At 36.3% G+C, this 72,089-nt stretch overlaps 3 protein-coding genes across 9 annotated transcripts in view; all 3 read left to right on the top strand.

Annotated features, from left to right (window-relative positions):
• Positions 1 to 7,500, top strand: part of LOC132172280 (uncharacterized) — a 9,323-nt gene extending 1,823 nt beyond the window's left edge. The window contains exons 3-7 of one of the 3 annotated variants that reach the window (XR_009439131.1): positions 2,099 to 2,209; positions 2,292 to 2,442; positions 5,007 to 5,278; positions 5,955 to 6,109; positions 6,792 to 6,880. Coding sequence is in view for 1 of the 3 variants with exons in the window: in XM_059583752.1 (XP_059439735.1) it covers positions 2,099 to 2,209; positions 2,292 to 2,442; positions 5,007 to 5,278; positions 6,792 to 7,038 (781 nt within the window). In the remaining 2 variants the exon portion in view is untranslated. Of the gene's footprint in view, positions 1 to 2,098; positions 2,210 to 2,291; positions 2,443 to 5,006; positions 5,279 to 5,686; positions 6,110 to 6,791 lie in introns of all 3 variants that reach the window. The other 2 variants (XR_009439132.1, XM_059583752.1) reach the window with 2 other exon arrangements.
• A 36,057-nt stretch (positions 7,501 to 43,557) lies between these two features.
• Positions 43,558 to 52,942, top strand: LOC132172558 (uncharacterized). Of its 5 annotated transcripts, XM_059584077.1 has the most exons (6): positions 43,560 to 43,686; positions 43,840 to 43,989; positions 45,399 to 45,512; positions 46,361 to 46,463; positions 51,192 to 51,369; positions 52,457 to 52,942. In XM_059584077.1, exons 3-6 carry the CDS (start codon positions 45,432 to 45,434, stop codon positions 52,590 to 52,592), a joined length of 498 nt encoding a protein of 165 aa, XP_059440060.1. In that variant the 5' UTR covers positions 43,560 to 43,686; positions 43,840 to 43,989; positions 45,399 to 45,431; the 3' UTR covers positions 52,593 to 52,942. The 5 variants fall into 5 exon arrangements, with proteins under 5 accessions (XP_059440062.1, XP_059440061.1, XP_059440060.1 ...); XM_059584079.1 differs by having other exon boundaries at positions 43,558 to 43,989; positions 45,399 to 45,476; XM_059584078.1 differs by having other exon boundaries at positions 43,559 to 44,001.
• Positions 52,943 to 66,244: 13,302 nt separating this feature from the next.
• Positions 66,245 to 67,940, top strand: LOC132171467 (LOB domain-containing protein 4). Its single transcript, XM_059582787.1, has 2 exons — positions 66,245 to 66,653; positions 67,312 to 67,940. The coding sequence occupies exons 1-2, from the start codon at positions 66,477 to 66,479 to the stop codon at positions 67,651 to 67,653; spliced, it is 519 nt and encodes a 172-aa protein (XP_059438770.1). The 5' UTR covers positions 66,245 to 66,476; the 3' UTR covers positions 67,654 to 67,940.
• Positions 67,941 to 72,089: the final 4,149 nt, after the last annotated feature.

Genomic DNA, 72,089 nt, shown 5'->3' with positions numbered 1-72,089 from the left:
TCTTTTTCCCCTCCCTGCGGGTGTTACCATTCGCATAAGGAAGTTATAACGAGACTTCTGTAGGGTGGTATATGTGAAGAGTCTTGGTTAGCTGGACCAAGGTTTGGTCTTTGATCTCGGAGGAGGGGGGGGGGGGGTGTAGGTGTCTGAAATCTTCTTTAGTTCAAGCTCTCTTGGGGAAATGGTTATAGCGCTATGTGCATGAGAGAGGCTTTGTAGAGGGTGGTACTGGATTCTAAATATAGCAACTGATGGGGTGGGTGGTGCACTAATGAGGTTTTTGGGTCATATGGGGTGGGCCTCTGGGATTTTTTTTTTTTTTTTTGATAAATAAGGCGAAGCAAAAACCCAAATAAATGCAAGGAAAAACGAGATGTGTGGAAGATGATTGTTGAGGGCCTTTGGAAAAATACTAGGAGGGGTTGGGGGGAGTTTTCTAGTCATACTAGATTTGAGGTAGGTGATGGTTTCAAAATAGATTTTGGCATGATGTATGGAGCATTGCCTGTTGTAAGGATGCTTCCATGGTATATTATCTGGAGTTTTCTAGTGACTTTCATAAGCGGAATGTTAATTTTATCAGAGCAGCGCATGATTGGGAGGTGGACCTCTTTACTTTGTTCTTCAATTTGTTATACCCCTTTTAAGTTGAGATGGGGAGGTGAAGATAAGCTCTCTTTGACGTTAGATCATTCTATAAAGTTCGTTTCTCCCCATGATAGCACTCATTTCCCTTAGAAGAATATATGGCAGAATAAGGTTCCATTAAGAGTGGCCTTCTTTGCTTAGTCAGCCACGTTAGGGAAGGCCACTATGGAAAATCTGAGGAAGGGATGTATCATATTGGTAGATTGGTGTTATATGTGAAGGAAGAGTTGGGAATTCATTGATCACTTGTTCCTCCATTGTGAGGTTGCTAGTGCCTTATAGGATTCCATTTTTAATCTTTTAGGGTTAGCCTAAGTCATGCCTAGTTGAGTGGTAGATCTATTTTCCTTTTCTAGAGCTCAATTTGGTAGTTCTCATAGTGTAGTATTGTGGAAAATGATCCTGTCATGCATAATGTGGTGTATCTAGGGAGAAAGAAATGACCGTACCTTTGAAGATTGCGAGAGGACGGTGGTGCGCTTAAAGTCTTTTTTCCTTAATACTTTGTACATTGGGTGGCTGTGAATGATTACTTTCATATTTTTGGTTTTCACAACTTCCTTGCTCTTTTTTCTTTTTTTTTTGGGTTAGGCATTTCTCTTATATACATCGTCTTAACTTGGGTTGCGCCCTTGTGCTTTTTAATGAAATTTGGTTACTTATATAAAATAATAATAAAAAAAAATCTGAAATTGATCTTAATAGTTCTACCATAGGTAAATCAACTAAACTAAACAACATTTTAATACTCAGCTTGATATGTCAATTTTTACTGTTTTTTTATAACAAAAAAATCTTGCTTTTGTTGCTTCCATAAACTTTTTCTCAGAGTCTCAAATTGTCTTATTTCTTAGAGGTCTTCTGATGCAGCACACTCTTGATGACAATGATCACAGAAAATAAACCTTAGGCAGAAGAGAGTCTCATCCTCCTTCACCAACGGGACAGTTATGCAGTCTCACCACTTAGAGGAGTCACACCTAACAAGGAAACTGAGTTGAAAATATTCTGATTCTAAATTGATCCTTCAGCTTGTGTTTACAACCCATATAGCTAATAGAGGCTTATTTGATAACCAATGCAAGACTCCTAAAATAACAAAACACAAATAAACGTAACAAACAATAGTGCCTTATTTAATAACAATAACAATAAGCTACACAAACAAAAACAGCAAGATAGACTTGGCAATATTAGAAGCATCTCAATCCACATTCATCTTCCCAATTTGCTTTAAAGTTAGTCATTAATTACAGCATTAAAGGGGCCCCACCGAATCCAGAATTTGTTAATATTGCTCTTATTGCGATCTAGGAGGACCATGCCTTCTGGACCTGCTAATTTATACAAAATTGTCTAGCACAAATGTTGTTAGAATAGCTTATGGTTTCCCAATTTCAGTTTTGTAGTTCACCTACTGATTGATTCCCCTTGCTCTTTCATTTCCCAGATCTCTGCATCAGGTTTTCTTTCATTTCTTTATCCCTAAAGGGAATGAAGACAAAGTTTCCTTTTTCAAATTAAAAGTACTATTTCCAGATTCAAACCTTGAAATTCATGGGTAAGTTATTGCTTCTTAAATAAGTATGTTGCTAAATCAATTTCTTAGTTATTGTGCACTGATATTTTTACTAACAATATAGGCAAGAGGAAGTGAAAGAAATAGTTAGAACTGCCATTTTTGGAACACAGTTGGTTGGATCCAGCTTTGCAGAAATAGCACCTTTTATCATACCAAGTGTGCACCAGTCACTAAGCAAGTTCATTTATCTCTCACCTAACATACTTATGAAGGTTGGTTTTCTCTCTAGCAACTCAATTTATTGCTAGTATCTATAGTAGTTTTCTTTTTTCCTTTAATATTTCTAGTATCTATTGGATCTTATAGTTTGAGCTTTTGAAGCTTTGACAAATGAAGTCAAAGTTTTGGAAGAAGAAATATATGAAAGAAAATAATTACATATATGTGTGGCTGTGTATTTATGTATCTTGTCATTGAGCTTGTAGAGCTTTTAAACTAACTTGTGTCAATAAGGGATGAAGGAGCTGTATAGCTTGCTAGGGATGATGTACCAAAGTGAGGGAATTATGATGAAGGGCCAATTGGAATGCTTTTATCGAAATATTAATTATAGAGTATCATAACTTAGGGAATCACTAGTTGCATCTGTGCTATATCTCGAAAAGACTAGTTAAAAATACAAGTGGAGATCCTTGGAGTCTCTTATAAAATCTAGTTCTACCTAATACACAACCGATGTGAGTCTTGGCTCTCTTGCAATGCCTTCACAATGCACCCACCCAAGTAAGACTTAATACATATCCAAGACAATCCAGGCTATCACAATCTCTCTCACTTAACTCCTTGATGTCATCTCATGGCCAGTGTTGTGTTTCAATGTTCCAGCACTACATGATGTTGCTGGGTTAGTTTTGATACCATTATCATGATTTCGCAAGCACTACCTATTTCTAATCTGTGTCTGAAGGACTAGTTAAAGTTACAATTGGGGCTCCCTGGGATTAGTTTTAAGCCTTGTTTCACTGGGTACATAACCAATGTGGGACTTAGAACATTCATGCCTTCACAATCTTTGGGACTACAATACACAACATTTTTTTTTTTTTTTGATAGGTAATTAAAGTGCTTTACATAAAAAGTATAAGGCGCTCACCGTAAATATATACAAGGACACCAAACAAAAGAAAACAAAGTAAGAAAAACAAAAGAAGACCCAAAACCCACAAAGCAACCCAAAACAAATAAAACCCAGCAACCCAGCAACCCAAACACCCAAAGAAATCACCAAGACCCACAAAACAAACCCAACAGAGCACCAAGAAAGAGCTACACCCTCTTGCCTTTACTGCAACTGGAACCCTCATAATTGATAGAACTCTCCAAGTTCAATTCCCTCCTTCCTTTTGACTTAGAAGCACAAACCAGCTTCAATGATTCTCCGACCTCAGAGAGAGGTGGACCACCCTTGGCCTAAACGGGGGAGGGGGATCACTAGACAAACCCTCCAAAACCTGAGAAAAGGACCAAAAACCCGACGAAAATAGAGAAAGAGAAACGGCTCCAAAACATCTTCACAATTTGAGATATCATAATTTCTCACTTCAAATCTTGGATGTCCTTCGTCAAATTATTGCCTCCTGGGCATGAGAATAAACTGCTTAGCTCGTCAGGGGTGAAAGCTCCTGAATTACCTGGTAACTGGTTCTGGCGGGTGGGGTCAGTCACTCGTAGGAGTTTGATTAACAGTGAGGATTGTTGTACAGTATGCGTTTGCGACGTGCAATTAATCTGAGTAAAGTTCTCCTACGTTATCAAAAAAAAAAAAAGATGATGGTTTGGTTGTAGCGTTGGAGTACAAAACAAGAACAAAAACTTAAAATTGAACAGCTGACAAATTAGATCAATGGTCCATTATAGACATACTAAATATCATTGCAATTGAGATCAAAGACTATTGTTGGTGTTCATGTACAAAATGGAAGGGGCTATAGTACTTCCACACACCCTAGTATAACAATTGGGCCTCCTTTTTTGGGTTGTCATTAATGAGTTTCTCTGGGCATGCCTTAATCACCTTTGTTTAATTGTTTGTTTTGGGGGTGACGAGAGTAAATTATTCTAGGACAAGACATCTCAATTCCTCTTGATGGAAGGAGCCTTCCTCCAAAAATGCACACTTCTATATTTAAAAAAGAGAATTGAATTTGTAAAAATATTTGGAGTAGGGAGGGGGTGTATTTCAAACAAAAAGGGGGTTGGCATACCATGTAATGTAAAGATGCTTCCATAAAAAGCTTAACAATGGTAGTTGCTCTGTTGGGGTGTTCTGGTGCAAAATGCGCATAAAATGCAGAGGAACAAGAAACTGAACAACAACTGATCCATTGTGATTTGCACTTTCATAGAAGTCTCACATTGGTTATGCTATGGAACTTGATATGAGGTTTAAATATTAGTTGGACCTCTCCACATGATAGTTTAAGTTTTTGAATTGAATGCTCTAATACAGTGTCAGAGCTAGGTTCTAGGAATATTTTTGATTACCTATATATCACATCGTATAAAGTCCAAGTCCATGATATTCTTTGGTCCCTTGACGTGTGTCATAAACATGAACTCTTGTTTGAAAATTTGAGACTTGAAAAGTTAAGTCATTGGCTCTAAATTTTATGCTTTTCAGTGGTATGGTGACTGCATTATTCAAAACATTGCACAATTGGCATTTGTGGGCTTTATCTTTTCCTTGGTTTAGGCACCATACGTGATATGATTGGGAACCACATAGGCAGCTTGATTTCAAGCGTCAAAGAATCAACATATTTTACTTGTATTGCAGGGAAGAGTTGAAGAACTACTTGGAACCGACTTGAGAAATTATGCTATTGGAGCTGCTGAGGACTGCTCTAAAAAATTGGATATGTTTTTTAATTTTGATGTGTTGGATGCTATTCAGAGATCAGCTTCAAAGCCTTGGGTTTCTGAGACACCTTACATGAAAAATGCTTGTACGCCTGATTTAAGTGTGCTTTTGATTGATTCCAGGAAATTGGAAGGAGATTTTGTGGAGGCTTTTCTATGGTGGAGTAAAGTTCTCAATTTGAGTGAAAGGTTTGAGATCTCCCCTTATCATTTCAAACAGTTAATTCTGTTTTCTTATATTAGGCTAAACTATTGCAAGAACTTTCATACTTTGGGTCTAAATTTGAAATACTTTTTCGTGGTTTTGTTCAAATTAAGAAATTAAGCCCTTAAACTTTGCAGTAGGTTAGCAAACCATTGGGACCACTGCAAGGTAAGAGATTGGATGGGTTTTGGCCAGAAGTCTATTTCATGGTCATTTGACATTTTTGTCGTGTATGTATCCTGAATTTACATCCAAATCCATTACAGAAAATTCCAGAAATAAAAAAGGAAAGAAAGAAACCTGGTTTGGTGTTTAGTCACCACTCCCTTGCTGGAGTCATCACTGCTGCCATTATTTAACTACTGAAAAGAACTATGCTTGGTGGTGTTTAGGTGGTTTGTGATGGTGGCAATGGTTTGATGTGGGTTTGTAGATTGTGGGTTGTACTTGGCGAAAATTGACTTCATAGTTTGGTGAAGTTGTGGTGGTGAGAATGGAGATTGAGTGAGGCTGAGCTTGGGGATTTGGTGGTGTTGACAAATTCTGTCCATTCTTTTGACCGTTTGTCAGTCCCTAGAGTCTGATATGCCAGGTATTTGAGGTCATAAACCCTCGTTTTTATGGTATAAAGATGCCCTATATACAAATCTTCATTCGCAGCAAAAGGAGAATCCGCAGATTCAAACACAACCGAAGAATCAGCTGAAACAAGAGACGCATTGGCATCCAAAGAAGCAAGGGAAGAAGCGGAGTTTCATGCTGAAATCAATTCACTAAGCTAGCTTCACTCTTGAACTACTTGAACTAGAGAAGCGGTACGAGCTACTAATAGGCTTACAACAAAAGAAAAGGCTATTTGAGATCCTTTTTCCTGGCCCAAGTAATCTGACCCATTAATTGCTTCAATTGAAACAATGAGTAACTATCCATTTTTGACCCAAAGTAAAGGGGTCTTGCTGTAATTTAACCTTATTCTATGTTGTGTTTAGATTTCCCATAGTTGCAAGGCACCAGAGAAACCTTGTGCACTTCATGGTCCTGTTGGCAGTTTGGCAATCCCTAACTAGTCAAAAACTAGGGACGTTGGTCCAGATTTAGTGGACTAGTGGGTTTGTTCCACTAGGGAGATTTCTAACGTGGAAATTGGGTCGGGAACAATCTTGTGATATATAAAATCATGATGGTCATCTTGCAGATGATAGCAAGTAAAGTACCCATGTCATCTATGAAGACATTTACTTAAAAAAACTATACTCCCTCTATCCCACAAGGAGTGTCTCTTGGGCCAATTTGTTTGTCCCATAATGTATGTACCATGTCAAAAAGTTAGCAAAGAGGAGGAATGAGTGTCAAGAAGACTTTCCCACAACAGCTGTGTTTTCAGAGTCGTCTATTAGTCCAAGTTGCATTATTATGTTTCTTAATATTTCTCTGCTTTCTCAACAAAAAGTAGAGTTTCTTCTTCCTTTTATTGTTGTACACCTTGTGTGTTTGTAGGAGCAGCAGAAAAAATCCGGCCATCGTCTTGGCACTCTACAATAGATATCTCAAACTTTCAAGTTCTTGGTTGCCCACACATGCAGCATCTTTGGAAATGATCAACAAGAGTATGGTTATTCATTATGATGCACCCAACAATAGTGTGTGCTCTGAATTTGGAAGTGAGGCTACCCCAGAGTCGGATCATGGAAATATCTGGATGCATTACCTTGGCTCAATGTCGGATCGAATCTTGGGCAGGTAGAATTTCAGCTGTCTCCACACAGCATGACTCTAAGGAGGGATGAATTTTGACTTCAAAGTAAATCATCATGCAGTCCCTAATGTTGTAAGTTCATGGCCATTTGCGAAATTCTTATATATGGAAAACTGTATATATTACCTTTTAGCATTGGTAAAATCCTTCTTAACGTCAGTTATCAGCTGTTTTTAGGTACACACTCTAGATAATAGCCAAAAAGATGTATAACATGCATGATAATGAATGACTACTCTCGGAGAACCACCATAATCTTTTTTGGATGAATGATTTTAGCCTGCAAGAAGATTATGACTTTTCCTTGAAGTGGAAAGAGCGCATTTGCGTTGAACAGGGTATTGCAATTAGCGTGCAATCAATTGATTTCGATTAACAATATTGGATATGAATTTTTATGTTAACGAGTATTAAGACAGAAACTTAACAAAGTTGGTTTGATAAATCTCATTGGCTGCTCAAACCAAATCTTGTATGATCAAAGTTTACAGTGAGTTGCTTCTTGAATCACTTGTCCTGGTGCATTAGCTTTATTGTGTGTCGTCTACCTGTCTCTTCCTATTCGATAGGATGTCGGTTTAGTCGATGTGGATTGGAAAATGATTTTTATCATTGACGTGTTCTTTTAACGGGTAAGCTGATGCGCTCAATGTAAAATTAGTCATGTCACATGCTATTGATTTTATGGTAATTACAATTATTATTATTATAACTACTTCCTAGGCTGCATTATTTCCATCAACATTATATTATTTCATGGTGATTTTGAAAGTCACATCAACTTTAAGAGGATAAAAAAAATGGTTCCTAGCATTATTCTAATGCTTCATCATGGGCAGCTCAATGCTCCTCTACATTATTTTATGCGAATGGGCAACTTTTATAAATGGTTTATAAATGGCCTTTGCTTTCCAAGCTCTCTTTGTTTTATGCTAACTAGCATATAACCTACGCTATGCGTGGGATTCTTCATTATAATTTAATTTCAAAAACTTAAATGCATCTCATCTTTCTTTTCATTATAAGTTAAAATAGATGTGTGCAAAAATTTATCACGTCTCTTTTAATAAAAATACATACAAAATGTTATATACCAGTACCTTACTAAACATCTACTTTTTCTTTTTTGAAGTGTACCAAACATGTACTTAATGAAAAGTATAAAAGAAAAGAAAAAATAGCAAGAAGAAAATTTAAATTCTGATTATCAAAATATTAATAGAAAATTAGTAGGAAACTCTGATATTGTTGATGTGATATCTCTTTAGTCTTTCGAAAGAGTTTTTATTCTTTTTTTTTTGCACAAAAATCAAATAAATACTCTATAATCGTTCATTAGTCCACTAATCCAAACAATTTATTATCTTGATTAAGAAGTTGTAATTTTCATCAAATAACAAACTGAAGAAAAAAAAAAAACCCTACAAATAGAGTTAATACTCAATTATAATTGTTTAGAGAGAGTTGTATTATTCTTATTAAGGATTCGTTTGAGATTGTAGTTTTAATAAGTTCGACTTTAAAAATTGATTTTTTTAAAAATTACGTTTTTGAAAGGTTAAAAATAAGAATTACTTCGGGATTGAGTTTTTTGGTTATTATTGTTGTAGAGTGGAGAGAGAAAAATGAAAAATGAAAAAAGTTAAATCTTAAAGTTGTAGTTTTCTCAAATGAAAAACATACACATGGAAGATTAAGAAGAAGAATTATTTTAGGTTGATTTTTTAGGTTGTTATATTTGAAGAGTTGAGAGAGAGACGTGGAAAGAGAGAGAGAGAGAGAGAGAGAAAGAGAGAGAAAAAGAAAAAAAAAAAAAAAAGTTAAATCCGTGAGAGAGAAAAAAATCCGAAATAATTAGGAGATCTTTATTTTGTAGGCCTTATTATTTTGTAGACAATCTATTATTAATCAAATAAATCTCTTCAACACTTTCAAAAAAAATGCTACAAAATCCGAGTAAATCACAAAAACGCAAAAAAAAAAAATCCAATAAAATATTCAAATGAGTTAAATCATAAAATCTTATTGGTATGATACCTATTATATTTCAATACAAAGAAACTTTTTAGAGAAACAAACATAAGAATAAGGGTTAACTACCCAAAACCCTCATAGGGTTTTACTACTTTATATTTTCTCTCATGGGTTTTGATTTGTATCACAGGAGGTATCTGTGGTTTTGATAAAGACCAAATTGGTCATTCCATCAATTAACCGTTAGTTGACTTAACGGAAATGACACATGGACCAATTAAATCTTGCCACGTGTCATGTAATATATATATATATAAGAAAAAAAAAGAAAAGAAAAATTGGGGGTGGCCCCTTGGCTCCAAGGGGGTGGCTCCTAGTGGGAGCAGGGGGGTGGCCGAAACCACCCCCAAGATCCACTGGGGGTGGTTTTGGCCACACCCAATTTTTCTTTTCTTTTGTTTTTGAAAAAATATATTTTTATTTTTATTTTTTTTAAATGTATAAAAAATAAATTACATGACACGTGGAAATATTTAATTGGTCTACGTGTCATTTCCGTTAAGTCAACTAACGGTCAATTGACGAAATGACTAATTTAGTTTTGATCAAAACCATAGGTATCGTGTGATATAAATCAAAACCCATAGGGAAAAAAATAAAGTAATGAAACCTTAGGGGGGTTTTAGGTAGTTAACCCTAAAAATAATCAATTTACTATCGTGAAAAATTTATACATAGGTACACTCCAAGCAACAAAATTTTCAATTAAATAGAAACCCTAGATAGAATCAAATACAGTGCAAAAATAAACAAAATCTTGTTATTTTATAAGTACCTAATAAAACTAAATATTGTACTCAGCATTTAACGCGATTAGATAAATCCTCTCAGGTTCAATGTTTAATTATCTCTTTAGTGTTTCGAAAGAGTTTCTATTCTATTTTTTTTTCTTTTTTTTTTTGGCACTAAAATCAAATAAACACACTATAATCTTCCATTAGCCCACTAAAAATCCAAACAATTTATTATCTTAATTCAGAAGTTGCAATTTTCATCAAAGAACAAACTGAAAAAATATAAACAACCTACAAATACAGTTAATACTCAATTATAATTGTTTGGGGATGGTTGTGTTATTCTTATTTTATAAATTATCTATTATTACATGCACAATGTATATGTAGAAAAAAAAAAATCGTCTTCTAGCCTTTTCCAAATTTGAATTAAAAATATTAAAGTGACTACAAGTATTAATACATAATAATTTGATTTGTATTATTTGTTTCCTTATTTGATTTGGACATTAATAATACTTAATATTATGCATTAAATGTTTGAATTTAATGAAATCACATATAAGGAAAATTATTGAAATATAATTAAATGCATTTAATTAAGCTAATTTAATGACCGGTTCACTATTGAAAAACCGGTTCACTCTTAAAAAACCAGTTCAAAAATTATGCATTAAAAAACTGGTTTATAGGCATAATTTGTGAACTGGTTTTTTAAGAGTGAACCGGTTTTTACTTTAAAAACCGGTTCATTAAATTAGAATAATTAATGGTGTTTAATTATATTTAAAGAGTTTTTCATATGTAAATTATTCAATAAATTAAATATTATTAACGTCAAAATCAAATAAGGAAACAAATAATACAAATCAAATTATGTATTATTATGTTTAATCACTTTAATATGTATATAACATAATATTATATCTTATAGTTGAATTAGATGAACTAAAGAGTATAACTTGTATAAGGAGGTGGTGTAAACTACCTTCTTTGTGCCCACCAATAAGAAGCTGCCACCTAGGATTATTGCACAAACCCAAATAAGAACAAAAACACCAGATTATTTTGGTTTATTCATTTTTTTTTCCTTTTTAAGAATATTTGCAGGGCTGAGGGTGGCTTGCCGCCACCCCCAGCTGATGCAGATTGCGTAGCCGTCAGTTTGTTTTATTTTCTAAACAATCTTTATTTCGTTATTTTATTAGGTTTAGGTTTTTGGGGATATTTATGTCATATTTTATTAGGTTTTGGGTTTTGGGCTATAAATATATGCTTATAACCTCCATAGAAAATTAGTTTATCTTGATTATTGATTTTGTTGAATAAGAAACTTCAGAGTTGAGCGTTCTTCTATCTTTTCCTTCAAAACCTAAAGAGTATCTAGCTTTTGTCAAGAAGATTTCTTAGATCATTGATAGAATCAAGATCTAAAAGTATTTATCCGCTGCTTATTGATCTTCTTCGCTGCAACCTACTAAGTCACGCTGCATTAGTTGGTATCAAAGCTCAGTTACTTTCCATGAATGGGGATGTGTGACCATTATGCAGACATGAACGAGGTGCACGTACACACAGAGACAACACGTAAGGAGAAATCGGCGACTCGCTTGCGGCACATGAGTGGTGGGCCGAACATTTGTTATCACCAACCAAGACCGCAATTCTCGGAGGCGGAAGGCAAATCTATTGCTGAATATTGGCAACACACGGAGGATCAATTTAAGGCTATGAAGGATCAAATTGAAGACCTCACTACCAAATTATCCAACTTTTGTGGTCAACATGGGAACGGATCTAGAAACCCGTTTGCGGAGCGCCGAATGCACGGACGTCAGTACCTTGCACAAGCTCATGCCAATTGGCGGGTGAGTAGATTCGAACTCAATATCCCGGAATTCGACGGAGTCTAGAACCCAATGAATTTATTGATTGGGTGTTGCCTGTTGATGAGGTTTTTGAATTCAACGGGTGTCAGATGAACAACGAGTCTCTTTGGTGGTACACACATTCCGGGGAAGAGTTGCTGCGTGGTGGCAACAACTTTAGAAAACTAGGAAGCAGCAAGGCAAATTGAAGATCAATAGTTGGGAGAAACTATTAAAATATATGCGAATCGCTTTCTTGCCCCATAGTTATACCATGGGCCAGAAGTCACAAAATTGGAGACAAGGGTCTACGGCTGTGACAAAGAAAATAGAAAATTCCTACAAAAAAAAGGTATTTAGGGATACATGGAGTGAGGCGAAGAGTCCACGACAGACCAATTGGACCCCTACTTTTCAACCACAAATCCATAAACCGAATCCATATTCTATGGAGGAGGAAGAAGAATCTGTGGATGGAGAGTTTCAGGAGTCCGAATTCATTGATGACGATTATTGACATGAAGATGTTGAAGATCCTTTGCAAGGATTCATGGCTTGGGATTCCCCACCAACCTATGATGAGGAGCCCGAAGAAGATGATTCATGGGAAGAGGAAAAACCCCCGGAGGAGCACGAAGAAGATGGGTTTTATCATATGTTTGACGGCCTCTACCCCGAAGAAAATGACCGATTGGATGGGGAAGAATACAAAGAAGATGGGTTTTATCATATGTTTGACGGCCTCTACCCCGAAGAAGATGACCGATTGGATGGGGAAGAATACAAAGAAGATGGGTTTTTTCTCATGTTTGACGGCCTCTACCTCAAAGATGATCAATTGGAAGAGGAAGAGTCCACGGATGACATCGCCAATTATGAAGAGGGTGGTGAAGACCTTTTAGGTGAAGTGCCTAATTTTAATGGTGAAGAGGTTGATTATGTTGATTTCCTTAGTGTTAAAGATATTTTAAATTCTCCTAACAAAGATTATGGTGAGTTTTATGCGGATGAGGAAAATTATATGTTCACAAGGGAAACAATGGCTGACCCATTCTTAAGTATTTTCATGGCATATGGAAGGGAAAAGGAGAGAGATAAGTACGGTAAATCCGAAGTATTGCCAAGTGGTGTGTGGGGCAGTCACGACAACCGTCAAGGTATTCTGATGATGTGGAGCATCACGCTTATTATGAAGTGTTGTCTTGTTTTGATCTTGAGGAAGGGCGAGTGGAACGACTTGATAGGGCATCCGAAGGACCGTGGAAAGAACCGGCCGAATTCAAGGATGAATTCTCTCCAACAGGGGAGAATGATGCAGATTGCGTAGCCGTCAGTTTGTTTTGTTTTCTAAACAGTGTTTATTTCGTTATTTTATTAGGTTTAGGTTTTTGGGGGTATTTATGTCATATTTTATTATGTTTAGGGTTTTGAGCTATAACTATATGCTTATAGCATCCACAGAAAATTAGTTTATGTTGATTATTGATTTTGTTGAATAAGAAACCTCAGAGTTGAGCATTCTTCTTCTTTTTTTTCTTCAAAACCTAGAGAGTATCTAACTTTTGTCAAGAAGATTTCTTAGATCATTGATAGAATCAAGATCTAGAAGTATTTATCTGTTGCTTACTGCAGCCCACTAAGTCACACTGCATCACTAGCCTATCTAGGGTGGCCGACATGCCACCCTAGAAGGGCGGAGGTGGCCAAACGGGCTACCCCCATCCCAACTAGGGTGGCTGGCGAGCCACCACCATGGGCTGGGGTGGCCGCACGGGCCACCCCTAGCCCATCTTAATTGTTCGATATAACATGCTTTTTATTTGATATTTGCCAGAGGTCGTTTCGTATATGAGATTTTTTGTTTATTTGTATGATTTACTCGGATTTTTAGATATTTTTTTAAAGTACTTTTTATGCTTTTTATTTTTATTTTTTATGCTTTTGAAAGCAGAAGAAGGCAATAATTTATTTGATTATTATACAAAAAAGGGACTTCGAATCACCTAAGAGATAATTAAGATTGAATATAATGTGTGATGATTATTTGATTGCATTGTTGACTGAAATATTTTTTATTATTTTGCTATGTACTTTTTTTAAGGCTCATAATTATATGGGTTTTATAATTTGTATGAAAAATAATAAGTATAACACTAATAATATTAATGATTCTTACTAACTTTCTATTAATGCTTTGATAATCACAATCTAGGTTTTCTTTTAATTATTTTTTTCTTTATATTTTTCGTTTTAAACTATACATATGAGAACAAAGATTTTAACATGTTTTAATTTATATGGATTAAACTAATTAAAGTTAAAAGCCTAATGATATATAATAAAATTTTATACGACTTATACATTTATACAATGCTCTGTGCATGACTGTGTCATTATATTGAGTAATATATTGGTGTATAACCTTTAGTATGTCTTTTATTTAAAAGGGCGTGATAGTTTTTTATTTATTTATTTTATTTATTATTTTTTTTACAACCTATAATGAAAAGTTTGATAGAGATGTGTTTAAATTTTGAAATTAAACTATAACAAAGAATCTTGCGCATATTTTTTTCTACAACTAAAGTACTTTTTTAAATGTTCATAATTTTGAGTTTTAGTTGTGTTGAAATCTAATAAGTATTACACCAACAATATTAGAGATTCTTTCTAATTTTATATTAATGTTTTGATTAAGCAAAATTCAAGTTTTCCTCTTGCAATTATGAAAAGTAAATTTTATAATACTTATGAAAAGTACGATTATAATATTTTTTAAATTTTATAATTAAATTGTAACGAAGAATCCCACGCATTGCGCAAGTTATAAGCTAGTTACAAATAAAACTTAAGCCCAAGTTAAAAACATCACAAATGGGGTCGTACAATTTGCACCATGCCCTGTGGTACCTATTCCAAAAACATGTTGATGCCATAACCTAGCTAACACGACTCCATCATAGGCTTGAGAGTCTAGATTGCCTAATCCATAGCTCCCAAATTTGAGAGGCGAAAAATGAAAGTGAGTGATAGCTAAGGGATTAAGATCCGATGTAATATCCTTATTTTAGTACATTGTAATAGGGCAAGTGTAGGGAGGGTTCCACCTGCTCGAGCATGTGCTTAGGCAGCTCGAGATACCTAGGAACTCACCCGAGCAGGTAAGGCCCTCTCCTACACTCACATACCCCTACCACATTGCAATGCAATGGGGCAAAGAGCCAAAGATATTGAACCGAATTTCTATCTACAACTCAATAAGTAATACACCCAATTATTTTAATGCAGTTGAATTAAAAAAAAAAAAAAATGTGTCGTAAAGAAATAAAAATAAGTTCAAAAAATGTTTCGTATAATAAACTTCATTCATTGACATAAATCTTACATTTCTAAACCTATTAAAAGTGTTTCAAGTAATGAAATTTTCTTCTTAAGGCTTCACATAAACTTGAAATTTCTGAGCTCATAAAAACTTCGTTTCACTTGTTACTTATGGCCTTACATACAATTATGTCCCGTATACATGGACCTGTGCGTAATTCTGAAGGACTCATTCTCAACCCATGGTCATGGGTTGAGTCATTTTGGACCACATGATTAACTATGAGTGCACTTAGTGTGGCAAAACATTGGTGATGGGTCACACTGGATAATGCTGTTATTTGTTTTATGAATAATGTTAAAAATTACATTTTTATCCCACAATGCAGACTTAGGGTCCGTTTGGGAGTGAGATTTCAATAAGTATAATTTTAAAAATTGCGTTTTTAAAGTTTGCGTTTTTGAAATCGTTACTTTTTAAAATCGCACAGGCGTTTGGTAAAACATGTTAAGAAATACTTTTTTTATCAATTGAGTGTTTGGATAACATTAACATATAATTGCGGTTTCATGACCATATAGATAAATATTGCCCCAAATATTTTTTTAAGCGAAATCATGATTTTGGTTTAAATTCGCATTTTTTCAAATAAATACCTTCTAGACAGCTTATAAAAATCGCAGATTTTTTCACGATTTAAAAATTTGCGTTTTTAAAATCGCAATTCCAAACACTCTAAAATTGAGATTTGGTTTAAAAACGCAGAATATTTTTTGCGGACCCTTAGTCGTGTCACATGCTATTGATTTTATGGTAATTACAATTATTATTATTATTATTATTATTATTATTATAACTACTTGCTAGGCTGCAAAATCCCGAATCTAGTAATTTATGGAGCCTCACGATGTTCTGCCCGATAGAAATAATGGAATGTTGATGGAAATAATCCTTCGAGTAATGCTAGGGACCATCTTTTTATCCTCTTTTTATCATTCTAAAGCTGATGTGGCTTTTAAAATCACAATTAAATTTTAGATGAATAATACTTGAATTTTGATCCAATGATGATTTTGAAAGCCACATTAGCTTTAGGAGGATAAAAAGATGGTCCATAGCATTATTCTAATGCTTCATCATGGACAGCTCAATGCTTCTCTACATTATTTTATGGGAATGGGCAGCTTTTATAAATGGTTTATAGATGGCCTTCGCTTTCCAAGCTCTCTTTGTTTTATGCTAACTAGCACATAAATCGTGCTATGTGCGAGATTCTTTATTATAATTTAATTTCAAAAACTAAACGCATCCGATCTTACTTTTTATTATAAGTTAAAATAGATGTGTGCAAAAATCTATGACGCCTTTTTTAATAAAAATACATACTAAATATTATACACCAGTACATTACTGAACATGTACTTTTTCTTTTTTGAAGTGTACCAAACTTGTACTTAATGAAAAGTATAAAAGAAAAAAAAAATAGCAAAAAGAAAACTTGAATTCTGATTATCAAAATATTAATAGAAAATTAGTAGGAAACTCTGATATTGTTGATGTGATATCTCTTTAGTATTTCGAAAGAGTTTTTATTCTTTTTTTGGCACAAAAATCAAATAAACACTCTATAATCTTCCATTAGCCCACTAATCTAAACAATTTATTATCTTAATTCAAAAGTTGCAATTTTCGTCAAATAACAAACTGAAAAAAATAAACAACCTACAAATACAGTTAATAGTCAATTATAATTGTTTGGAAAGGGTTGTGTTATTCTTATTAAGGATTCGTTTGAAATTGCAGTTTTAATAAGTTCGATTTTAAAATTGATTTTTTAAAAAATTGCGTTTTTGAAAGGTTAAAAATAAGAATTACTTCGGGATTGAGTTTTTAGGTTATTATTGTTGAAGAGTGGAGAGAGAAAAAAGAAAAAAGAAAAAAGTTAATTCTTGAAGTTGTAGTTTTTCTCAAATAAAAAACATACACATGGAAGATTAAGAAGAAGAATTACTTCAGGTTGATTTTTTAGGTTGTTATATTTGAAGAGTTGAGAGAGAGACGTGGGAAGAGAGAGAGAGAGAAACAAAAAAGAAGAAGTTAAATCCGTGAGAGAGAGAAAAAAATCCGAAATAATTAGGGGATCTTTATTTTGTAGGCCTTATTATTTTGTAGATAATCTATTATTAATCAAATAAATCTATTCAACACTTTCAAAAAAATGCTAGAAAATTCGTGTAAATCACATAAATGAAAAAAAAAATATATCCAATAAAATATTCAAATGAATTAAATCATAAAATCTTATTGGTGTGATACCTATTATATTTCAATACAATGAAAACCTTCTAGAGAAACAAACATAAAAATAATCAATTTACTGTCGTGAAAAATTTATACATAGATACACAAAGATAAATCCAAGCAACAAAATTTTCAATTAAATAGAAGCCCTAAATGGAATCTGTTACACATAAACCCATTACTTGGGCCCATGGGTTAGAAGCCCAACATTCCAAAAAAGCCTGATACATCCGAATGGGCCCTCTGAATGTGACCCAGCATGAAATAGTAAATGCGAGGTCGTTTGTTACACTCTCGGTCGACCGAGGATCAATCCCTCTGCCACAACGAATCTCCCACACCTAACATTCAGGTGCATCTATTACAGTTAGGATACAATTCGGTTGTATGGACAACTCACACATGGCAGGATCATCGGAACGGTTACAATCTACTTATAAAGGACCTTAACAATTATGCGCCATCCTCGGAATCCAATCAATGTAGTAACGGACTCTTACCGATCATAATGACAGGAGACACAACTAATAACTCCACAGGCTGTTACGCCCAAATCTTGGTTCCTCCGCCCAGTCATCATAGCCACCTCTGCATAATCAACTATAAAGACCTCACTTTAGAGGTACGCAAGGAGGACTCCAATCTCTTTACTGAATCCGCACAAAAACTGACTTAAGCATCGGAGGAGGAACCGCCTACCATCCCCGGCACGTCCTCTTAACGTGTGTTCTAGTTTTGTAGGTTTGATAGGTAGCACCAAAGAAGAAAGGATTGGCTTGGATTCCCCTTGGGTCCACCGTACCGGAAACTGTCCCAACAATTTGGCGCCATCTATGGGAACGACTAAGCCATTCTTACAAAAATAATATCTGCAGTAATGGTGAACACAAGGTCAAGAAGACGAGCCTGCACCGAAGAACCACCAATCCAGGCCAATCAAAGGCCACCATTGGCGCATCAGAACGCCAGTGACATGGAGTGCATAGCTTCTCTCGAAGCGCAAATGGCACTTCTAATCCAGCAAAACGAAGAACTGCGCCTCTAATTTCCCTCTCCATCTCAAATCAATCAGGCTGAGCATTCAGATGGGCAAGGAAATCACGGTCATCGCTCCGATAATCGAGACCTCCATTATGACGATCACAGCCAACAAGGTGAGAGTCACCATCCCCTGCACAACCACACCCGTCAAGGCAAAAACTCTCGTAACACGGTGAAACCTCAGCAATCACGGCTCTGTAAAGGGAAGTAGGCAAAGCCTTGGTGGAACTTAAGACAAAGCTTGAGGCTATGGAGAAGAAGGAAAGTACAAGACTGCAGTGGTGAGCAAGCTCTTCACCGGGATGGAGACGCCCTTCACCAAACAGGTAATTGATCACCCGCTCCCCAATAAATTTAAGACACCTTAGATCCCGAGCTACAGTGGAGTCGGAGATCCGACCGAACAACTGGAGAATTACCAGATGCACCTTACGTTGCACGCCATACCCGACGAAATTGCATGCAGACATTTTCCAACTACGCTCTCCGAAAACACTAGGGAATGGTTCCGAAGCCTGGCACCCAATTCTGTGGGTACCTTCGAAGATTTGGCTTGAATCTTCCTTACTTCCTGGGTTCCAGAGAAAGAAAGAAGCCTTCCGGGTATCTACTGACGCTCCACCAACGAGAGGGGGAGAGTTTGAAGGAGTTCATGATTCGGTTCAACATCGAAAAACTGAAGGTAGAGGATCCCATTGATGGCGTAATCTTCTTCGCCATCTACAATGGCATCTCACCTGAGGAGTCAGTAGCAAGGAAAATCTTGAGAAGACAACCAAACAACCTCTAGGAGCTGTTAGATAAGGTGGAGGAATTTATTAACGAGGAAGAAACCTTGAAAGCAATGAGGTCAGCTTGGAAGACTCCCAAGAAATTGGAAGAGAAGAAGAGGAGGGATCATCCGGGGCCCAACGCACCAAAACCCTTCAGGAAGAAGTTCAACAATTGCAATTTCACTCCGCTCAATGCCAACATTTCCGAGGTCTTGATGGAAATCAAAAAAGATCCGGAATATCAAAGACCTCCTGGGGCTCCACAAAATCAGAACTTAGATCACTATTGTGAGTTCCACGAGGTCAATGGGCATTACACAGAAGGCTGCATTGCTTTGTGGCATCTCATCTAAAAGTTTATCAAAAATGGTAAACTTGTAACACCCTTGCTCCAAGTGGTATGATATTGTCCGCTTTGGGCCAAGCCCGCACGGTTTTATTATTGGGTTTACCCCCCGAAAGGCCTCATACCATTTAGAGAGAGTATATTCCATATAAACACATCATCTTTTCCATGCCCAGGCAATGTGGGAAGTCACAATTACCCCCTCTTAGGACTCAGCGTCCTCGCTGGCGACTCTCATGGGCTTGTGCACGCTCCCCCCATCTCAGGCTAGGCTATGGTTCTGATACCATGTGTAACAGGGGAATGATATTGTCCACTTTGGGCCAAGCCTGCACGGTTTTATTATTGGGTTTACCCCGCAAAAGGCCTCATACCATTTAGAGAGAGTATATTCCATATAAATACATCATCTTTTCCATGCCCAGGCAATGTGGGACGTCACAAGTAGCGATTTTAAAAACACAATTTTTAAAATCGCACTTATTGAAACCGCAATCCCAAACAAACGCTTAATGTTGTTGAGAAGGAAAAATTAAAATAAAAATTAATCAAACTAAATTTACTGAAAATAGGAGTCATTTTGTATTAGAGTTTAATTTAATTTAGTGTCGCCTTGGTTTGGAAACCAATCAAGCAATTCATGAACAGCTCAATCTTGAATCGAAGTTTGGTTTTACTCAAAAGTAAATTCAATCAGTAAATTAAAAATTTTGGGTTAAATGCATATTTAATCCATTTAGTTTATTACTTTATCAAGAAACCCTTATGGATGTTTAACATGCTTTTCACTTTTTATCAAAGTGGTCCTTCCATTTATGTACAATAGCAAGTAGCAACGCCTTTATTATTGTTTTTTTTTACACGTGGTAGAAAAATCCGTTAGTTTTTTTATCCCAAAAAAAAAAAAAAAAAAACTCGTTAGTTTTTTAGATATGAAATTATCATTTTTATACTATGTGGAGAAGCATTGAGCTGCCCATTATATATATATATATATATATATATATATATATATATATATATATATATATATATAAGCCGAATCACTCTCAGAAGTGCCTTAATATTGCGACCTGTGGCGTGAAGCCACTTTTTTAAGGAAAATGCTAGGTGTTCTTCTGGTGTCCTCTCAATTGTGAAGTGGCTTTTAAAATCACCAATAGATTAAAAGTCAATAATGATAATCTCAAATTTAATGGTAATTTTAAAAGTCACATTATAGTTGGGAGGACACCAGGAGAACACTAGAAGAACACCTAGCATTTCTCTTTTTTTAATGCATAATTTTTGACCGGTTTTTTATGAGTGAACCGATTTTTCAATAGTGAACCAGTAATTAAATTAGCTTAATTAAAGGCAGTTAATTATATTTCGATAATTTTCCTTATATGTGATTTCATTAAATTCAAGCATTTAATGCACAATATTAAGTATTATTAATATCCAAATCAAATAAGGAAACAAATAATACAAATCAAATTATTATGTATTAATACTTTTAGTCACTTAAATATTTTTAATTCAAATTTAGAAAAGGCTAGAAGACGATTTTTTTTTTCTACATATACTTTGTGCATGTAATAATAGATAATTTATAAAATAAGAAAAACACAACCATCTCCAAGCAATTATAATTGAGTATTAACTGTATTTGTAGGTTTATTTTTTTTCAGTTTATTCTTCGATGAAAATTGCAACTTTTGAATAAAGATAATTAATTGTTTGGATTTTTAGTGGGCTAATGGAAGATTATAGTGGGCTAAAGAATAAAAACTCTTTTGAAACACTTAAGAGATAATTAAACATTGAACCTGAGATGATTTATCTAATCGCGTTAAATGCTGAGTGCAATATTTTGTTTTATTAGGTACTTATAAAATAAAAAGATTTTGTTTATTTTTGCACTGTATTTGATTATGTTGGGACCATTTCCGGTACGGTGGACCCAAGAGGAATCCAAGCCAATCCTTTCTTCTCTGGTGCTACTTGTCAAACCTACAAAACTAGAACACACGTTAAGAGGACGCGCTAGGGGTGGTAGGCAGTTCCTCCTCCGATGCTTAAGTCAGTGTTTGTGCAGATTCAGTATAGAGCTTAGAGTCCCCCTTGTTTACCTCTGAAGTGAGGTCTTTATAGTTGATTATGTGGAGGTGGCTATGATGACCGGGCGGAGGATTCGGGATTTGGGTGTAATGGCCGGTGGAGCTAATATTCATGTCTCCTGTCATTATGATCGGTAAGAGTCCGTTACCTACGTTGATCGGATTTCGAGGATGCTGCATAACTGTTAAAGGTCCTTTATAAGCAGATCGTAACCGTTCCAATGATCCTGCCATGTGTGAATTGTCCATATAGCCAAATTGTATCCTGATTGTAATAGATGCCCCTGGATGTTAGTGGGGGAGATTCGCTGTGGCAGACGGATTGATCCTCGGTCGACCGAGAGTGTAACAAACGACGTCGCATTTGCTGTTTCATGCTGGGTTGCATTCATAGGGCCCATTCAGATGTATTGGGCTTTTTTGGAATGTTGGGCTTCTAACCCATGGGCCCAAGTGATGGGTTTATGTGTAACAGTTACCCCCCAAATTCCTTTTGCCGAGATGGGAGGAGAGAATTCAAACTTTCGATCTTCTTATAGCGTTCCTTCCTCGAGGATTGTCCGTTCAAGTGTCGTACTCTACTCAATTCCTTTTAGCTATTGTTCTTGGCATTTTAACCATTTATGGAACCTGACATTTATGAGCCCTGGATGTTTAGCAATCTGTTGCACTTTTTCGTATCTTCAAATTTTTTGTCTTTATCCATGTAAATGCACCGTTGTCTTGCCCACGCATCCCTTTAGGAGTGGTCCGCGGATGGAAGCAAGAATCAATAAAATAGGTGTCGTTTCGTGAGTGATACTGGTGTGGCGTTTCCCGAAAGGAAAGATAGCTTAAGTCTCTTTGGTTCAGGCGTGACTGCAAGCTCATGATGTTTCCGCATTAAATGCCTTGTGCTTTGCCCTAGGTTTCCCCTTTTATAAAGATTTTTTGTCGACTCCCATTGCTTAAATCTTACAAATCCATATTCATCTTACAAGAGATCAGTGCGTTTTGATTCTCTTGTGACCATGTCTTCCCAAAAGTTTCCAACAAATGCTAGCAAAATTGCCGAGGAGCAGTCGCCGGAGATTCCTCTGCTTCGTCGCTTAGACGGTTCTTCTTCCAAAGTGCGTCTGATTGGCGAAGCGTCTTCTTCATCCTTACAACTGGATTTCCTTCGTCGGCAAAGATCCTATTTTTCGTTGGAGGATGAGAGGGTGCTCTGCCATAATTACGACATTCCTTCGTCGATTTCTCTACATTTTCCATATGGCTCTACCAGAATGGTCAGCGGTCCTAGAGACATATGCATTCACGAATGTATGTTTATGGCAAGGGTTCGTCTGCCCTTTTCTCCCCTAGTGAGGGTGATGTTATCTTTCTTAGGAGTAGCTCCTATACAACTAATGCCAAATGGTTGGTGTTATTTTCTGGCTATGCTTCTGTTGTGGCCTTCCGTATTCCCAGGGAAGAGTTTGTCGATCCCGGAGATTCTGAACATATATGGTCCCCATTTTTATTCTACTTCCAAAACGGTAACTTTCATGGTTCGCGGGAAGAACCAATTTATCGAGCTCGGGAGAACATACTCCAATAATAAGCATTGGGCAGAGCAGTTCTTCTACATATCTGGAGCTTGGGAGGCGTCGACGTCCGAGGTTCTGCCTCTGCAGCATTCCATGCCCCGAGAATGGGGTACCTCACGAGAGAGCTATAAGTGTTCTGATTTTTTTTTTTGCATGCTTAAAATGTTCTTATTTCCTTTTTCTTGGCAGGGAAAGAATGCCCTATATTGGATTCAGAGCAGCAAGGTTGGGTCGATTACATCCTGGAGTACTCTCAGCTTCCTGAGAATGCGGACCGGATGCTTTTTGATAGCATTGTTACTGACTCCGCTTTACGTGAACATATGGGGTACCAGATTTTGGATGACAAGGTCGTCTGGGATCGTCAAGGGAATCCCAAAAGGTCAAATCCGTCTGGCGACAAAGCTGTTCCGATGTCGCCTACTCGGCCTCCATAAAAAAAGAGTCGAGCACATAAGAATGTTTCCTCCTCGGGCAAGCCGATTGCTACTGCAGTTTCTGCTCCGAGAGATTCGGACTTGGCTCCTAAGTCTTCACGCCCCCGAGTTCAGGGTTTGGTTTCGCCAAATCCGGTTGCTGAGACTGGCATGTCGGGGTCCAAGAGAAAAGCTGACAAGGGCAAGCGCCCCTGGAGCCGCTTTCGAAGAAAGGGCGTGTGGACAAGTCTAGAGAACTTCTGGACATGCTATCTTCCGTTCGATCAGATTCTGTTCCGATAACTTTTAGTCCTCCTCGTAGCTCGGATGAGGCTTCAAAGCCTATTTCTTCTTTAGCGGAGGCTGCTCCTCTCCATGTAGTTCCTTTGGATGTGCAGCCTCGGGAGCTAGGAGAGCTAGTGGCCACGCGGCGTGAAACCCGCGCTTCGTCTTCTCCTGAGGATAGACCTATAGACCCCCTGACTGAACCGTCCAACCTGGCTCCCATGTATTGAGGGCACCCTTAGGGGGCATTCTAGAAAGAGTTTGCCAATAATCTGGTCATTCGCCTCGGGTTTGGGTGGGAACCCTTTGTCGGCCATCACCAGGTTGCTTCTAGCGGATTATACCCAAGGAGAGGGTCGGTTTACTCCGAAGGTGTTGGTGGACAAGTTGATCCATTGTCATTACTCGGTGAGTTATTTGCACTTCATTTTCTGAATATCTTTGTTGTTTCTGACGTAAAATTTTTTCTTGTGTAGTGCTCCACCCTCATTGCGGGTTAGTACAAAGAGCTCCAGGAAGGCTAGTGGGAGTATGCTAATGAGAGGGCCACTCTTCGGGACCTGGTCCGTAAAATGAGCAACCGACCAGAGGCCTCTAGTTCTCAGGATCCTAACTCTAAAGTGGAGAATCTTCATCGTCTGTTAGCTAAAAGGGAGAACGAGCTTTTCGAGAACAAATTGAGGCTCAATGAATAAAAATCGGCCAATGTTCAACTCTAGATGCACCTAGATATTGCCGACCAAAAAAATAAGGAGTTAGCAGAATGTGTCGAGGGGGCGGAGCTCATGGTTGCTCAATCAGCCGTGAAGAATGAAAAAATAGTGGAGGAGCTTCATCAGATTCGGGTTTCCAAAAAATTTTTGAGACTCTTGAGGGTCAGTTATCCTAGTCGGAAGACATTCACGAGAAGCTTGTAGGTGATTTGGAAACTTCCCAGGCCTGGTGTAATCAATTTCGCCGAGGGTACCATTATTGGAAAGCTAAAGTGGTCTATTATCTTGCGAAGCTGTTGTTTTTTCCCTGGCTTCGGGATTTGCTGTGGGCTCGTGGATTTCATTGGGGCTTCGAGAATCATTGATATCTAACCATCCATAGGGATCAATTTGACATTGACCCCATCACAGTGGAATCAAATTTCTTGGAGGTACCTGCTACTACTATTGACGCGATGGTTGATGCAGGTAGAGAATTGATTCCTGATGCTCCGAAAATCAATATGCATGGGTTACGGCCGGCAGTGAACTTACCCCTCGAGCCTTTCGGTCCCGAGATCGTTATAGATGATGATGCTGATGATGTGGGAGCGGCTCCTCATACTTAAATTTCTTCTTATTTTTGCTTCCATTGTATATATTTGAACTGCTTTTGAACTTTGAACTTTGGTGTTTCTGGATACCTTATGAATGTCTTTTGATACTCTGAATGCCTTTCTTTTATTTATTTTTTTTAAAATTTTTTATTTCTGGATTTTTTATATTTCCGGATAATTTTTGAATGATTTTGAGTATCTTTATTGCTATATTCTGTGGTCGAATGTTCTACCCCTCATGGCCAAGGATTAAAATGTAATTTTAATCCTCAGTCATTAAATTCTTCAGGGACCTTTTGGTATCTGTCGTTTCAGATTTCGGAGGTCATCATTATCTTGCACGGCCTTCCATGGCAGAAACGTGTAGCATTGTCTTTTGGATTTTAGGCTGTGTTGTTTGGATTTCCTAGGTGGTTCTGCGCGGGATGTCTTCTCGCATTTAAGATCACTTGTTATTATCCAGAGGCTTTGTGCTATAAATATCCCTTTTGGGTGTAAGGTATTTCCACTTAACTGACTTTGACTTTTCTCTTGCTTTGACTTATTTCTTCATGGCTTCGGTTTCTTAATCTTGGAGTTTTGGCGGAGACGGAGTCGTCGGCTGCTTCCACCGCCTATGCTCCTATTGGGGATGTCGCTTTCTAATCCTGTCCACCAGTTGAGCGGCTTCATTCTCGTGTTCCTCGCAGTTCTAACGCAGAAATTACCAAACTATGCTTGTTCTTGGAGACATGGGAACAATGATTGGTGGACCACTCCAACTAGCTATCGAAGTTGACGGCCGATGTTGAAGTGAAGGACTATCAGATAGCCTGGAAAGATCGGCAGCTAGAGTCATGAGACTGGCGGATCATAGATCTCGACGCTTATCTCATTAGTATTCATGAGAACAAATGGAAGAAAGCCTCTGATTTTTATTCTGCCACTCGATTGTTTTTGCAGGAGGAGGAGAAGTGCCAGAGACTTCGTAGAAAATACCGGTTCAGGAAGGCCAAGGCTCTTGAGAAAAATGGTCCATCAAGTGAAGGTCACCAAGAGTAGCCTTCGATATAAACGACAATGGCTTGTCAAAGGCCTTAAGTTTCTTGTTCATCATATTCCCGGGTGTTGACCCAAATGCGATTCTTTGTACAACATCCTTCCGGATGTAGAGTACCTGGTCGAGTCCGGATGTGATACTTTTGATGTAGTTGGGTTTGTATGCGGTGATAGCAGACGAATGTCTTTGGCTAAGTCTGTTGTAGCTTGATTTTTCGTGTAATGTCTTTGACTTGATCTTTTATGACTGTTGTAATTGAATCTTTTGTAATGAAATATTTAATGAAATTTTTACCTTGGATTCTGTTGATGTGCTACATGCTGCTTTTCCATCTTGATCTTTGCTGGAGTTGTTTGATGAATCCTTTTCTTGGTGTTGTTTGTTCGTTTGGCTTGGATTACCTAGTTGTGTCCAGGTTTGAGGAGTTTCGCTTACTCCTTCTCTTTCGAGGAAAGGGAATTTTTTTTTTGTTAAGGGTTTCCTCCCTTGTTTCCAAGACGAGGAATTTTTTTTGCTAAGGGTTTACTCATTTCCAAGACGAGAAAATTTTTTTGCTAAGGGTTTACTCCCTTGTTTTCGAGATGAGGGATTTTTTTTCGCTAAGGGTTTACTCCCTTGTTTCTGAACCGAGGGATTTTTTTTGCTAAGGGTTTACTCCCTTGTTTCCGAGACGAGAGATTTTTTTTTGCTAAGGGCTTACTCCCTTGTTTCCGAGATGAGGGATTTTTTTTCGCTAAGGGTTTACTCCCTTGTTTCCGAACCGAGGAATTTTTTTTGCTAAGGGTTTACTCCCTTGTTTTTGAGACAAGGGATTTTTTTGGCTAAGGGTTTACTCCCTTGTTTTTGAGACAAGGGATTTTTTTTGCTAAGGGTTTACTCCCTTGTTTCCGAAATGAGGGATTATTTTTGCTAAGGGTTTACTCCCTTGTTTCAGGGACGAGGGATTTTTTTTTGCTAAGGGCTTACTCCCTTGTTTCCGAGATGAGGGATTTTTTTTTCGCTAAGGGTTTACTCCCTTGTTTCCGAACCGAGGGATTTTTTTTGCTAAGGGTTTACTCCCTTGTTTCAGAGAGATGAGGGATTTTTTTTTGCTAAGGGTTTACTCCATTGTTTTCGAGACGAGGGATTTTTTTTGCTAAGGGTTTACTCCCTTGTTTTCGAGACGAAGGATTTTTTTTTACTAAGAGTTTACTCCCTTGTTTTAGAGATTAGGGATTTTTTTTGCTAAGGGTTTACTCCCTTGTTTCCAAGAGGAGGAGTTTTTTTTGCTAAGGGTTTACTCCCTTGTTTCCGAGACAAGAGATTTTTTTTTGCTAAGAGTTTACTCCCTTGTTTCCAAGACTAATGCAAGACAGGAAATTTGTCACCAGGCCCGATGGTCGTTTGGACCAAGGGTTCTCCAACGCTCAAGTAAGTCATCGTGAATAGACTTTATATTGAAATATTCAAGAATTACAAGAAATAAAATAAAATGGAAAAATTACTAGTTGTATTTTTTCAGATGATCGGCATTCCAGGGTCTCGGCAGTGGCTTTCCTTTCGCATCCTGTAAGTAATAGTCTCCTTGCCGGTGACTTCGAATGACTTTGTACGGCCCTTCCCATGTTGGTCCTAGTTTTCCTGCCGTTGGGTCCCTAGTGGCTATGCTAACCTTCCGTAGGACCCAATCTCTAGTCTTGAATTGTCTCGTCTTGACTTTTTTATTGAAATATCTGGCCGTTCTTTGTTGATAAGCAGCCATCATTGTTTGAGCATTGTCCCTCTTTTCTTGGAGCAAATCCAAGCTTAACTTCATTCCCTCTTCATTCATCTCGGGGTTGTAGTGCTTCACTCGAAAGTTGATCGAGCCGATTTCTACCTGGATGACTGCCTCGGATCCGAATGTCAGAGAGAAAGGGGTTTCTCCCGTCGGCATTTGGGTGGTTATTCTGTATGACCATAGCACTTCTGGAAGGATTTCTACCCATGCTCATTTCTTGTCCTGAAGCTTCTTCTTTGGAGTTTTCATCAGATTTTTGTTTGTTTGCTCTACCTGACCATTTGCCTGAGGGTGTCTGGGAGATGAGAAGTGATTTATTATATGAAGCTCGGCACACCAGTTTTGGAAAAGTTTGCAATTGAATTGTTTGCCATTGTCGATCACAAAATCATACAGGATACCGTATTGACAAACGACTGCTTTCCAAAGGAAATTCCTTATGTTTCCAATGGTTATGGTGGTTAATGCCTTGGCTTCTGCCCATTTAGTAAAGTAGTCAATGGCGACAACAATGAACTAACATCGTCCTTTTCCTATTGGAAACTGGCCTACTAAGTCGAACTCCCATTGCGCGAAAGGCCACGGAGCTGAAACCGGGCTTAATTCTTCAGGCGGATTGGCCAATATTCTGTCAAACCGCTGACATTTGTCGCAGTGTTTGATCATTTCCTGGGAATCTTGGTTAATTCCTGGCCAATAATACCCCGCTTTGACAGCTTTGTGAGCTAGCATTGTTCCTCCCCAGTGGCTACCGCATACTCCTTAATGAATTTCTATGAGTACGTATGCAGCCTCATCCTTTGATAGGCACTTGAGCAGAGGGAGGATGTAACCCCTCCGGTATAGGACCCCGTCAACCAACGTGTAGCGTGCCGCTTGGATGCAAATTTTCCAGGCCAACTTGTTATCGGATGGCAGCTTGCCCTCCTTGAGAAATTGCAGTATATCATGGCCCCATTCTGGGCATTGCCCCTCTCTTCAATGCACGCCACTTGATCTGCTTGGATAATCGAGGGCTCGATTAACTCCTGAGTTGGGTGATCAACTGCCATGATTTCGTCCTCGGTAGCTGAGCCCATACGAGCTAAGGTATCTGCCTATGAGTTTTCTTCTCTCAGCACCTTCGTAAAAGTTATTTTGTCGAAGAACATCATGATCTCCTTGACCTTCGCCAAATACTTCTTCATTTTGTTTCCTCGGGCCTCATATTCTCCCTGAACATATCCGACCACCACTTGGGAGTCACTTCTGACTTCTTGGTTTTTCACTCCCATTTCCCTTGCCATGTTCATTCCGGCAATCATGGCCTCATAATCAGCTTCGTTGTTGGTGGTGGTGAATTTCAACTGTACAGCTGCTTCACATTCTTCACCGTTGGGTCCTTTGAGTACAACTCTGGCCCCACTATACTTCCGAGTTGAGGATCCATCTACAAACACCACCTCTACTTCCTCTGGATGCATTTCTTCCTCTTCCAGAGCATCGTAGAATTCGGCCAAAAAATCCACTATTGCTTGCCCTTTTAGAGATGTTCTCAGGTGGAATTCTATGTCGAGTTCCTCGAGTTCTATGGCCTAGTTGACCAGCCTTCCTGATAAGTCTGGCTTTTGCAAGATTTTTCTTAAGGGATATACAGTTAACACCTTGATGGTACGCGCTTGGAAATATGGTCTTAATCTCCGAGCGGACGTGACCAAGGCGAAAGCTAGCTTTTCGATCTGAGGGTATCATTCCTCAGTGTCGTGCAGGGCTTTGCTGGCAAAGTAGACGGGCTTTTGTACTCCTTGTTCTTTTAGGATTAAGGCTGAGCTTATGGATGATGAGGACACTGCTAGGTACAGGTATAAGGCTTCCCCTTCTACCGGTTGGCTCAATAACGACGGGCTGACTAAATATTCCTTCAGCTCCTGTTAAGCTTTATCACATTCTGGACTCCAAGAGAAGGCCTTCTTTAGAATTTTGAAAAAGGGAAGGCATTTATTGGTTGAGCGAGAGACAAACCGATTTAGCGCTGCTATCCTCCCTGTCAATTGTTGAAGCTGCAGCTACTTTGTGCTCTGAGGTGCTTGCATGTCCAGGATCGCCTTGATCTTTTCGGGGTTAGCTTCAATTCCTCTCTGGGAGACAATGAACCAAAGGAATTTACCCAAGGCTACCCCGAATGCGCATTTGGAAGGATTGAGTTTAATCCCGTAGCGCCTTAGCATATCGAACGTCTCAACTAGGTCTGCGATGTGGCTAGCTGTAACATCCCGATATTTCTCCTCTTTTCTTTGTAAACAAAATTGAGTGTTATGCTGAAATAATCTCACACAGCGGAAAAACTAAAATTATCAAAACAAAATAATACCGTTAAAAATACTTTTCTTTATACAAAAATACCCAAAGCGATGTTGTACAAATCATTTATACAAATCTATCCGACAGTCTAAACTCTAGACAAAACTTAACCAACTTGGAATCTCTGTATATCTCAATATGAATCTCTAATCACAACTGCATAATTACCTTGACTTTCCATTCCTGCAAGCACTACAAAAAAATAAATAAATAAAAAAACTGTAAAGTAATGAGTCAATTGATTCACGATAATATAAATCATGGTTGAAACAATTATATCAAAAGGCTAGATATTTAATAAAACTTTAAAGATCTATATAATTGAATATCAATATCATACTCAGTAAGTAAGAATACTTACAGTGGGTTACAGGAATGAATCATCAAAGGTAATTACTTGTTGAAACTAATTCTGCTGCAGTTAATTCTTAATCAAAATTTCTCAATCACTGACTCTCTCTCTTGCCCAACTCTCTTTCTTTCTTCCTCTCAATCTCCTTTCTCTGACTTATCTCAATCTCTCACTCTCCCTCTTCTCCGATTCGGTTGAGGCAAGAAAGAGTGACTTAAATAGGCAAGAGGGAGAAAAGAAAACAAAAGAACAGAAAAATAATGGGGTTGTACGTGGGAGTAGGCAGCAAGTAAGAAAAGAAAAGAAAGAAAATAATAAGATGAAGTAGGCTGTCGGCAATAGTGGGGCAGGGGCAAAGTAGGCATGTGGGTAAAATTCCACTCACTCCAATTTATTAAAAACAAATCTAATAAAATCTTCAATACTATTTTCACCTAATTTCCCTTAAAAATTTGAATCCCACAAATTCTCACTCATAAAATCAATCACCAATTATTACTATCATACTCCAAATTATATCAATCAATCATCAATTATCATAACTCTTAAATCTCCCAATAAAATAATCAACATCATGATATAATAAACTTAAATCAATATTCATTCCAATAATATTCATAAGATCTAATAAATTCCTCAAGAATAAATATCATTACCTAATATCATCAATAAATATCTCAACCTCAAAAGAAATATCATTACCTAATATGAATAATATATCATCAAATAAATATCTCTAAAATAAGACTTTAAAAATTTGGGAAGCTACACTAGCCACTCGTATGCTCTTGACCAGCATGTCATCTACATATACTTACATATTTCACCCAATACAGATCTGTGTCTGTCATGAAGGTTGTTTTTCCTTGGTCGGACTCGTGCATGGATATCTGGTTGTACTCTGAGAATGCATCCATGAAACTCAATAACTCATGCCCCGAAGTTAAATCAACAAGTTGGTCTATCCGTGGCAAAGGGTAGTTGTCTTTGGGACATGACTTGTTGAGATAGGAGAAATCGACACACATTCTCCACTTCCCGTTCGATTTTTTTACTAGCACCACGTTTGCCAACCAGGTGGTGTATTGGATCTCTTTAATGAATCTGGCCTCACGAAAATTTTTAACTTCTTCGGCAGCGGCCTTGCTTTTCTCCGCTGAGTACCCTCGCCGCCTTTGCTGTATTGGCTTGAAACTAGGATTGGCATTCAACTTGTGCACCATGACTAACGGTGCTATGCCAAGCGTGTCCTCATGACTCTAGGCGAATACATCACAATTCTCGCAGAGGAAAGATGCGAGCTTTTCTTTTATAATTGGGTCTAGCTGGGACCCAATTTTGACGACCCTGTCAAGCTTGCCGACCAATAATTCCTCAAGATCTTCGACCGGTTCGCCGCCCTTTAATTGCTATCTATCCTCCTTATAGTTGCTCCCATTGGCCGAGGTCTTAGGACATTCTTTCACAGAGATGTCGTAACATTGTCGGGCAGCTCGCTGATCGCCCCTTACTTCTCCAACTCCATGATCTATTGGGAACTTCATCATGAGATGTGGAGTTGATGTGATGGCTCTTAGTTCAATGAGAGCCGTCCTCCCAATGATAGCATTATAGGCTGTTGGTCGGTTGACCAATAGAAAATGTATCATCACCGTCACCTGCCTTGGGTATGATCCAGCAGTGATCAGTAGTTCAATTGATCCGACCGGTTGTACTTGTTCCCCTGTGAATCCCATCAAGGGACAGCTGGTTGGGACAATTTTCTCCTGCCCCAAATTCAACTTCTTAAATGCAGACAAATATAAAATGTATGTCGAGCTCTCGCTATCCACCAAGATGCGATGGACATTATGGTTTGCCACTGTTAGAGTGACAACCAAGGCAACTGTGTGTGGGTACGATATCCCCACGTAGTCTACATCCAAGAATCCAATCACTATCTCACTCCTCCGGGACTGCTTCATTGGTAGTCCTATAGTGTAGACATCATGAGAGCTTTCTAGTTGTCGAGCATAGGCTTTCCTCGCTCTTCTTGACTCGCCCCCCCCAGCGAATCCGCCAACTATGGTGTGGATTTCTGGAATGGTTGCTCGATTCTGTGGCTCACGAGTTAGGTGGGCAGGCCTTCTTCTAGGCTCTTCCTATCTTGCTCTCTCCTCCCGAGGATACATGTTTTGATTTTCGCAGTTGGAACTTTTGCTTCAACAACGTTCCTGACGCAATTTATCCTGGAAGGGGTGGTAATTTACTTCCTGGACATAGTTTTCTCGAGGATGGGCTGCTCTTCTTTGCTCTCCCAAGAATCGAATGAGTTTTGTAACACCCTTGCTCCAAGTGGTATGATATTATCCGCTTTGGGCCAAACCCACACGGTTTTATTATTGGGTTTACCCCTCAAAAGGCCTGATACCATTTAGAGAGAGTATATTCCATATAAACACATCATCTTTCCCATGCCCAAGCAATGGTATCAGAGCCATTGCCCAGCCTGAGATGGGGGGAGCGTGCACAAGCCCATGAAGGTCACTAGTGGGCACTTGTTGGGACGGACGCCAAGAATGGGCTAAGCCCATGAGGGTCGCCAACGGGGACACTGGGTCTTAAGAGGGGGTGATTGTGACGTCCCACAACGCTTGGGTATGGAGATGAGGATGTGCTTAAATGTATACTACACCCCTAATGATAACAACGCGTTTTAAAGCCATGATGGTCATGATCCTATTAGAACTCCGCAGTTAAGCGTGCTTCTCCTGGAGTAGTACCAGGATGGGTAACCTCCTGGGAAGTCTGGTTTGGAGGAGCCAAATGCGGACAATATTGTGTGTCATTGAGGGAGGGTGTTACACTACTTTTTAAAGTCACAAAGGTGATTGGTAAAACATATTACAAAGTGTTGAAGCAGTTTCCGGTGTGGTGAACTTAAGGGAATCCAAGTCTCTGAGCTATGCCTTAACTGTTGTTCACCTTTCTGTAAACCTGCAAGACTAAAGCATGCGTTAAGAGGATGCGCCGGGTGTTGGCTGGCGATTCCAACTCCGATGCTTAAGTCAGTATGTATATAAGCTTAGTACATGTCTTAGTCGTCCCTTCATACCTTTGGAGTGAGGCCTTTTATAGCTGAGCATGCGGAGGTGGTTTATGATGGCCGGGCGGAGGATTCGGGATTTGGGCATAATGGCTGGAAGAATTAATATTTGTGTCTCCTTTCTTTATGATTGGTAAGAGGCCGTTACATATGTTGATAGGATTTCGAGGATTGCATGTATCTGTGAGGTGTCTTTAAGAGCAGGATCGTAACCATCCCGGTGATCTTGCTATGTGCAAGCCGACTAGGTAGCCGAGACTTTTTCCTGATATGATAGATGCGTCTGGATGTTAAGTGTGGAAGGTTCATTGTGGCTCAATATCTGGACTTTTGGCTGTCCGAGAGTGTAGGGGACAACGTCGTATCCATTGCTTTGTGCTGGGCGCGTTTGGTGCCCATTTGGATGCACCAGGCTTTCTTGGGCCCACAAGCCTTTGACCCATGGGCTCAGGTGATGGGTTTATGTGTAACAGTTACCCCCCGAATTCCTTTTGCCGAGACTTTCGGAGGAGAGAATTCAAACTCTCGATCTTCTGGTGGTGTTTCTTTCTCGAGGGTAGACCGTTGAAGTGCCTTTCCTTGCTCGGTTCCCTGTAGCCGTTTTTCTTGCCGTCTTAGTCATTTATGGAACCTGACATCTGCACATCCCGGATATTCCAAGATATGTTGCAATCTTACGATTTTCAAATCTTTTGTCTTTATCCACGTAAATGCACCGTTGTTTGTCCACGTGCTCTTTTGGACGTGGTTTGAAAACTAATGAAACAGATATCGATGTGTGAACGGTGCCTTTGGTTGCATTTTTTGAAGGGAAAGTTGGCTTGAGTCTCTTCGGGTTCAGGTGCATCTGGGGGCTCATGATGTCCTTGCATTAAATGCCTTACGCCTTGTCCGAGATTTCCCATTCTATAAAAATTTCGCCGCCGACCTTCATTGCTTAAGCCTTCTAGATTTCCATCCATTTATCAAATCTTACCGCATTTGATTTTTCCAGTGATCATGTCTTCTCAGAAACTTCCAGTATAGGTTGACGAGATCGTTGATGAGCAATCATTGGAGACTCCTTTGACTTGCCGCTCAGGCGGCTCCTCAGCTAGAGTGCGTCCGGTTGGTGAAGCGTCTCCTTCATCCTGGCGCCTCGACTTCCCACGTCGGCAAAGATTCCATTTCTTAGTGGAGGATGAGAGGGCACTTCGCCACAACTACGACATACCCTTGTTGGTTTTGCTATATTTTCTAGATGGCTCTACCGGAATGGTTGGCGGTCCTAGAGAAATTTGTGTTTATGAACATATGTTCATGGCAGGGGTTCATCTACCCTTCTCTCCTATAGTGAGGGAAATGTTATCTTTTGGGCCTTGTACAACTTATGCCAAACGGTTGGCGTTATTTCATGGCTACACTTATGTTGTGGCCCTCTGTATTTCCAAGGAAAATCCTGTTGATCCCCGAATTTTTAAACATATTTGGGCCTCGTTTTTACCCTACTTCCGAGATGGTTACTTTTATGGTTCGTGGGAAGAGCCAATTTATCGGGCTCAGGAAGACATTCTCCAACAATAAGCATTGGGCGGAGCAGTTCTTTTACATATCCGGAGCTTGGGAGGCGTCGGCGTCCGAGGTTCTCCCCTTGCAACATTTTGTTCCCCTAGAATGGGGAGTCTCCCGAGAAAGCTGTAAGTGTTTTCAGTTCTTCCTCTCTTTTTCTTTATCCTGCTTTACTCGTCCTTATTTCCCTTTCCTTTGCAGGGAAGGAATGCCCTGCACTGAATCTGGAGTAGCAAGGCCAGGTTGACTACATCTTGGAGTATTCTCAGCTTCCCGAGAATGCGGATTAGATGCTTTTTGGTAACATCGTTATTGATTCCCCTCTTCGTGAGTGTCTGGGGTACCAAATTCTAGAGGACAAGGTTGTCTGGGATCATCAAGGGAACCCTAAGAGACCAAATCCAACCAGTGACAAGATGGTTTCGAAGTCGCTTGCTTGGCTCCCAAGCAAGAAGAGTCGAGCGCACAAGAATGTCTCTTCTTCAGGCAAGTCGGCTATAATAGCGGTGTCTGCTGCAAGGGATTCAGATTCGACTTCTAAGCCATCGGATCCCCATATCCAGGGCTAGGTTTCATCAGCTCCAGTATTCGTGATGGACCCACCGGTGTCCAAGAGGAAGGCTGATAGAGGCAAAGCGCCCCTGGAATAGCTTTCGAATAAAGGGCGTGCGGACAAATCGAGGGATCTCCTGGATGTGTTGTCTTCTGTTCGGTTTGATTCCATACCAATAACTTTCGGTCCTCCTCGCGGCTTAGACAAGGCTTTAGAGCCTATTTCTGTAATGGAAGTTGCTCCTCTCCACATAGTACCCTTGGATGCGCGACTTTCGGAGTCAGGAGAGCCAGTGGCCACTCGGCATGAGACCCGTACTACATCTCCTTTGAGGATAGGCCTGTAGACCCCCCAGTTAAACCATCCGACCAGGCTCCCATATACCGAGGACAACCACTTAAGGGGCATTCTGGGAGGAGTTCACCGATCATTAGATCTTTCACCGATCATTAGAATTACTCTAACCAAAAATCAGGGTTGCTACACGACCACCCCCAACCTTTTCTGTGGGTGGCCGACCACCCCAAGCCACCCACTTTATTTTTCATATTTTTTATTTTGTTTTTGTTTTTGTTTTTGTTTTTTGTTTTTTTTTTTTAATGTTTTATATCCTTCTTGTTTTTATATTTTATACCCATAGTAAAAAAAATATTATATGGGTATTTTTGAAAAATGAATTCCATTGCTTAAGGATTAGCTAATCTCATACATAGGATTAGCTAAGCCACTCAAAATGAATGGCTTAGTTAATCCTATGTATGAGATTAGTAGTCCCATGGGAATAAACTATTTCCAAGAATAACGTTACCAAACAAAGGAATAGCTATACATAGGATTAAATAGTCCATTATTGCTCTTTTTTTTAGCTCCAACAGAGTAGCTTGCCATTAGCTAGAATAGCTACTTGCTACAGTGACTAGCAATTTGGAGCTATTCATTGTAGCACACTAGGTGAATAAAATATTGTTTATTTTTCTTTTGTTTATTGTTTATTTATTTCTCCTCTTTTCACTCAACATCTTTTATTTCTTCTAAACACTTCTTCACATCTGCTACGTCTCTCTCTCAAACACAAAATTTCTTCACACAGTTGGATGAAAAAATTGAATGCAAAAAAAATTTATTTCATGGAAACAAACGGATGGAAACAAATCAATTGCAGTTGGATGAAAAAATTTAATGCCAAAAAAAAAAAAAAAGTTTATTGCATAGAAACACAAGGATGGAAACAAATCAATTGCAGTTGGATGAAAAAAATTTATTTATGTTATTAATTTTAAGAATTAGTACTTGCATGTGAGATGAATGTTACTCATATGTGTTTATTTTTGTTTTTATGAATGATTTCTATATGTGTTTGTTTTTCCCTTTAATTAAGTGTTGATAGTAATATAATAAAAAAAGAATGAGAAATAATATTTTAAAGCAAGTAGATAATGAAATAGAGAATTTGTTGGAGTGTGTAGTGAAAAAATAATAACTAAAGTAAAGAATTGTAATTTTTCACTAGATAAAATACCTAATGCTATTGGAGATGCTCAAAGGTCTATTCCACAAACCAAATGGGGCCTAAGTGAGGGGTTCGAAGTTCCTCAAGTTTGATCTTCTAAATACTCAAGTCAACCCTCCCTTTTCTTTAGTAAATCACAAGATTACTACCAAAAAAAAAAATTTAAAATGCCAAGTGTTTTTAAAGAGTATATTTTATAAAAGAATTTACTTTTTCGGGGTATTACAATTTGTAGCAAACATTGGTGATGAACCTAGAATAATTGGGTTGTCCACATAGAATAAAAGATATGTTATGGTGTCAAAGGCAAAGTTAATGAACAGTATAACATTCATCTTAAAGCCAACAAATATATTTGGGATCGAAAATGTTTTTTTATTTATGTTAGTATTTGTGTTGGCTTAATTCGGTTTCAAAATACAGAGGCTATTGTCCACAGGCTCAAACACTGATATAGAATGCTCGGAATCCAATCTCCACCTTTCATAATGTGGATTCATGTGTCATGAACGTTCCTGCAAAGTTTCAGTTGAATCAGACCACAAACACTCATCGATCGAAGCTGTTGATCAATGATCGACAGAATGTCCTTTGCAAGGGATGTCCGAACATGCTGCTAGGATGTCCGAACACCAATTCCAGCTAGCATATTTTTTGCTTACAAGGCCCTGTCCGAACATGCACTAACCGTGTTCGGACACTCCATACCTATTATGACCAAAAACGTGTTTTTAGTGGGCCCAGGTCTAGGGTTTGATGTACTGATATATATATATATATATATATATATATATATATATATATATATATATACATCATTATAGAAGAGAGAGGTACGGATTTTCACCCCCAAAAAGTTCGTTAGAGGCTGTGCTAAGACAGATCATATGTGGTGAGCGTTAAATTGAATCTCTTAAAGTTTGAGTTATTCCTTCAATAAATCCATGGTTGAGAAGTCTATTGGAAGGGTCTAGTAAAGGAGAATCACATTGAAGGAGATTCTAAGCAAGGAGACGAGTTGTAGGCTTGTCAATCTTATAGAGCCAAGGTCTTGCAAAGGGTTGTAAATGTTCCTAGTGTCTGTAATCTCTAGATAATCTTTTGATAGTGATTTCCTGGGTATGGCTGCTCCGGAGAGGTTTTACTTTTAGATCGGTTTCTAAAAGGTTTCTTCTTCGTAACCAAAATATTTGTATTTGCCTCTTTATCGCTTTATAGATTTTGGTGCTTGGATTGTTTATTGCTTCATAGTATTAATTCCACATAAATTGTGATAAACAAGTTTTTGGAGTCGTTAAGCGTTTTTCAATTGGTATCAGAGCGAGTTCACTTTGTTAGGCTTAAATTTCTGAGTGAGATCCTTGACTCCTTTTTACTCTGAATACATCTCAGTCCCCTGTCATTGATACTTTTGGTTTTGATGATCTTGACGATGTGTACAAGATCTTCTCTAATGAGTATAGTCAACTGTCTTATAGATACAAAAAGATTTGAATGAATTTTAAAACTGTAGAATAGGAAAAAGAGTCTTTAGCGAATGAATTGTCTAAATCACATGCCTTGATTGATTCTTTAAATTCTGAGATGTCTGTGCTTGTTAAAAAGAAGATATCACTTGAGAATGATTTGAAAGAACTCTCACAAATATTCTCTAGTGATAATCTGAAAAGTTTTTTTTGTGTTGATAACAAGCATAGTATGATTGTTGATTGTGTTTGCTTTACTTCGCATGCTTCTAAATCTGAAAGAAAGATCTTGTTTGTTAAGCTTGTGAATGTTAAAGAAGTCAAGGCTAATACAGTCTATTTGGATAAGGGCAAAACCTCTTGTTTGAATAATTGTCTGAAGCGCAAATTGAAGACTTCTTCTAAGAAACAAACTCAAGCTAAGTTTGTTCCGACATGCCACCATTGTGGGATTATTGGTCACATCAGACCAAACTGTTTTCAATTTAAATCCTAAAGACTTTGGAAAAACTCGGCTTCTCCTAAGAAGGAAAAATGTGATATAGAGTCGGGTTTGCCTAGATCAAAGTCTAAATATATCCCTTCTCATAGAAGACAACCTTCTCAAAGGTTTGTTCCCACCTGTCATCATTGTGTCAAAGTTAGTCATATTCCACCAAATTGTTTTAAATTGAGACCCTATGTGTGTCATAAATCTGGTCCTAAGATTGTTCAAGAGTGAGTTAGGAAGGATTATACCATTCACCCATTGAGGGGGAGTGGTTGTGATCTCACCTTAATTTAGGTGAGTCAATAACATGCCTAGGATTGATTGATTTGCATATTTTTGAATATCCTAGAGTATGTTGGTTTTTTTTGATTTGCATTTTTTTTTTTTGTGTGTTTTCTTTCTTGTTTATGTATTGCATTGTTTTTGTTATTACACTTTTTGTGTGAACAATGTATACATGGTTGTTTTGAGATTCTTGTTTTAAGGCAAGTTCCTAAAGAACTTTTCAAGAAATTCATATACCATGATCTTTGAAAGGCGTATAGATGAGATGTTGCGTGCGGACCACCAAGATTTTTGTCTACTTGCTAATCAAACATTCATGAATGTGTAATGTCTTGTGAAGACCTAGAAGTAGTTATTAAACGAAATCATTATTTTGTAGTGGGACCTATAAGATGTGATGAAAGTTTAATGCTAAAGGACATTCATATATTGCCTGTTCTAATCTCAATTCAAACATGTTGTTGATTTTCTTTGCTGCCCTTCTTTGTATTTTATTTGTGTTAATAAATTTTTGAGAAAGGTATTGTTGTTGCAAAGATGTTTGAAAAGTTAAGATGGTTATATGCTTTAAATGCTCTTTAATTGCTTAATTGGAAATCCTTTTAATTTATGTACCTATGGAATACACTTACCATGCTTGAGTTGATTATTTTTATAATAAACTGTCATTGATCCATTCAAGTATGTGTTATTGTGGTATATTTCATTTATGCTATCTCTATGCACTTAAGCTTCAAGAAAGAATGTCAATCCATGACAAATTTGTTGTGTTGGACAAACCATATGCATTGGATGGATTTTCTTTGTGGGTTAAAGTTGACCAAATGCTGGTTGAACCTAGAACCTATAAATTCTAGCCCAAACCCTTATGTCTTGTATTTAATATTATGAAAGACATGTTCTCAAAGAGAAAATCTGAAGTGAAATGTGCAAAATGCCAAAATATTCCAAAAAGGAAATTTTCACTATGTCAATTTTTGTGCTTGGCTCATCCAAAATCAAAATTCCAGATGTAACTTTGAGCCTTGTGATAAGACAAAGGGAGAGAGTATTGGATGAGGGTGACTAGGCCCTAGTAAGGTTTGACTTCTAACCTAACAAGTTATAAATTTCTTTCATATGGTTTGGAAGTTTTAATGTGCCTTCTTTGTCAATAAATGTTTGTCCATTGCTTGGCTCTTGATTGTGGCTTATCACACACAACACATATAGCATGAATAGTGATGGTACATAATGGCATGCCATGGGTTGCAACAATGATTTTCTTTATTCATCTTTTGAAACTCTTGTATGCTTTAGGTATTTTTGGCACATTCAACAAGAGTTTATCCAAAATCTGCAATTTTTGATCATTTATTGGATATACTCTTCTTATGAGTACTCCTGTTTGCAATTTTTTTCTCTTGTTCTTATTGAGTCATACATTGAGGGGGAGTTTTGCTGATGTGTCTTCATGATCTTGCATTCTACGTCATTTTTTTTTGTGATCATGAGTTTTATTTATGTATTCATGTTCCATATATGCCTTCATGTATTTTGTGAAGTGTTTCAGGAAACGTGAAGACCTTTTGTCATTCTGTGACAAAAAGGAGGAGTAAATATGAGGAGATGATGATGATGGGATTGGCTCGGCATTTTAGTTTTTGTCATTGAATTGCCAAAGGGGGAGTTCGTTAGTATTTGTGTTGGCTTAATTCGGTTCCAAAATGCAGAGACTACTATCCACGAGCTCAAACATTGATATAGAATGCTTAGAATCCAATCTCCACTATTCATAATGTAGATTCATATGTCATGAACGTCGCTGCAAAGTTTCAGTTCAATCAGATCACAAACACTCATCGATTGAAGCTGTTGATCAAGGATCGACGGAATGTCCTTTGAGGGGGTGTCTGGACATGCTGCTATCCGGACACCAATTCTAGCAAGCATGTCTTTTGCTCGCAAGGCCCTATTCGGACAAGCACTAATCCTATCCGGACACTTCGTACTTATTATGCCCAAAATTGTGTTTTTAGTGGGCTCAAGTCTGGGTTTGATGTACTGATATATATATACATCATTATAGAAGAGAGAGGTACGAATTTTCACCCCAAAGAGTTCGTTAGAGGTTGTGCTAAGAGAGATCATATGTGGTGAGCGTTAAATTGAATATCTTAGAATTTGAGTTATTCCTTTGATAAATCTATGGTTGAGAAGTCTATGGAAGGGTCCGGTAAAGGAGAATCATGTTGAAAAAGATTGTGAGTAAGGAGACAAGTTGTAGGCTTGTCAATCTTACAGAGCCAAGGTCTTACAAAGGGTTGTAAGTGTTTCTAGTGTTTGTAATCTTTGGATAATCTTTTGATAGTGATTTCCTGGGTTTGGCTGCCTCGGAGAGGTTTTACTTTTTGATCGGTTTCTAAAGGGTTTCATCTTCGTAACCAAAATATTTGTGTTTGCCTCTTTATCGCTTTATAGATTTTGGTGCTTGGATTGTTTATTGCTTCATAGTATTAATTACGTATAAATTGTGATAAACAAGTTTTTGGAGTCGTTAAGTTTTTTTCAATTTTTTTTTTTGCTTTGTTTTTGTCTTTGTCTTTCGTTTTTTTTGTAAAATACAAAAATACAAAAATATTTTTCTTGAGTGCTCTGCACTGGTTCCTTGTGCTCATACTCAAGAACTTTCAAAATCTCTTGTGAAGTCGTGTCCTTTGAGAACGGACCTATACTGTATGAGCTTCTAATATTGTGCGACCATGATGAGTGTTGTATAGCTTTTCATGTGGGACCTTTTCTGTATGTTGATCATACACTTCCTAGAGTTGATCTTCCTTTTGATTTCTATGGAAAAGAGCTCAAGGTCACAATGCAGGTGATGTATGGTTCAATGCTTGGTTAAAATTGACCAATTCGCTAGTTGAACCTAGACCCAAAAATTTTCTGCATTCTTCTTAGTCAGGCACAAATAATCTATGACATGTCTCTAAAAGAACAATTTTGAACAAAAAGGTTCTATGTCATTAATGCTGAAAGAATCCCTATAGAAATAGTTAGTGACCAAATTATTGTGGAAAAATACGGTTACTAAAGGATTTGTGGTAAAATGGTGGTTGTTCTATAAAATGTTGTATTGGATGAGGGATCCTAGGCCTTAGTGTTAAAAGGTTTGCCTTTAACCATGCATCTTTTCCGTCGTTGCTTGCAAAGTGATCCTAGATATTTTCTTATGACTTGACATTGGATTTGACTCACACACACGACACATCTTTGCTAGCTAATATTCATGAGCTCATATGTGTTTCTAAATGCACGAGTGGTTCGGTTTTTGAGTATGAGCACACACATCACATGGAGTTTTTGTCATAAATAATCTGTGCACAAATTATCAGCTTTTGCATTCAGGGGGAGAAAATTTGTGGTTTGCTGGACATGCTGGTCTAGGATCCTCGTCCGGGTGCTAAATGAGCTTGTCCGGACGAGATCATGACAGAATCAGATATATGCTCACAAACAGTTTTGCCCCTTGACTTTAAAATTTTGTTGCTCTTCGCTCTTGCCCTCTATCTCGTTCTCTCTCCTGTGTGCGACTATGTGGTTTTGGTTCAAGGCTTCCCATTATAGTCTCTGCTCTACTACTTGTTTCGTGTTATCCATCAAAGATAAGCTTTTCCTTAAGTTTTTTTTGGTTTATCTTCTTGCATTGCGAAAATTAGGGTTCTTAATTCTTTGGGGTAATTACATTTTGTCCCCATGAATTAAAGGGCCTTGACACTTTCTCCTATGAACTATTAACTATGACACTTGACCTCATCAAACTACCAACTTATAACACTTTTCCCTATTACGTCACTCAAAGGGGTTAAATCTAACCGTCAACGGTAATGTCACTTGCATGTGCTATTTTTTTTTTTTTTTTTCCAGTTTTACCCTCACTTCAGATCAATGGACCACAATTCGTCACGTGTAGGGTTTAACAATTTGAAAAACAAAAAAATCATGACCACTACTCAGTCGTCAGTCGTCGTTCTTCTCAAGCGAATTCCTATTTTTTTTCTCTTCTTTGTCTCGTCCTCTTCCTTCTTCCTTCAAGCCCATTTTTTTTTCCTCTTGTCAAGCCGAATTGAGGTGTAGTGAAGCAACATCTGGGGTTTGCAAAAAAAAAAAAAAAAAATCATCTCCTCAAGCCTCAAACAGAATTCCCCTTTTGGTTTCTCTTCTCTCTCGTCCTCTTCCTTAAAACCATTTTTTTAATTTATTTTTTAATTTATTTCACCGCAGCAACCACACACCTTGACGCCTGGCTGAAGCTGAACGGCTCGTGCCCGGTTTCCAGGAACTTGCCGCTGCCAACCCCGCTGTCCACGCGGCTCTCGGAGGTCGTTTCACTCTCGCAGACTCGCAGTACGCCGCGGATCGGAGGCGGAGGAGGTGATAAGATTTGTGGGTTTTTCTTTTCTTTTTGGGTTATTTTTTTCTCCGTTTCTTCTTGGGTGGTGGGTGGTTTGGGGTTTTGCTACACGGGTGGTTTTTTTTTTAAATAAAAAATAAAAAACACAATGGAAGTTCAGGTTTAATTTTTTATCATTAAAAAGGAGCATGATAATGCTATGATTTTAAGAATGTTTTTGATAATCCAAGGAGAATGAAAGTACCTCCCAAAGGAATAATTATTTGTCAAAAATGGACGACATCCTGGCTAGTTTTCGATGAACAATGATTTTTCTTTTTTGGATGACTAGATGAATGGCTTTTCTGCTTGCCAACTTTCTGGTATTCTTAGTTGTAATCTTGGTAATATCAGCTCTTGTCGTGAAATATGAAGACCTTGTTGTTTATTGATGGTTTCGGTTGTGATTGCTGAACAAAGATAAGGGCTTGGACTTGAACAAAGATGTCCATATTCAAAATTGGCACAGTTCATGAAGTTTTGTTGTATTACAGCTGCATAAGCTGTGTTAATTCAGCAGTTTTGAGTTTTATTTGCAGTTTCCCTTCTTTATTGTTAAAGTTTTAATTAAACATTAATGGATGCTGATGATGTTATAAGAGATTGATTAAACAAAAAAAAAGATGTTATAAGAGATGGGTTAAGGTGAGCTTTTCGTTTTCCTTTCGAGCTCGAGCCTAACTCAAAAATAAACGAGCCGAGCTTGGACAGCCTAAGCTTGCCCAAGCTCGGCTCGTTTACACCCCTACACACACGGCACATCAAAATTGCCCAAGAGAGGACTGCTCTATACCAGATGGTAAGAACCGTAGTTCTTATCAACTAAAATCAGAGAAAAACCAAAGAAAAACAGAGAAAGATATGACCTCTTCGAGGGGGTCTAACTTCCACAATTTGCTTATAGCAATTGATTGAAATTGTTATTGGATGATTAGCCTAAAGGCATTTACATTGCTTTTTATAGAGTAGAAATTAAACCTAATCTTAGTAGGGATACGAATTAATAACCCTAATCCTTGTAGGAGGAGAAATCCTAACATAGTAAGGAAGAGAATAATTCGTTAATAATATAAAATAGGGGGTTCTTAACAGATATGGAGTCTGTTATATGTTCTGTTCTAGGGTTTAGGGTTTATGAGATTGTTATGAATTCGTTTAAGCTCTTTATGGATTCTGTTGTAACACTTTGTTTTTGAAGCTGATTCTTTATGTAATATATGCGATAAAGGTTCTGAATATTCGCAGACTGTGTTCTTTCTTGTATTTTCTCCCGGACTTGTTTCGTATATTGTTATGTTGTTTCAGTTTGGTGGATTATGGTGGGGGGCTTCACTCATTTTTTCATGCAAGTGGTGGATTTATATGAGTTTTTTGGTGTAAAATTTGGCAGAGTTTTGATAGTCAGAAGAGTTTGATTACTGGAATGGAGGAGGTAGAAAAAGTTCTGGGGAGAAATAGCCTTGAAGATGTGAGTTGGCTTTGTTCCCTTTCAGATTCAGAGCTTGTAAGTATTTGGTCAAAGTTGCCAACCCAATTGTTCCTCTTTTGTATAAGATTGATAGTTTGTGTATCAGCGTCTTTATATTATTACCTTCTCTCATATTCATTGAAAGTGTTATTAGTGCTTGTAAGGTGTGTGCTCCAAATTCAAATTCATTGAAATGCAATGCTTAGCATTCATAAAGGTTCTCAGATTTGATTAGTTAACAGAAAACATGAAAAAAAGGTACGCTTAAGTTAAGCATTCCGACGAGTTCTTACTTCATGCAGGGTTTAAACTACATATTTTGAATAGCTTGTGATGGAGAAAATTTTGATTTTTAGTGAGAATCATGATAATTATAATTGGTGATGCAAATGTACTTGGTAATTTAAGATAAAAAATTACTGAAGATTTTACTCTCTTTTATATTCTGTAGCATATATGTTAATGTGTATACACAGTAGCATATTTGTAAATGTAGATTGATTGCAGATTAATAGTCAACATGAATGCCGATCCACAATTTCTATTACGTGGAACTCCTTAAACTTTAATCGACGACCTCTGTTTATGTGCCGGGCCTTTGCTTGGAATGTATTATGGTTGTACTATGAACTTCAAACTTGCTAGAGATTTCATGAATCCAGTTGATTTGAAGTACTAATATATGCTTCCTCTTTTCAACAAACTTTCAGCATTAAAAACTGTTCCATTGCAATTATAACTTGGTACAGCTCACTTTCTTAGGACTCTACTTCTACATGCCATATGATGTACAAGAAGTAAAATCCTTTTTGCCATTGGCATTGCTTTATGATTCTATATGCTCTTGCTTTTAACAATGACAATTGAAGTATTTAATTTGACAGGATATGCTGATAAGTTTAAAGCTGCTGCTCCTCCAACATGCAAAAGCAAGTGGCCATGGCAATCTAGCTGAAAATTTTGATCTGAAGATGCTTCGAGCTCTTGGTATTTTCTCAGTTGATCTTATGCTTCTATTTATTCTTAATTGTCATGTATTACCATAGTCAGGAATGAATTTGTTATGATTAGTCTATTTTTACTTTGTTATGGTGAATAGTTTGAGTTGATTTCTGCAATATTTTGTGAAATATTGCTATATAAATTGTAGATACTATGCTATGGTGGCAATACTCAGTTTTAAAGTGTTAGGTGTTGAAAATTTGTCTCTTAGTTTTGGCTGTCAACCATATTGCATGGTACAGTGGATAATCCTACTTGCCCTTCTAATCTCCCTCGCTTTTATTTTCCTTTTTTGCTTCTAGCTTGAGTTTTCAAATTTAGAGTCTATCAACAATCCTACTTTTGTTTGGTATTTTTCAATTCCAAATTTCCTGTATACATATTTGACTGAGTTGAGTTAGAGTAAAAGAGCTTTTAATTCATATCTTTTTTTATTGAATTTTGCGAAATTGAATTTCTTCCCTCATAACAGTTTGAAGAGATGGTTGAGTTGTGGGAAATTTTTAATTTGGAGATGTTCCAAAATTGTGTTTATTTGGTATTGTTTATATGTCTTTGCAAGCAAGTTGTCGAAGAAAGAGCACCAAACTATTTATGTTTATCTTGAAATTACAGAAGAGAAAATTGCCAAACGCTCAGCTAACTCGATTGAAAGTTAGCATGATATTGATTAGTTTCTCAGTCCTAGGTGATGATCGGATATGGGATTGAAAATAGCCAAAGGCCATGGGGTTTGGGCCAGTGATGGTTGTCAGAATTTTGAGCAATATCGACATGACTCACCCCACCCCTGTTTTATACTCTTCATATTTCTCTCTTCTCATTTTCCCACCACGTACTCACTTTAGCCCTCAGCCTAACCCACACTCAGACACATTCCCTCTCCGTTGCACCTTTTGTGCTCCTCCAAACAGGCTAGTGCCACTGTTCCAGATCGGTCATCTCTCTCTTCCGCACCTCACCCAACCATTGTATTAGCCACCTCTCACGAGCTACCATTGCCCATCCACCAGATTGGCGACCCGGTGCTCAGTCTCAACCACTCAACTGATTGCTAACCTTTGCATGCCTACAACCTTGGCAACCCACAAGATCAGTGCTAATAAGTTGAGGCCATGAAAGGCTCAGATGGGCTGGGCCAAAACTAAACCTAGCCCAAACTGTAACACCTTGGCCTGTTAAGGCTCGGTTTGTTAAGTTAGCTTCATAGAGGTGCAAAGGTACAAAAGGCAATCAGCAAACTAAAGTAAACTAATTAAATACATGATAATAAAAATCATTCATTGATCTGGAAACTTTTGTGGAAACGTACGGTCAAAACTTTTTGACATAAATAATAGAATTTAAAATCATTCTTTTTTACCCAAGGCGCTCATTTAATATAATAAAAGGAACATGACATACATTACTAATTATTTCCTCGATTCTTATCCCGGCCTCCTAGGTTGTATTGCCCTTAACTAAAACGAAACCACGAAAACGGTGAGCGGGGAAGGCTCAGTAAGTTACATTCTCAACGAAATAAAAACAGTTGGGTTAAAATTCCTTTGCTTAAAAAATAAAAGATCTTTGAAATCACAATTTCCTTGAGGAAGTAGCTTCTATAATTTTCTTATTTAAAACTGAACTTATTTTATGCATAGTGTTACGTTCCGTATGCTAGGGTTGCACGATCCAACCTTTGGGATCATGGCAACAATCTGTGGCCACGGATATGCCCACTGGGCAAGTTGATGAACTTTTGGGTGCCCTTAGCTTGGCAATGGTGATGGACCACACCTTCTATAACGTCCTTCGGTGGATTGCACTTCCATCTTGCCTCTGATACCGTGCCATCTTCTCGGATCTCGTAGCTAAATATATGTCTCTCATCTAGGGGGCTGGTTAGATAATTCGGTTACGAAAATGAGATTTTCGCATTTCACACCGCCATGGTTGGTAAAGTCGGAATTTTCACTGACTTATTCTGCCAACTTTATTTTCTGTTACCAACATGGTGAAGGTGACAGTCGGTAATGTCGGTTCGGTAATGTCGGTAAGCAAAGAAATGAAAAAGTTGGTCGGTAAAGTCGGTTCGGTTAGAAAATGTTATTCTGCCTACCGAACTGAGTATGTCGGAAATAGAAAAAGTCTACCGCCTCCTGGCCATCGGTTAAGCGGTGTCTTTAGGCATCGGTCGGTACTCGGCCGGCAAGCGGTAGGCGGTTATTTTGCATAGCCCTACTCTCATCTATACACATATCTTACCATTGAAAATTTTTCTCCTCTCTTATAAGTCCTAGGGCAATGTGAAGAAGGGTTTTCTCTTCTTTCAAACATCTTAAATGGAAAATTTCCTTATTTGGAAACTTTCTAAAAATTGTAAGTTTGTCCCAAATCATTTTTTAAGTTTAAAAATCTTTTATGTAATACTATGTTTCATGTAAATCATAAGAAGAATATCGCATATACAAATTATATATGAAGCATTCATGATATTTGAATAAACATGTAATGTAAAACACTTTTAGAAAAGGTAAGGAATTCAACTTACCTCTTAGTTGTGCTGCTAGGACCTGAACAACAAACTTAAGATAAATTTATAACTTTCTAATTCTACTCTAGTTAGAATTGATCAAATGGCCTTTTTGGACTTATCCCCTTCCTTGAAGTTTTGTCTTATTTTATTAAAAGACTTGGGATTTTTTTTTTTTTTTTGGGAAATAAGGTTTTTGTTTTTATTAAAAAAAAAAAAAAGTTTGACAAAATATAAATGGTCGATCGACCAAAAGGTGTTTGATTGACCGAACCAATTTAACTCGCATTGAAACTTGAATGGACTCACATTTAATGCCAGTCAGGATGTCTCAGTCGACCAAGAAGCATGCTTGAAAGTGTCACTCAACTTATGGCTGAAATGGAGTTGCTTGATCGAGTGAGTTACAGTCAAACCGACATTGCAGCCTGTTTAAAGGTTGAAATCGTGAGAAAATGTATAGAATTTCTATCTCCTTCATTCTGAACGTTGAGGGAAACATTGATGATACCTGAATCATTCTCTCATATTGCCACGTCTCTAGCTTCAACGTGAATTACATGGACCGGTTACTAAAGCGTTGCATCCTCGAATGTTGTCCTTCTGTACTTGAGGTGGTACAACTACAACTGTTTTTGCGAGGACTTCCTTGCTGAACAAAGGGTCTGGCGTGCTATGCCCCTGAGTACCCAGGACTGCAGACACCCCTGCGTTGAAGTTACCCCATATGTCAACCCCGCCCTGCCTAACAGCTTCGCATGGGTCCAACTGTCAACAGCTTTCACTCGCATGTTACCCATTGATGGTAGAGGAGTGCCACCCAAAATGTCCAACAACAAGCCACCAGTGGGCCAGCATGGAAAGGGAGATTTGCTCCCTTCGCCGGAAGGCATTTGGTGGCATAGCTTCTCTAGCCACACAGCAGAACATACAAATATACCTACATAGATACACATTCACACACAAACAAACAAAAGGCACAGTTCGTGTATAATTTTCCTAATGGTTTCTTGGGTTTCTCTTTGTAGTGGTGGATTTATTCCCCTCTTGTTTGATTCAAGGATTTTTGACTTGAACTCTATATCTTATTCCCTCCATCCCACAAATAGATGATGTATTTTCCTTTCTGAGTTGTACTAAAGTGGGTCAAAATTCCAAAAGTTGTAAGAATTCATCTATTTTACTTCCCATACCACCTTGAATAGGTTCTTTGAAATTTGAACTTACATTTCTTAGCCCATCTTAGGGCACTTGGGAAGAGTCTTGTTTCATTAGATTGCATTCTGATTTGTAAAATTTTATCCACGCAGGGAGTATATTATTATAAAGTAACAAGAAAACAATGTTGAAGAAAAGCAAGCTGAGCTCTAACAGGAAAAAGCCTTCCTAGTTTAAAATGCGACTTAAAATTCTATGCAGTTCTAGTTCAACGCATATAAGACTTAACTAAAGCAACTAAAAATTTTAAATAACTATCATAGACAATTCTCCTCAGACATCTCAATTGCCTGACACAATGGACATAGTTCTAGGGTTACAGAAAGATGCCTTCCCTAATTTGATTGTGGCTATGATGTTGAATGGTCATGTTTATGATTGAAATTTGTGATTTCAGTGCATAAGGAATAATCTAATTATCTATCTTTCTCAAGATTCTGCTCATAATCAGGATTTGTGGGTGAAGAGCCAAAGCCTTTGTAACATTTGTCTTATAAGATTATTATTTTTTTTAAATTTATTTTAAGTAATGCAATCTCATTAGAAAAGTGCAAAGCGGTACAACCCTAATACACAAGAAGTATGCAAGAGAAGCCCCCTATATCTATGTGTCAGAAGAACGCCGTGGAGTTTATTTTGCAAAGATCATGGAGTTACTATTTCTTTGAACTTTTTTGAGCTGACTCAAATGTCATTCTTTGGGCAAGAAGATGCAAAGTGAATGAATTGAAAGCTGCAAATAATAAATTAGACCTGGGAATGCTTTGAATCTATGTGGCTTTAGTTTGATCTTTAATTCATTAGGAATGTTTGATGTTTTAAATGTTTATAATTGATTTATTACTTCAGGTCTTGTAACTGAAAGAGAATTTTTTGTTGCTCAAACTTCTGGTCAATTTCTGGACGTCTGAATTTGATTCTCAATATCTATTGTGGTTTATAATTTGTATGACTAATAGCTTCGCTGACTGCTTGTGCAGGGTTCATTTTAATGGAATGTCTCAAAGAAAAGGTCAAGAATTTATCACTTGCTCCTGACGGGAGTGCTGCATTTATGGATTGTTGCAATTTATTGAAATGTAATGTTGAGAAAATTATGAGCATCGAGGAGTTAAAGGCATGTATTGACCCTAACTCCGTAAAGAGTCTGGCAAAAAGGTGAGTCGAAGTTCAATGGCTTGATTATTACTTTATTTTGGGTCATCACATGATGTTTCTGAGGTACACTATAATTTTTCTGACTAATTACTCTCATAAGGATGCCTTGGCATTTTAGCTTCTAAGATGTTTCTTCTACTTTTAGAGTCATAGATGATATGGTTGTACGAAACGACTTGATATATTTGTTTTCTTTTTTCAAATAATAATACATTTTTTATGTCAATTGATGTACCTTTACTACCTTGGCTGACAAATTGAATCACAGTTACTTGTGCTGTAAATTGAGCATATTCTTTCTCGTGCAGACCAACTGAGATTTAGTTGAAAGGAGTGAGAATAGAGGAATATGTAAAAGTAGTACAGAAAGATATGATAAACAGTGAGATGAAGGAAATTATGGCCTTAGGAATGTATGGATACATGTATATGAAGCCAACCTTAATTAATTGGGATTAAGAGTTTAATTGAGTTGACTTGGCCCAAACTGCTTCGGTTTTGGGAGCAGTCGTGCAATAAATGATATCTTCATGTATATAAAAAACATAATGGAGAAGACACTGAAATCAGCGGTTTGCACTGAATTTGGTTTTGTTGGTTGATTTTCCTTGAAAAGATGTTATCACTTGGTGACTCGGTCTCTAAGGCTGGATTTGTTTGGGGATCTATATTATTTAAACCAATGGTGGAAATGCTGATTCCAGGACTCTTCATTTTCATTTGATTAGTGATTTGAATAGTGTATTTCAGCAGGCATCAAGATTCAATTAGTCAAAATAGAGGCTAGTTTTACCACTGCCCAACCCAGCTTTGACAACCCCTCTCTCTCTTTCCCCCCACTACAAAGGTATTAAACCTTAATCCATGTTGCACACATATTGGTTTTAGACACATGCAAGATTTACCAATGCAAAACAACATAAATTTGCTGACAGATCATCAATTTCTTGTTATGTACTGGTTCTTGGGTGTTGTATAGTTTGTTTGGTTATTGGTTTTGTTTTTGTTTTTGTTTTATTGTTTCCTTTCTTTTGCATATAAATGTTGCTATTTGGTACTTATTGTATTTAATTGTTTGTGTTTGAAGACAGCGCAAAGGTGTGGCCCCTAATAAGAGGAATTTCTTACCAAAAAAAAGAAAGGTCAGAGGAATTAGTCAACTCCAGAGTATCACGAAAGCTGATCAAGTAAAGAAGAAAGGCTCAGCTCGGGGTGTACACTGAGGAGATGAATTACCAATTCTCAACACAACCAAGAGGCATTTTGAAGAAAAGATTAAGCTTCCCTTAAACCTATTAAACTGTGCAAAGTCACAAAACATTGGTTTGATCAAACTGATTAGCAAATCTTACACAAGTCCATTCTTTGAGTGAAGATGGATCCATTACTTTTTGTTCGTCGTGGAAATTATGGGAAAAAATCTTAGGTGAAATTAGAATGATCTTCTTAAATGTTGCATTCATATTTTTTTGGAGGTTGTATAACAGATTTTCCTATATCATTAGAAAGATGCATGTCTAACATGGATATGAGAAAGTGTTTGATAAAAATTATTCAACCCCATGATTTTTTATTTTTTCAGTGTCTGATTTCATAGTTGTAAGCCTCTTGAGGCTAAATTCAGTCATCAAAAACATACATTGTAAGCTTATAGAAATATTAGAGTGTATTAGTGAAACCATCATTTCCAAAATTGAAATCAGGAGGCAGATCACCATCACCAGAAACTTCAGTACGACAGAAATGCTAATTATTAGCTGTTATGCTATTCCAAGTTTTGGCAAACCAATATAATTTTTTGTTGAAGAACACTGGATCCCAAGAATCACCAGGATTTTACCAAATTTGATCACTAGTAATTTGCTGTCCAAATTGTTTGGGATAACACATTATGAGAGAGTATATGAAATGTATTTGCTTAAATAAATTTTGAACTGTTCAACCACTTATTTGGACAGATAGATCTTATGCACATTAAGTTTTAACTTGTATTAGACAACTAGTGGGATTGTTCTGCCCAAAAACAGTTGTATACTCTGTTTTTGGTTTCTATGATATGGATTTAGATTGACCCATTGGAAGATAAAAATTCAGCAAATATCTCATCTCCTAAATTGAATTGTAAACAGAGTAGTGAAGCTCTGTTAGCTTCTTTCTTTTTGTACATGTTAGGGCATAAAACTGTATCTCTATGTTCATATTTTGGTGCTGCTTTTAATGGGGTTGATGAAGTGAATGAAAGAGCATGATGGGAGAAGATGGATTGCAATGAAAGAGGGCAAGAATAAAAAGTGTTTTGAGGATGTGTTAAGTCATTTCTGCAATCTTGTGTGACACACGAACATGATTTTGTTTGTTGGCCATGCTTTGTTTGTTTGTTCCAAGGACCGCATGGCAATAAAGTTAATTCTGGGCCCTCATGTTCAACAAATAGCTTTTTGTAAGAGATGTCACTTCATCCATCTAATAGGGTATTACAAAAAATAAATAAATAAATAAACCTCTCGTGCTCTTGAGCACTTGAGATGTCCCATTTTGTTATAAAACCCATTTGCTTCCCACTCCAATAAATAATTACACCTTTCAAAGAAACTCCCTATTTCTATTAGGGTGAATGTTGTTTTGGAGAGAGAGAGAGAGAGAGAGACACTCTTATGGGATTTCTTTTGAAAGAAGAAGTCCACTAAGCAATAGAAATCCCTCCAAAGTCAAATTCATCATGCCATTATGAACATAGTAACCATGCTTTGTAACCTCCCAAGAAAGAGCACAATATTAAAGTGTGTAGTTCAAAAAGATTTAAGGAAGAATAATGATTAAATTTATCTCAAAAACTTAAGCTTATAATAAATAATTAATTTATATTTTAACACAACATGTCGTCCTCACTATGCAAATACTCTTCTTTTGCTCTTAAACTTGCACTTACGGCGCATTAGTTGCCGGCTGCTGCCGTCTACAAGCTATGAGTAGTCAAGATAATACCATCTTGACTCATGACAATGCCATTGGGACAGTTTCATTGGCTTTCTTAATCATTTAAGGAAAAAAAAAAAAAGTTGAAGTGTTGGTCGACAATGTGTGAAAAGTTGGGTGTACAAGACATGCAGAATCTTATCGTATCATAAACTTGACAAAAAGATTATAACATGCTGTCGGTTAAATAATACACATATAATCGTAGCACTTTTAATTAGTGGATAGATTTTGCTTAAACATCAAGGCACTCACTCACTCCCAATGATGTTTTTTTTTTTTTTTTTTATTCAAAAAACATTATGTCCTCCATGAGATCACAAAACATGGGATGTCCCAGCCGACCAATCATAATCTTCGCTTTTGTAAAATTCCTTAGATGGTGTTAGTACGACTAATAAGTTTGAAGGTCAGGGTCATAATTGGCCAAACAAAAGTTAAGAAAAGTCAGTGTCATATATAATCTTTGATTATCATATTCTTCATGTCAAGGTCCAGGCAAGATCCTATAACTGTAATCAAGAGAAAATCTTGATGACATTACTTCACTAATTATTTTTTTTTAAGCAATGGAGAAAATTAGATGACATCACTTTTGTTCTTTAACCTTGATTAAAGAAAAAGATAGTAGGAGGAAGGCAGCAATTTAATACCCTATCTTTACTAAAACTAAAGTAAATCACAAATGTAAAGCTGAAAAACTAAGAATCTTACTACTCTTTCATCGAACTACTTGTTTTCTATCCAGCTTGTATTATCTTTGTATTCATATGGATACTTGTTATTTAAAAGTTCTTTGTAGCATGATTATTTTTATGTATTAAATGTGTATGCTTACAACTTATATGAAATGCATTTTAGAATAATGGGGAAAACTTCACTAAAGACCCCTGAACTTTCACCTAATTTGATAAACCCCCCTAAACTTCAAAATCTCTCAATTTAGTTCCCTGAACTTTCAATTGCTCTCAATTTGGACACCTCCGTTAGATTTTAAACGTTACATGACGTTTATACTCCTGACTTTTGTATAAAATTTCAACTTTCAAAACGTTTTTTTATTTAAAACAAAAAAAACAAAAATCAGGGATATTTTGGTCTTTTTTTTGTATTTTTAATGGCTAAAATTGACAAGGAGTCCAAATTGAGAGCAATTGAAAGTTCAGGAGACTAAATTGAGAGATTTTGAAGTTTAGGGGGGTATTTCAAAACATGTGAAAATTCGGGAGTCTTTAATGAAGTTTACCCAATAATGTAAGCTCTGTTTTTGTAAAAATGAGTGGTGATTAACAAAATGATAAATATATAAGTTTTGTAAATGTATGCATGTAAAAGAACTATGGACAATTGCATTGTATGATATGTTATATCGTAGTGTGCAAGATAAAGGCCACAAGCTTACTATTATATGGGCTGACTTGATGGTCAAAAATATTTATTTTTAATGCTTGTCCTTGGATCTAATAGCTTTATAGGTGACCGGCACACCATTAATGGATGGGGCCCGAACTATGGCTTCGTTAGTGGAGTGGATCATCTGAGGTTTAAATTCAGTCAAACCACTAACAAAGACAGTATGCAGCAGTATTCGAGGTACCGATACTCTACTACAGGTCCCTCAAGAGTCAGGACACTTCCAACCCTACTACAAAGGGGTTAAGGGTTTTGATAGATCATATGAAGTTGAACTATAACATTTTTCTCTTAATTATCATATATTATGTCTATATTGCAACAATATGTCATATTATTGTGAAACTAAAAAATCTTACCTTATTAATGCTTGTGGTTGTAAACTTTTACCAAACAACTGAGTTCACTGCATAAATAACGCTTATTTCATGTGCATAGTACTACTCACTAAGTTGTAAACTTAGACTTGTATCTTTTCATCTGTAAAACACTTGTTGTTTAGATAATGAGCTAGATGGTGAACCCCATGAGACGATATGTCCTTATGGTGGATATAGACATGATTATCTTTGAGGAGCTAGACTTTTGAGTGTAGAAAAAAAAAATAATAAATAAAAATGTGGGACAACAATGGTGATATGTGCCTTGACATGATGGATATAATTTTCTTAGTTTATCTTTTTAAAACTAGACCTCGATGTTTTATGATTAAGTGACACTTGACTTGATGTTTTAGTTTAACTATGGCGATTAACTTTGTGGTATGATTAGTGGCTATTTTGTTTGTTGTCATAAGTGAACTTGATCTGTGGCATTCTCTCTATTGAGATTTCAATGTCCCTCTGTGTTTCCACTTTTCATCTGAATGAGGATAGGGTGACACCTCGTGGAATCAATTACCTGTTAATTTTTCTTAAGGCATTACAGCACAAACTAGCAGTCATCATAAAATAGCCTAACTGGGTTAGACCTCGAATGACTCACGCTACTAGCAATGCCGTATGATTGTGAACACCATACATATATGGGTTGCGCTAGTCACTTAGTTGGACTCTTGGATCCAATGCAAAACATAAAATAAATTGGATGACTGTAAGGCCTTGCCCCTGTAATAGTAGTCCATGACACAAGGTCATGTCATACTATGTGACTTATCTAAATTTTCTTTTATATACATGCCTGATAAAATAGTTACACGAATTCATCAAATCTCATACACACACAAAAACAAAAAGAGTTAACATGTTCTTATATAAGTATAGTTCATGCACATAAAAGTTATTCATTTCGTACATATCAACATAGTATGTTAAAAAGAATGCCAAATAGATAATAGTATCCATGTGAGATTCACTCACCTCAATCGTAAGAAAGTCCTCAACACTCACCTTGAATTCACCAATATGGTTATCTACAAAAACCCTACTGTTAAACTATAATACCCCAAAATTTTAATAAGATAATAAAATAAATATAATTAATTGTCAATTGCGCCTTATAACAACTAACCCTCATAATTTAAAAGGAACCCAATGGGTGCTATAGACCTATTTTTTCAAAATTAAAATTTGACATTTTCATCATTTTCAACCCTAAGCTGAATGTTCGACATGTACTTGAAATGCTCGAGAGAAACCCTAAGCTGAGCGTTGACATTTCCTTGGAATGTTCGAGGCTAACCCTAGGCTAACGTTCGACTTCTGTCTGAAGAGAGTTTTACATTATTAACCACCTTGGTCGATCTTATCCATTCCCCACGCCTATAAATAGTAATCCACACCCTTCAGTCCATATTCTTCACTAGTTGCATCCCAACACCCCAAGCCTTGAGAGAGAAAGATCCTAGAGAGAGAAAAGAAGGTGATTTTGGTCTAATTCTATCTTCATTAAGGTATGTCTTGAGCCTCAAACTTGTTTCTCTTGTTATTTATACACTGACCTTGTTAATAACAATGCGAAGCACGAGTTTTAACATGCTATGATAAATCTATAATTTATCACTCACAAAGTAAATGGTTTTATAAAAAGTTATAAATTTGTCTATGTTTTTCATGCTTTATTACGTTGTTATGGTTTAATACATTTTTATTAGGCTAATAGAGGCATTGATTAAGATTTGATACGTAATTGGTAGAAGGTTTTGAGTCTTTCATGTATTCTGTCACCCACCGAATGTTTGATCATTGTTGAGGAACATTCGACCTTTGTTGACCGAATGTTTGACGGTAATTAGAAATGGGTAATTAGGATTTTAAGAAGAGATTAGTGTACCAATGGCATGATTAGGGCTTTCACATGCTTAGAAATAGAACTCTCGATATGCTTTATTTATCTCGGGCGTAGTGCTAATTTTTGTTTTGATATCTTATAAACATTATTACATTTTGGATGAAATTTAGTATAAGGTGGGCTGGAAATCAAATGGGGAGGTCTAGGGTTTATCCTAGGCCTATTTATAGAGGTTCTATGCATAAAAGGTCAAGAAAAAATTCATTCTTATTCAAAAATTGTTATGCGTACGAATGATTATTTGAATCTTCGAACGTTCTTTCTCAATTATTCCAAGAGAACTTCAAACATTTGTGTATGACAAGCTTTTATTAAATAATAATATAAAAACATTTTTATTAATATTTTAAAATGAGTTATGCTTATTGAAATATTTGGAATTTATATAAAAGATGTATTCTATTTTATTCATTAAAAAGTGATTAATTATTCCGGGATATTACATTTAGGGTGGGTGGGGCTGGCCCTTTGGGGTGGTTTGGCCACCCCCGAAACGCCTAAAAAAAAAAATCTATGGTTGGTCAAATGAGGGTGGCCAAACCACCCCTATGGCCTTTGAGAATGATTCAGACCTCCCAAAATGTCAATTCTAAAAAAAAAAAAAAAAATTTGTTTTAGGATTGGCCAATGGAGGTGACCGAGCCACCCTTGTTCGGCCTAGAGGTGGTTTCGGCCACCCCATTTTGCACAACATAATTTTTTTTTTTTTAATTTATTTTGTTTTCTTTTTACATTTTTGTTTTAAAAAAAAGTTTGTGTTTAAAACAATAATAATAATAAAAATATATTATAAACTCATCTACGACAATTATCGTATTTTTGATGTGGACCTCCATTAAAAAAATGGATAGAAAGTTGCAAGTCGATATTTAGGTTTACGACAAATACTACTTAATTATGACACTTTTATAAACCGAAATAATCATTTGATTTCGGCCCTAACAACATTTACTAAAAAAAAGTATATATATTTTGAACTCTAAATTTTAACCTCTCATTCATACTTGGACCATTTTAATAATAAGAAAAATCGTGATTGTGTCTGCAGTGAGAACACATGCCCCCTACCCGAATTGGGTTTTTCCTAGATTAGACCAAAATTTTGAATATATAGATTTGTAAAAGTAGATATGCCACGTGAGTTAGGCCATAAAAACAGGTTGAGCCACCGCTCGAAAGAAATCAAAATCATTGCCTACTTGTTTATATGAAGACTTTTGGGACCCTTTGATCCCCTTTTTCTCCTGACCATAACACACAAATCGTGGACTTTTTTATATGTATATATTTACTATTTAGATGGGGTTCAAGGCATATATCCAAACACTAAAAACCTAACTCGTCCTCCTTTCTCCTCGGAGAAGTAATGCATAATAAATAAGTAAAATTATTTTACACTTTGAATTAGGGCCGAAACTAGTGAATGAGTTTCATGTTTGGAACGAGAATAAATCGCTCTTAATTAGTGTTAGTTACCTTAGGTTTCACTGATATTTTGGTAGGACTGAGTTAAGTTATGATTCAATTGGTCTTGAAGGAGCGTTTGCAGTTCTGCGTCTTCGAAGTCCTTCCTGAACAACTCCTAGCAAGTATGTACTACTATAATTACGCTAAAATAAAATAATCATAGTTGGCTAGCTTTTTCTAGTTTCTATCGTTTTTAATTAGATATATATAAAATCATTTTATATAAAGCATTTGATATAGTGGAAGGTGTTTTCGGGACAAAAAGGTTGATATGAATTTCCTCTCAAATGGGACCACTTTGCTTTGAATTTCATGCCCTTTTTTTTTTTTTTTTTTTTTTTGGGTGATATTTTCCAAAACTGTGAACTGTGAACTTCTTCTTGTTGTTGCCTCGCTCCTTTACCAACCGAAAGAGATGCCCTTTTCGTCCCAACGGTCGAAAGTGTGTCCTTTGCAGGTTGACTATCCAACGGCTATCATATCGCCGTACAATTTGGAGGGATAATCATGGCCTTTGCTTTATTTCCACTATTTTGACTGGAAGCACCTAATTAAGTTGTCTTTAAACGGCGAGTAGTTTATTTAATTCTACGTGAAAAAAATGATTGCTTTACCTAACTCACCACCTGCCCAATTCCGTTTCATCCATTTCTCCAATGCCTTCTCTTCCATGGTCCTTGCATGTGGACTTTGACGTTTCCTCTCATCAACACAATAACTAACTTTTTAATCAACTTATATAAATTATGCTCTTTTTTTTAAAAAAAAAAAAAAAAATCAATTTAGCCATGATTTTATTTTTTATTAATGAAAAAACTTCGTTATGAAGTTCAATAACTATCAATTTAAGGTATTTAAACTTTTAATTTTATACAATGTCTCCAATCCATTTGAATTTTCGGTTAAATATTGTCAATACTAAGAATTTTGACAATATTTAATGGAGAGGGGATATTGAAAAAAATTAAAAGTTTAATATCATAAATTGAAAGTTTTTGAATTTTGGGAGAGGTAATTTCAAAAAATTCAGATGAGTTAAGTAAAGTTTCTCCTTTAATAATTTAATTTTTATATATATATTTTTCTTCTAATGGATAGAATTTGTATCCAGAGTCTAATTAAACATGCTTATAACTTATCACTGGATCTATTTACATGTGAATGGTTTACTAATTAATGTGCCCCAATCTTTGAATCGTTTAGTTTAGCCTACTTTTTAATAACCAGACACACACTTACACAATATATAAGTTGGTGGTTTAGACATTTCCAATTTTCTTTTTTTTTTTTTTTTTTTTTTTTTTTTCCTTTTGCCTTACAGTCTTTTTAAAATTCAGCTAAAATTAGTAGGAAAAAAAAAAAAAAAAAAAGAAGAAGAAGAAGAAGAAAGAGATAGCCACTTCTAGAAACAACAATTACTCAAATCTTTTTTCCTTGTTTTTTTCCACACTTGAAATAATAAGTACATAGGGAGACCCCATGAGCTTTAATTTGCTTATTATTCATTTGCATGATTTGGACAGAATTTTCCTCTAAATCAGTTCGGAAAAAATATCCTCAAACCCATTTAAAATAGTGTTAAGTATTTATAAACATTTAAAACGTTGGTCTAAGTTAGTAAAACTGCTATTAATAACCTTAAGAATTTAATGTTCGTTTTAAATGTTTATAGACACTTGACATTATTTTAAATAGATTGGCGAATATTTCCTTGAGACTGATTTGGAGAAAATTTATGTCATTTTTATAAAGCTTTTGAACAAATAATCTATGCTGTTTTTTTTTTTTTTTTTTTTTAATAGAATTCGAAAAATCTTTACAAATTCTAACCATAATCAAATATTGCCTTCAAGATGTTGGGTGGTTGGGAGATAATTGCATTCTTATTGTGGAATAAACTTTGAGTAGTTAGAAGTCTTGACCAATTTTTTTTTTTCACTTGGTGGTTACACATCATGCATGGGATAAACCGTGATGGGACGTCCTTCATCAACTTTGATAAGGTCATACCCATTTACCACATTAAAGTAATTGTTCCACGTGGTAAATACAATTAGCACATAAAATGTCAAATAATCGAGAGCCATGTGGCATTCATTAATTGGTTTAACGTAACATACTATTAATTAATTTGGCAATAGCTAGGTTGATGAATCCATGCCACCATAGTTTTTGAGGGAAATTGTTGGCTATTTTCCATCTTCATTGATTTTCCCTATGTATGAGCCAAATGTCGAAAAAAATGTTGTAATGTAAAGCCTCTTACGTCATCGAAGCAATTAGATCCTAAGGACTAAATTGAACTTTTACCTAATAACTTCTACCAGACTCAATGTTGGATATAACATGACTTTAGCATACACTTTGCTACTAGTAATTAAGTAGTTAATTAAACCAAAGTTTGTATGTGTGCACGCCTACGTGTACGTAATGCCAATGGAGATTATACACCAAATTCCTGATATGAAGGGAATTTTCAAAAGCAGCTTTACTTTTATGACGCACGACACTCCATTCAAAAAGATTTTAGACTTCTTAGACCACTTCTAGTAGATTTAGGAGCAAATTACTTTCTTGTTTTTTATTCGGCTACACTTCAATACCCAATACCTTTCCTTTTCATTTGTCTCTACCATTTAAATATTCTTTCAAATGATAGAAATTATTTTACTACTATATATATATATAGTGAAGTTTTGATGAATTAGTTGATGATTGCGGTGGATTCTGATCGAAGTTGAGGAAGGGGGGTAGTAGAATCTATGCGAGGGTGGAAATCGTCTTTTTTGTTCTTAACTTTTACAAAAGTAATTAACTACTATTATATTAAATATAGATTAGCACCACACCACAAGCGTTAAAACATGAACTACTGTTTTTAAAATTAAGATTTTCTCAATTTCATTTGAACTGAAGAATATTCAGTTAGTTCTAATTAAGAGATATTTTTGTCCACTTAAAAAGTGAAGAAACAAAAACACTCATTTACTATAACTAATTAGAAAGGATAATGTTTCCTCTTTTTGATAGTGCGGGCAAAGAAATAAAAATATTTAAAATATAATTAATTGAGTATTAGTTTTAAGGGTTGCATGAGAGATATTGATGAGATGAAGAAAGAAAAAGAATAAATTAGAGGGTTGACAATTACTTGATGCATGGTGTTATATTAATTAAATAATTTGGGAGTGGTTAGAGAATGATGATGATGAGGGTGGTGGTTTGTTTGTTGGTTGGTTGGTTTGTTTGTTTGTTTGAGGAGATAGAGATATATATAGTGGGAGATATATATGCTCTAAAGTAATGAGTAGTGTTAATTGGTGAAGCATAATGATGGAGCAACCGCCATTGTTTGACTCCTGTTTTCATTATTCTAATTTCTAACATCCATCTTCCCATTCACCACCGCATCCGCATGCATCTCTATTACTGTGAGCAGTTTTAATTAGGTTAGCTAAATACCTCACACTATTTCTGTATCTCCAACTACTCTTTTTGAAAAAATTCACTATGAGCCTAATTACCTTATTTAGCTTAATAAAAAAAATTATATATATATAGTTTTAGGCTTAAAAATCTGCAGGCTTACTTTCTATCAAAAACAAATTTGACTCATCATTTATACTTTAATCTCTCCAAATAAAAATTTACGGTTTCTTCCTTGATTAAAGTAAGGGATAAATGTAAAATTAATCCATGTGGTTAGCTTAAATTATCAAGGTAGGCCAAAATAACAGTTTGCTCCTTAATTAAAATCAATTTCTATTAAGTAATTTAACAAAATTTGTTACTTTGTTACGTCATACCTAATAAAAATGTGATACGTAGGTGTTATTATTAATTTTTTACTTCAAAAAATGACAACTAAGATTTTTCATATCATTTTAGGACACCGGCTAAACTGTTATTTTGGCCTACCTTGAGTCCAAAATAAACTATAAATTATTTTTTAGTCAAAAAGCCTAAGCTAATGGACTTATGTCCACTTATATTAAGTACTTGTTTTCTTTATATTTTCTCAATGCGGAATTCAACACTTACAAGTGCATTCACAACATAAATTACCCTAACTTCATTTTTTTGTAAGTATTATCACTAAAAAAAAAAAATGATAATTGTCGCGGCTAAAAGTACCATAGTCAATGCTATTGATCAATTGCATCCACATGTCAATGCTAATGATCGAGGTCGACAGTACTACTTATGATCAAATTTTTGTAATGTATTAATAAGCAAAATAGCATAAATAAAAAGAGGCAAGGCAAAGAGATTAAAGATTAATTTGGCGAAATAAGTCCACGTACCCTCGATATACGATGCTTAAAATTAATATTCTTATTTTTACATTTTGTGACAATAACATGCATGCCATTAGTGTTCATTGAACTTGAACACACACACACACTATATATATATATATATAAAAGAGCCTGCCGACTTTTTTTTTTGGTTACTTGGTTTCAGAGGGTCGTTACTGTTTGGATCCAACTCCAACTACCCCCCTCTTAATTTTTAGCAAACAAGTTGAGATTAGATGACGTTGCACATGTGCATTTGCACGTGAACATGCTTCCTCATCCTCAATATATATTTTATTCAAATTAACCCTACGCTTCCTACGCTGCAGCTAGTGCCACCACAGTTGTGGTCCCTAAAGGCTAAGGCCAAAAAAAAAAAAAAAAACAAAAATATATTTGGTAACCTTTTGATTTTCAACTCTAATTTGGCAATTGGCATTCCTCCTGTCCTTCAAATTCCCATAGTTTCATAGTGTTTAGGGAGAAAAGAGGAAGAAAGAATGCTTAATTATAAATTCTTTGGTAAAATACAGATGCACCTAGGGATGTAAATGAAGCGCGACGTGTCACTCCATTTCCATTTGGACCAAATACAAACATAGGAGGGCATTTAAGAAAAGAGCATATATATATATATATTATGCAGCAAAAGAACTCACTTAAAAACAAGTAAATTAATTAATGTGCAACAAAAAATTAATCACCAAAGTTTTAAACTAAAACATTAAAAAATAACATAAATAAATATCCATTCAGTATTTCGGTAACATCAAAGTGTTAAAAAGATAAATATTACAAATTAAGACCAAAAACAATATTAAACACATTGAACGTACTAGACCGAAAGTATAAAACATTAAACACGTTCAGTTAAGCTCACAAACACAATCCTAAATAAATAAGCTAATTAGGCTGATAGTGAGTCAATTTGAGGAGTATTAGTCGAAACACACCGAATGAGATACACGTCGGGCAAGATTGGTTGGTCCATTTGCCTGAAACCATCACATACTCACGGCCCCACAAAAGGACGAGTGCTTCTGTTCATACATTGGATCCACAACTATATGTAACTTTTTTTAAAAAAATATATATATATATATATCCCCCAACATTATAACTTTTATAATATAAAATTCAATTTATAAAATATAGAGTAGAGTAGAGTGTATATATACATATATTGCCTATCCCATTGACATAAATCACATAAACAAAACACGATTTGGTGACATGTAGAGGAGGTCCCACCAACAAGGGGTACTTATCCAGTTTCAATTTTACTTCCCTACTGCCTCTGTTTTCCTAGGTAAATCAAACTCATCGTTTTACTTTCTAATCTCCTATTCTCTATTATTCTTGTTTGTACAACCATATAATATAATATGATCTATGAGACTATGATCACCATTATTTTCTAGTTAGTTAAATGGATTGCTATCCACTTTGTGTTTGATAGTATTCTTATAGGATTCTTAATTACTCTCTCTTCCATTAGGATAAAAAATGGAAAAGATCTGCTTCTATCACCCTTTTTTTTTTTTTTCAATTAGAATAGGAAAAAGAAAAAGAAAAACCAATAATATTATAAAACAAAGAGTCATGCTGAAAACTAAAATTTTAGTTTATTATCATCTTATCTTCTTGATGTAGTAGTGTCAATTAGCTCTTCAATTTTTTTAATTATTATTATTATTGTTATTATTTTTTTTACAATGGCTAATCTACCAACTGATCATCAACACGACTAGCTAAGTCAATAAGGTATAATAGTGATAGAATAAAAGTGTGGTTCTAAGCATTACTCTAAGAGTAACACTTAGTATTAATGCTACATATCATATTTTTATCTTAAAATATTGATGTGGGCACTGAGTGGTAGTCTTAATTAACCATTAACATTGTTACATCAGTGAAATAGCGATAAAATAAACGTGTGATTTCAAGTATTACTCTTAGAGCAAGGCTAAGTAATGCTATATATCATATTTTTATCCTACAATGCTAATGCGAGGCGGTCGTCCATTAACCATTGTTTTGTTTTTGTTTTTTTTTTTAACAATAACTAATCTAATATTGGTGGTGGCTAATAACTTAATATTATGAAATAATTGTAAAATAAAAATGTAGTATGTACTCTAAATAGTAAATACGACACTCATGTCCCACTACTAATTGGCCATTGTGCAAATTAACATAATAAAATATGTAATAAAAAAAATAATAAAGTAGATAGCATTAGTGTTTTACTGAAGACAAAACAAAAAAATGGCGCCAAATGTGTCGATGTCATGGGAGATGTTTTTGGTCGACCAAAATCTAAAGAGTTCTATGATGGGCCCCATCTCAGATGTACTCATGCCTCTCTCGTCTTGTTTATATATTGCTCATCACCTCGCCCCTTCACGCCTCCTCTCTCTTTTCTCCACCACTCTCTCTCTCTCTCTCTCTCTCTCTCTCTTTTGTTGCTTTGTCTTGGATTCATATAGCCCATTTTGTCTTCCTTCTTTTTTATTTCTGAATATATATAGGGCCTTTTGTCTTTTGGTTTCAGACAAAGTACCCTACAAAAAAAAAAAGAAACTGATCAAGGGGTAAGGGTAAGTTGTCCTGGGAGGGGGATAGATTGACTATTGTTAGCCCTAGAAAGGGACACGTGGCGGAATGAAGGAGAGTGGCAGGAAACAAGGTGCTCCTTCACCATGCGCAGCATGCAAGCTTCTGAGGAGGAGATGTGCTGAGGACTGTGTTTTTGCTCCTTATTTTCCAGCTGATGAACCCCAGAAGTTTGCTAACGTGCACAAGGTCTTTGGTGCCAGCAATGTCAACAAAATGTTACAGGTTCGCTTTCTTCTTATCTTTCAAATAAATCAATAAATAACGATTTTTTTTTTTTTTTGCCTTAAATCATTCCTTTTACAGCAAAAGACCAACTCTAGAGTAAGACTAATTCTTAATTATTTGGATTTTCTTTAATTAAAATAAAATATACCCTTTTAATTACCATTATTTCTTCACAAATTTGTATGAATTAACCCATTTATATCAAATGGGTTTATTTAGTACAACACACACATATAGAGAGAGAGAGAGAGAGAGAGAGAGAATAGAATTACATTATATAAATAATATATCAATTAAATAACCCATGCTATATAATATAAAAAAGAAAAAAAGCTTATTGTGGCGCCCACAAAAGAGGAATTAAAGTTGTTGATAAGACCTTAGTATAATTTCTTTCTCTCTCTCTCTCTTAAATTGATATTAGTCAGTAATTTTCTTTTTTTGTAAGTAATGCTCTTTTTTCCAATTTTTTAAAGATAGTGTGGACCATGTGTGCTACTTTACTAAAATATCCAAACCCATTTGATATAAGTCTCCTTTTTTTCCTCTGTTAAAAAAAAAAAAGAAAAAAAAAAAAGGGAAAAATGTCAAGGGGAGGGGGCCGTCCATCTTTCAGATATAGGCAGACGAAATTTTGATGGGTTTGAGTTGACAGGAATTGCCAGCGCACCAGCGAGGCGATGCAGTGAGTAGCATGGTTTATGAGGCAAATGCAAGGGTGCGGGACCCGGTGTATGGGTGCGTGGGGGCCATCTCTTCTCTACAGCAACAGATTGATGCCCTCCAGACACAATTGGCGCTGGCTCAGGCTGAGGTGGTGCACCTGCGAGTGAGGCACACCGCATCATTCCCCAACCACTGGGTCCGCCCTGGCAGCCCCAGTAGCAGCGGCTCCCCCTCATCCCGGCCCATGGGCTCTTCACATGCCAAGCCCATTTTTGACTTGGATATGGTGGTGGACCAGCCCACCTTGGGAGAGTCAATGTGGTCATGTTAGTAATTATGTTTTTATTTTTTTTATTTATTTATTTTTATTTTCACTTGATATCCCTATTATGCATTTCTTCTCGTGGTGGTGGCGGTGACGGTGGCAGTGGTCGTTATAAGAGCAGTGGCGGAGGCCATTCGCCCGCTTCGATCTTTATCATTAAAATTTATATATGTATGTTGTAAATACAATTTATATATATATATATATATATATATATATATATAGTAGATTGCGGGACTTGTAATGAGACTTTGTGCATGGATTGTCCATGTATTTTAAGTGATCAATGGGCGGCATCTACTTGTGGGCTTTTATTTTTGTGGGTGTTGGATTGCCTAAACCAAACCATAACATGTCAACTGTTAGAATCAACTTTTTCTTCCTTTATTTTCATTGATATAATCCTAAACTCCTCGGTTAAACTTTGAATCACCTAGAAACAAAACAAAAGGATTTCATTAATTAATTTAATGCATGTTTGAGATTGTGTTCGAGAAATAAAGTTTTTAAGTTAAAAAGCTTTTTTTTGACAAAAACTTTATTTTTAAGCTTTTGCCAAAAATGTTTTGGCTATTTTTGAGTTTTTTAAACACTTAAAAACACTTTCAATTTTTTTATCAAACGAGTATTTTTTTCTCCAAACAGATTTTTTAAGTATTAAACGCACACCCATGGAGATATGCTCTTCTTCATTCTACCCACCATCTCCCCACCATCTCTTCTCTCTCTGCCTTTTTTTTTGTTTTTTTGTTTTTTTGAAAAAATCAAGATGACAAGGTGAAGAGATGGTGGGGAGATGGTGGGTAGAATGCATGGCAGCATTCCTCCACACCCATGCCCTTACTCTTGAAAGTTGAAATTAATTACAAATTTAGATACTATCAAGGGCACAATAAAGACGCGCGCGGGGGGGGGGGGAATCTTTTTAAAATATGAGTTTTTTAGAAATTTGTCCTCCTAAAATAATATTTTTTGTTTTTTTCTTTAGTTTTGTCCACCCAAAATTATATTTTTGCACTCATTCTAAAATTTTCTTTTAGTTTTGTCCCTTCTTTTAGCTTGAAAAAACCGAAAATCCCCCACTTTATTAGTGACTTTCGGTTTGCTCAATTATTTTGGCTCGACTCTATTGTTTCTAGGAGCTTTGAGGGATCTCATTAGGAGAAAGAGTTCACACTAAAAGGTACCTTTTTTAACCCTATAAATCGTGTTTAATTTATTTTAAGACATATAACTTTTGTATGCAATAATAACTTACAATTGACTATAAAATTAAATTTAAGACTTCTCTATATTTAATTTATATAAACACACACAACTACACACATACAAAAATACCATATGCATCTATGTATGTATTTGTGTAAGTCCGTCCCCTACATTACAAATTGATATGTATTTGTGTAAGTTGGCATCACAAGTCTTACCATGCCTTTTTTATGCAAATTGACTTCCTTGAGAACTTGTGCTATTCCATCTCTCTCTCATGGAAAAGAATAAGCATGAGAATTCAAACCCCACATGGACCTTGAAAGTGTACACGAATGCTTTGGAAAGAATGTGACAAGTCATGGCCAAAAATTTCAAAAAACTCAGCCATTGATTGGTGTGAGCTGACACCATATTCATATTCTTTGACTCCAAAACAAAAAAGAAAGGACTCAAGTTCACCATAAAGCAAGTTACCACTTAAGCATTCACATTGGGCTACTCAAGGCCAACCTTTTTTTGCTTGAAAAAATTTGCCAAGCTGCTAAACCAATTTTTGTGTTCTTATCATTCTCAACTCTCAATTTATTTATTTTTTTGCCATCTTTTTATTGCTCTCTTTTCTTCTCTCTTTCTTTCTCTCATCTGAATCATATTCTCTCTCTCTCTCTCTACACAAATTTTTGAAAATGTGATTTTTTTTTTTAATAAAGACAAATTCTGAAAAATGATTGTAGGGACAAGACAAATCTTTAAAAATATGACCATTGGGAAGAGACGGAATTTTGAAAATATGAGTTAAGAAGATTTTTTTTTTTTTTTTTCAAAAAATATGATTGTAGGAGAAATAATAAAGAAATCATTGAAAAATAATATATAAATGGAATAGTGAAAGAGAATAGTTAAAATAAAAAGTTAGATGTCTGTACTTTGAAAAAGTTAGTAGTTAAATTTAAAAAAAAAAAAAAAAAAAAGAAAGAATAATTTTGAGTCTTTGACTAAAGTAGAGATGGAGAAAAAAAAATTATTAATACGTATTATATAAAAATAATGATAATAATAAAAAATAAAAATAAAAAAATAGTGAGAAGAAGGGAGAGGTCTTGGCTAATTGATAGTATATTTTGTTGTGTGCCAATATAGTATTATTATGTTCAAATAAATAATACATCAAACAAGAAAAAAGTGGTTGCAAATAAACTTTTGGTAGCTATTAACAATTAAAGTCTTACCATCACAAAATGTATGCTCTTTAGCGTCGAAAATCTTCCTTACTAATACACATGTAAATTAGCAACAAAATTCCAACTTCCATCAATGAAGATTTCCCATTGGTGCTGAAATTTTATATTAATTCTTCTTTCTTTTTTAGCGACGAGATAACTTTTAATCACTAACATAGTCGACATTACTATTTGTGACGCAAATGATGACAACACGATTGGTTAAAACACACGATGTTGTGAAATGGTTTCAAAAAAAAAAAAAAAAATGAAAAGATAAAACTAATCGCAATGTTACATTTTTTTTTTCCCTCAAGATTAGAACAGGGACACAGGGAGGGGACTAAGAGTACAGAAACAGAAATATATAAAAAGGGTTGGGCAGATCAACAATAAGCCCTGAAACAGCTTGCTCAGTGAAAGTAAACAAAAATCAAAAGGGAATATGTCAGCTGAATGATACGACCCTATGAATTATTGGGACAAAAGCCAAGAAAATTGGTCACTAGTTAAGAAAACCGGAAGGGGACCACTGTAGCATTGCTGTAACGTCTCCAAAACCGACCTTGACCATTTTAGTAGGGATACTGGCAATTCTTCCAGCTCAGTTAACTGGTAACTATCTAAAAGTATCGCCCATCGAGCATATTTAGAGTAATTGTAATGGAAGGTGAAAATGGCAGATTTGAGGAAACTAAAATAAATCATTAGGCATGCAAATGCTATCATTAAAGAGTGAGATATACAGACGCAAACAAGCTTCAAGTACAACTAAGTAAGAAAACATATATGAAAGTCATCATGTGCAATTGATGTGGTGTTTTTGTGTCCAAAAATATCAATAATAAATTAACCACTCGCAATAGGGCGAATCCTTCTAGGATAGGGCTAAAGAGATGGTATAGAACCTCAAGAACTGCAGGGATTTTGTTATCAAATTCGAAAGATCAAAATTAACTTAGTTAAAAAGATGAATGATTTGGTTTGTAACTAAAGTGCATGAAATTAAAAGAGAATTAAATATAAGAAAGAGTGTAGGGTATTGACTTGACCTCTATCCACACAACAATGGTTAATTAGATTTAATCTAGCAATTCATTCTATGCATGTTATAAATAAACAAGAAACTCCTTTATTAAATAATAAGTATAATCCATCTTCGGTTGGCATAGATTGTCCACCTAACCACTAAGATACGATACGACCCTTCTTCCCTAGGTATGGACTATCAAATTCTTTAATATGATACATATAATCAATGAATAAGTCTAACCTATTTTCGGTTGGCACAGACTGTCTACCTAAATTACACTAAACTAGAGTGTAGTACAATCGGTCTTCCCTAGGCATGGCCTGTCAAATCCTTGATCATATGCCAATTAAACCCATTGTATAACCATCATCCTTATAATCACAGAAAACAAGAATTATTTGAGATTAACAAAAAAAGTAAAATACTTTCTAAGACTAGAGAAGAATTTCACAAATATTGATTTAGAAATTAAGAACAATTGCATTTAATATTAAGAACAGAATAAAAAGGTAGCAATTTTCATAGTTATACAATCAACATGCATAAATTGAAAATCTAGAAATTAAATACAATCAAACCATTGTATTTGGATAGGGTTACATCAACACCCCATGAAGAGGTTTAGCCGCTCATGACTCCGCTAAGCTCCAATGATTATTTGGTGATTTTTTGCTCTAGAAGCGGTGTGTCTATTTATAATGTTTAGAGGCCTATTTATAGGGATTAGGAGAACCCTAAAAACCCTAGGAAAACCGGAGGTCAGTCTCCCAGTCCAATTGGGAGACTGAAAACCTCTTCCAAGCAGTAAAAGGATTCCTGCCGCAATCTGAAAAGCCGCGTGCACTTGAGCGCAATGTAGCTGCGATTGAGCGCATGCGCGCAGTGCTACAGTGCCTGCTACAGTGCTCTGCTACAATGCTGCTACAGTAATATGCATTTTAAGCCCAAATTCAATGGAATTCTTGCATTTGCCAAAT

This window comes from Corylus avellana, chromosome ca2 (assembly GCF_901000735.1).
Source record: "Corylus avellana chromosome ca2, CavTom2PMs-1.0".
Taxonomy (NCBI): Eukaryota; Viridiplantae; Streptophyta; class Magnoliopsida; order Fagales; family Betulaceae; genus Corylus; species Corylus avellana.
The sequence above is the reverse complement of the archived record's forward strand: the minus strand, read 5'-3'. Positions and strand labels throughout refer to the sequence as shown.

Coding starts and splice junctions, on each gene's coding strand:
- LOC132172558 (XM_059584078.1), top strand. CDS start 45,432: ATGGAGGAGGTAGAAAAAGTTCTGGGGAGAAATAGCCTTGAAGATGTG. Junction 45,513..46,360: donor CCCTTTCAGATTCAGAGCTT/GTAAGTATTTGG, acceptor TTAATTTGACAG/GATATGCTGATAAGTTTAAA. Junction 51,370..52,456: donor GTAAAGAGTCTGGCAAAAAG/GTGAGTCGAAGT, acceptor TTGTGTTTGAAG/ACAGCGCAAAGGTGTGGCCC.
- LOC132171467 (XM_059582787.1), top strand. CDS start 66,477: ATGAAGGAGAGTGGCAGGAAACAAGGTGCTCCTTCACCATGCGCAGCA. Junction 66,654..67,311: donor ATGTCAACAAAATGTTACAG/GTTCGCTTTCTT, acceptor TTGAGTTGACAG/GAATTGCCAGCGCACCAGCG.